A 69,723-nucleotide genomic window follows, 5' to 3' on the forward strand; every position below is an offset into this window, starting at 1 on the left:
GGGGGGGCGGGGGTTGCAGGTGGGAGGGGGAGCAGGGAAGGGGTGGAGAGCTCTGTTACATAGAGTGTCCTTCAGCCTTCCTTCCTGTGGCCACGGGCTGAGGGTATATAAACAGTGGAGCTATAATTATCTGGGGTGGTGAGCAGCACACCCAACTGCTGAGTGCCATGGGCACAGCTGGAGACAGCAGTGCACAGCTCCCGGGGCTGGCACCAGCTCCACTGCTGCCCATCACAGCTCTCCCAGGAGATTTTTGTCATAGGGTAACTGCTTTCCATTGTGTTAAGCAGATCCAGGATGCTCAGTGTTTCAAAGGGCAAAATGGACACCTGAGAGTTTTACCGGACTTTATCTTTAGGAAATTTGGGCCAGAGGCACTCCAGGATGCCCTCAGAAGGCACCAATGCCCATATGAGTGCCTTGCATCTCTGGGTGCAGGCAGATGGTTCGCCTGAGCACACCAGTGCATGTTCAGCATGAGTGGGAGCAGAGGAGAAGCAGAAGAAAAGGGTCAGGGCAATACTGGGAACAGCTGGGGGGGGACTAGGAAGGGTGAGAGGGGGTTTTGGCAGGTCCTTGTGTTGGAGAAGTGCTGATGCAGTGGTCAGACAGGACAGAAAGGGAAGGACCAGAGGAGTCTGCAGTTTGTTCCCTGGAGCAGACAGAGATGTGTGGCCTGGAGTGGAGGTGGCTGTGTCCTCTGGGGCATATTTCACCTGCTCCCTTGTGTGGCTTACATCATCCAGGTCAGGCTGAGGTAGCTCCAGTTTGGGCCATGATTTCTGGAACTCATGGGAAACGGTGAGCAGGAAGTGAGGAACTAAGTCACTGCGTGAAGACACCTGTCATTGTGAAAGGCTCAGTTCAGGCCTGGCTGAACAGCATAGAAAGTATTCGGGGCTAGTTTGTGCTTAAAATTTACAGCCACTCCAGCCTCCTCACCCTCAGCTGAGTACAGTGTTTGTTTTTGTTTCCTGGCTCCAAGACTGACAAGTGCTGGGGACATTTAATGTCCAACACAAAAAAACCCCGAAAGACATTCAAGAGAAAACAATGTTCACATTTGGAAGCAAAGAAGGAATCCATCATTTCAAAACCAATCCACACTTGGCAGGGAGCTGGGTAGGGAATGGAAACAGCCACCTGAGGAAGCTGAATGGGTCACCAAAGAGGTTTTGATGGCCCAGCTGGGCTGCCTGTTTGGGGCATGTAGTCTTGCTGGTCACCCTGGGAAGCCCAAAATATGCCAAACTGAAGGAGAGGTTTTGGGGTATTTGACAGCACTTTGGAGCAGGCCATCAGCTCTTGAAGAGCTCAGTGTTGGTGAACACAGGGCAGGAAGTGTCAGGCAGTGGCTCAAGTGTCAGGCTCAAGAGGCAGGCTGGGCCAAGCATGGGTACATCTCCTCCCATGGAGGGTGAGCTCCATGCCACAGACTAGGGTGATTTGGGCTGGCTCTGCCACCTTTCAATCACATCCTCTGTCCTGTGACTGTGGATTCCTGGCTCCAGTGCAGGCCTGAGCCATTCACATCTCCTGGCAATCTCAGCACCAGCACAGCACACTGCACAGGAGCTCCTGGATGAGTCCCAGGAGTGTGGGAGGGCTGGCAGGTCTCACCTCCTGCTTGCCCCATCTCTCATCCTGCTGAGCACTGGCTGAGAACAACCTTCAGCGAGGAACAGAGTGGGGATCCAGAGCGCTTCATCACAGGCTGTGATGGCAGGGACACATCCAATGACAGGACACCAGCAGTTTGGCAGAGACCACGTTCCCTTGCAAGGGAGAAGGGGACAAAGAATCACGTGCAGACTCAGTAGTGATTGCAGGCACAGACGTGGTCCCTGCGGAAGGTCTGCAGCAGGGTCAGGGTAAGGAGGAGCCCCTGCTCAGTGCAGTGGCCGTGCTGCTGCTGGGAGGGCGGCCCAATGCTCCTGCTAAGTAGCTTGGGAAGCCAGCCAGCACCTGCAGCCCCGTCTCACCTGCCCCACTCCTCCTCTCCTGCGGGGAAAGACAAACCTGGGATTAGCTGTTCCTAACACATTCCAGATACTTACCTCCCAGGATTCCCACTCTGAAGGACTTTGTTGATGAAAGACACAAACCTGGAACAGACCGTTTGGCTGACGAAAGACAGAGTGAAAGTTGCCAGCAGAGCAAGTTCCCCATGTGCTTGCATCAGGCTCCCAGGTTTCACTGGGGTGAGGCATGGCCAGCACCCCGTGCCTGGCTAGTATCCTATTTGTCTTGTTGACCTCCTGTCCCAAAAAGGGATAAGGAAGCACCTGCTGCCATTTTGTCCTTCTGGGGAGACTGGCAGGGGAGCTGGAGAGTACAGCTATATTCCATGGGTACCCTGAGAACAGGTTGTTCCTCTCAGCTGCCCTCAGCTCCCTCAGTGGGAGCAGAGAGGGGGTTTGGCCTAGGGCTGTGCAGGATCTGTGGCTGGAGGGCAAGGTTCGAGGAGGGTGCTGAAGCTGGTGTGGGAGCTGATGAACTCTGGAAGCTCTGAGGGTACTGTGCTGCAGGCAGAGGCATCACGCTGCAGCACCAGCACTAGTTCCTCTGTCCATGTGGACACCTACCCACACAGGTTGACCAAGGGCACAGGCAGATGGTGAACCTCTCCCACTGCAGTGATGCAATCCTGGAATCACCCCTGAAGATGCTCATTCAGACTCCACTTTCTGAGCTGACTCACAGTCTGCTTTCATTCTGGAACACCCTATGCCTGTGGGGTATCTTTCCCAAGCAGCTGGGGGGGCAAGTGTTTCTTGTCACCAAGCCCTGCAGGTATCATACATCCCAGAGGACCCGGGGACCTGCAGGGCCTGTATGAGCAGCTGGGGCACATCGGGATGCAGGCTGAGCATCAGCAAAACATTTGTCTTTTCCCTGCCCTGTGGAGACGATGGGTCCCCTGGGCAAAAGTGACCTCCAGTTTGTGTGAGCAGCATGCCACTGAGGATGAGGACCCATAGGTGGTCTTGGCAGAGGGGATCCCAGCAGGCATTTCACAGCCCTCATTTGACTGCCTTGGGCTTGGCTTAAAGATGGGTTGTCTCCAACTCAGTGAGAAGAGCTTCCCTGGTGAGATACCATCTCTTCCTTGGTAGGAGAGTTAGACTTTGAAGATCATTGTGGGTCCCTTCCAGCTCAGGGTGTTCTATAATTCTACTCCCTAAGAGCTTCTCTGTCCTCAAGGACCTGCCCCTATCACTCTCAGCTGAAGCTGGTCCCAGAGGGAGGTGTGGTGTGAGCCCTTCCTCTGTGCCTCTCTTTTGCTTACGAGTTGTTTTTCCCCAGCACAAATACATCTGGACTGGCTCATGGGCTCTGTTTTCTTCCCTGGGCAGAGAGTTGTGCCAACAAAGCAAAGTTTCTTCCTTATCCCTCCCCTTTCTAATTATTTCCGCATGGATCCAATTTCACCATGTCCCGGAGCAGGCTTGGGTTCCGTGCTTACATGAAGTTGAAAACAAGGGCTGAGGCAGCAGCTGTTGGCAGCAGAGCATGTCCTTCCTGCATTGTCCTTGGAGCGTAGTGCAGTTTCCAGGCTTGGCTCTTTCAGGCGCCTGAGACCTGGGGTCCTTCCTCAGGTAATGAGAGACGTAGGAACACGTATGCTGGTGCAGCAGGGCTTGCAGCAGGGCTGTGAAGCCGTGGATGGGCCCTACGATGGGTCCTGGGCTCACTAACTGAGCACTGTTGCGGTGTGTTGTCATGGTGTGCCTCAGTTTCGCCTCAGAGCACCACACTCCTGGCACTCCTCCCACCCCTTTCCTGTGCACCCTGTGTGGCTTCTCCTGGGACAGCCCCTGCTTGGGGTTCCTGTGGTGCCACCTGTCCCCACTGCTAGCCCTGGCTCTGCCCTACCACGGAGCTCAGGTGGCCTGGCCATGCAATGGCCTTGGCAGCTTATCACATCCCAGAAGAGAAACAACAAGTCTCTTTGGAAAAGAGGTTCCTTTGTCTGGTTCCTTTTCCACTCTCATGCTGGGAGGCCCTGAAGTGAGTCTTTGCAGAGGAGCAGCGTCACCTGGCTGGGGGAACTGAGAGACAGACATGGCAGATTAGGGGGAGCAGCAGCCCCTAACTGTGCATCCCAGGCCGGTCTGGCACTGTCAGTGGCAAAGATGGTCCCCACCAGCCATGGCCATACCCTGATGCTCACGCTCTTGTTGGAAGGAGCCAGCTGAGATGTGGTGACAGTAAGGACAGGATGGCTCTGGGAGGTGGCGTGTCACTTGCCATGGCTTCACTGGTGTCTGGTGAGGCTGCTGCCCAAGCTTGCCTGTTCCTTGCCTGCCCATCATGACCGTGGAGAGATTGTCGTTCATCAGGTCATGGTCTAGCAGTATCTGCTTGTTTTGCTTGTGTTTAGAGGAGCACTGTGGTCTCCCCTAAATCCTGTCTCCAGAGAGGGGGATTGCCCTCTGCATCCTGACTCCAGATGCACAGCAAGAGCAAACTGCTCTCTCACCTTGTTGGTGGCCTCATGCCCTGTTTGGCCAGTTCTGATATGACTGACATTGGAAGGGTGATGCTGGGTGGGTGGCATCTCACATGGCATCTCCTAGTGGCAGAGGGTCCCTGGGTTGCTCTGTGCTAGGGAGCCCAGCAGGTCTGAGTCTGCTGCAGGCTGGAGCTGGGTGCTGCTGGTGCACTCAGGGGGTGCTGCCTCTCCTGCTTGTCCGCAGCACTCAGAGGCAGTGGGATGGCTGTGGGATGCCGAGGCCCTTCCAGTGTGTAGCTTGAGGGGCCACATGGCATAAGTCACATCAAAGGGTGATGGGACAGAGAAGGGCTTTTAGGATGGAGCAGGGATTTGGTAATCAGGCAGAGCTGTGGAAAGCAGCCGGCTCCTGTCTCCCTGGCTGCCTGGGTGCCATCCACCCTCGACAGAGCTCAGCCAGTGCTCCCCGCACTTCCCACACACTCGGCCATCACACAGACTGTGTTTGGGATGGCTCTGGCATGACCTGGCTCCAGGGAAGCCCAACCCTGTGGCTTGGGCTGTGCTTGGTCACCAATGGTGACTGCAGAGCTAGGGATGCTCCTGACTCACAAAGGCCTTCTGTCTGAGGAGGGCTCATACTGTGACTGTCCTGTCCCAGATTCAATGCCATTGCACATGCTGCTCATCTTTCCAGGGCAGTGAAAGGGCCTTTGTGTGCCAGCACAGTGGCTCTGTCCCCATGCAGAGTCTGCCCCTCACTCCTTGGATCACACTGCTTTGTTTGCACTGGGTTTGACCAGACCGTGAACTATCTTCTCACGTTCATCTATCCTCCTGGCAGAGCTGTCTAGCCTGGCACTGCCAGGCAGGGAGAGACACTCGCTGGCTGTCACCTCTGCTGGTAGGGCCTCTGTCTGCATCCCTGCAGCGGTGTGTCCGCTGTGTACCCCACAGCACCATGGGGCAGTGCCACTGCCTGTGTCCCTACATCGCCATGTGACAGTGCCACTGCCTGTGTCCCTACATCGCCATGGGGCAGTGCCACTGCCTGTGTCCATGCAGGTCCATGCAGTGATGTGGCTTGGGGCATGATGGCTGTGCTGTTCAGGGTTGCAGACCTCAGGAGGGGTGAAGTTCTGGCAGCTTGGGTCACCTAAGGACTGTGGCAGGGTAGGAAGGGCAGTGTGAGCCTTCAGGCTCTTGGGCTTCTGGGGCATGGTGTGGTGGTGAAAGGACTGTGCCTCTCAACCCAGGAAAGCTTCTTCAGCCCAGAGCTGAGATGGGGCAGGGGCCATGGGTGGTGGTGGCTGTCTCAGCCTCCAGTTGCCCAGAGACCATCTGCAGAGTGTCCCTGGGGATCCCAGAGAGTGGGATCTTTGAAGTCAGGCCTTGTTTTTCCCAAGGGAGGATTTGCCCTGAGCCAGGAGCTGCAGAACCACCCACCCCAGCAGCATCATGGGGCTGGGATTTTCCCCCGTGTGTCTGTGGGGTGCATGAAGAAGCCAGGAAGTTGGAGCAGTTGCAGTCAGAGATAACAGCAAGGGAGGGCTGGACATGAGGCACAACAGGAGTGCAGGCTTGGGAGAAGGCCAAGGCACAGGTTTGTCCTAGTGGCAGAGGCTCTGAGCAAGGATATCCCCTTTTATTGCCTAGTTTGTTCTGGCTGGGCTCAAGGACAAGGATCTGAAGGTTTCCCTTGAGCACCATCACTGGCCCCAGGACATGGTGTCCACCTGGTGCAGAGCCCTGTGTGCCTGGACCCAGTGGGACTGTGGTGGGTGCAAAGCTGTGTCTGGACACCCTGAGCCCACACAGACATGCTGCCTGTAGCTGGATCCCAGGCATCACACAGCCCTGTTGAGGGTGTGCACGCGCACGTGTGGGCACACATGCCTTGTGCACGTAGCTCGATCCCACAGGATCTGAATGCCAGCATGAGAGTGGGTGTGTGTGTTTGTGCAAGCACGCTTTTGTGCGTGGCTCTGCCCTGCGCAGCTCGCAGCGATCGCTGCAAGGCTGTTCTCTCTTCTGTTATTCCTTGACTGTTTTTTTCTCAGATGCCAGCACTTAAGAGTTTTACACCCTGGGAACATGACTGATTTTTCCTGGCAGCCACACTGGTGACGTGGGATGGGGGATATGTGGAGCTGCAGGCACGTGGTCTCAGTGTTATCCCCTCAGCATATGCATTCCATTGCTGAGGGATGTGACACGATGTGCGGTTTGGAAATGTCCATCTGATGGAGCCATATGTCAAGACCTGGGCCAGGGGACACTGTGTTGTGGGCACCATGGCTTTGCTGTGTCTGGGGGTGGAGCCCTGGCCCCGAGTGTAGCAGCCCTGCCCACTGTCAGATGGGCAGGGCAGGACGACCGGGATGCCAGCTCTCTTTTGGATACTGCACCAAGCAGGAGAAAAGTCTCTTTCCCAGTATCAGCCACATGCTGCTGTTTTCTAGTGGGAGAGAAAACTCCAGGCTGCACACGTGTGTGCCAGCACATGCCTGAGCCCAGCTCCTTCTGTGCCCCTGATCCTGCCATGGCCCCAGGCTACAGCAGCACATGTCCTTGCTGCTCACCTCAGCCATTAGAACTCCATGACTGATGGGGCACAGACAGGGACCCTGCTCAGCCTGACAGCCCCTCTCTGGGGGCCTCCTGCCACCTGCAGCACCTGTTTTCTCCCACCCCCCTGCCTCTTTCTTAAGGTTTCACCCTTATTTCAACATGCAAAAACATCCACCTACTATGCAGCTCCCCTCCCTCTCCAAATCCAAGCTATTCTTCCTCTTGTTTTCAGCCAGCTACTATCCTGGAGTTAAAAATAACAAGGAATTTACAGCCCTCGACCTTGAACTTGGCCAAGCGCTTCCACAGAGTGCAGTGCTTCCATTTTGTGCAGTGTCAGCAGAGTGCTTGATGGCTCATCCTGGATTTTTCTCCATCTCCACAAGTCTTTTCCCCAGGGCACAGTACTGGGATGCTGTCCAGACTGGCACTGGCTGAGAGGGATGCTGTGAGCTCTAAGAGGGGTGGGGGCTTGCCACAGGCACGGGAGCCGGGCAGGGTGTTATCCTGGGAGTTCAAGTCCCCAAGGTGTCATGGGATTTGGGGCTTTTGTCACATCTTTTGACATTCTGTCTAACGACATTTCCTTTGCTGATGTTATTAGCATGGATTTAGAAAGGTTCCCAGATTTTCTCCTCTATAATTGGGAACACAGGAAACTCAAAGGAAACTCGTTTCAGTGTCATTGTCTTTAAAAGGAAAACTGGGATTGTCACCTAATGCTGGGGCTCCTGCAGCCACAGGCCTCGAAATGGACCCCCAGCCCATATTTGCAGGTCATTGCTATTTCAGGGACATGACAAGTGTCCACGTCCCTGTGGACCTTCATGTACCTTTACGTGGGGCAGACCTGCACTGATTGGGGCAGGACGCTGTCACAAGGGGGGTGTGATGGAAACAGGGAGGTGCTACAGCTCCACCGCACCTGTGGGACACAGATCCACCCTCTAATGGACCAGTTGGTGTGAGACATCCAGACCCCTTACTCTGCCCTTTCTCCCCCAAAAAGAGGTTGTGGACCATGGGCTGTGTACCCACCCCAGGAGGGGATGGAGAGGGCTGACGACCCCCCCACGTCAGCATGGACCCGAGCAGCAGCAGTGCTGCGTGGATGGACCAGTCTTTGGCAGCACCAGCCCCTTGCCAGTGGTAGGGCAGGGACCGTCGCCTGAATGGGAACGTCCTGCACCGCCCCTAGTGCTTCTGACACCAGTGTCAGCTGTGATATTAAACTAGGTGGATATGTTCACCCATCTGGATGGATATAGTGGAGTGTGACCCAGCCTTCCACTTCCCATGGCAATCCCAGTTCTGATGAAGGGTTCTGCCAGGCCACCCAGAATTGTGTCCCTGCTGTAGGATAGGACTGATTCCTACTGTACCAGGGAAAGCATGCAAGGCTGTGCCATCCTCTCCCTGCCCCAAATTACCACACAGCCCACTTGATTGCTTCCTTGTGGGATGAGTTTGGAGTGTCCATCATTTGAAGAAGTAACACTGATGTTACTGCAGGCCGACAGCACAATCCTTGCTGTGACGGAAGCCCAGAGCCACTCAGCAGCTCGGCGTGGGCCGGGCCAGCACAACCTGCTGTGCTCTGCCTGGAGATGGGCACACAAAGCTGTTGTCTGCAGGTGCTGCTCGTGGCCTCCCTGCTGTTCACCATTTGACTGCCAGTGTCCCAGCTGCTCATGCTGGTCTCAGTTGTGTGCTGAGTCCATCACTGTGGCCTTGGGTGCCATTGGGTTCCCAGAAAAGCTGGGCCTGCTCTCACCTGGTTTAAGCCAACAGCAGCTGGCATCCCAAGGGGTGACTGCTAAATTGTCCCTGCATTTTTCCATTGTGGCTGCTTCCAGTGCCTGCTGTCTTATTCCCCACTTGGCCTGGGGAGGCCAGGACAGGAGAGCTGGAGCTCTCTGGCTGTGGAATGCCATGGAGTCTGGGGATGTGGCACCAAGGTGCCAAGCAGCTCCCAGCATTCTGCAGAAAGGCTGGGTGTGCTAGGCAGGGCAAAGGAACTGTGGGGAGAGAGCAGGCAGTGCTGCTGGTGTTGCTCAGGGGACACTGCCTGGGTACTTTTTGCCTGTGTTGTTTCCCAGAGCAGGGGCAGTAAGGTTTGGCTCATGGGAAGGGAGCCCACAGGGAGTGGGAATGATTCATCGACTGAATTAAGCAGATTTATGAGGTTATTTCTCAAACGTGTGTGTCATGCCATCCTGGCTTTGCTGCACCACAGCACTGCTGCTAGGGCAGAGCCTGCCAGACCACAGCACTTCCAGCAAAACAACTCCAGTGGGCAATAAAACTGGGATAAACATAGCAGCACTGGCTTGGTCTGCACAGGAGGCCACACATCCACACTTCCCAGGGCCAGGCTGCTGCTATTCGCAGTCACTGAGGAGCCCTGGGCAGGGGGAGGCAGCAGGGGCACACCAGGGCTCAAGGAGTTTGAGCTGCGGTTGGGGATTTCAAGCTGGAGAGTAAGTTGCTGGGGAAAAGGTGCAATTTCTCCTTGTCCCCTTGCCTTGCAACATCTGAGTTGCTTTACCAGGAGCTGGGGGCCACTGTTCTGCAGAAGAGATGTCCCATTGGGCACTGGATGCCATTGGGGCCACAAACCATCCAGGAAGGATGCATTGCAAGAGCTGTGGTGTCTGTGAGAGCTTCGAGGCTGACTGTGGGATCATGCCAGTCCATGGGCCCCAACAGGGACAGTGGGAAGAACTCAGGAGGTGCAGGGCCTGTGCCCAGAATAGGGCTAAGGTTAGGGGACCCACAGCTGGGATTGTGCTTAGGTTATTCCAAGGAGTGCCCATGCCTGAGTAAAGGACGCTGTTTGAGGATGGTCCAGAGGAAACCCTCATCCATTCCTTTGGATGCTCCAAAGGAGACCCCCAGGCATTGTTTCTCAGGTTCAGTTTTCTACCAGCACTACCTCTTAGCCATGATGGTTAAAGTCAGGTGTGCAGCCTGCCTGTCCTTGCAGGTGCTGAGACTTTTCCATCACCAGTGAGCTCCCCCAGAAAACATCACCCCTCCAGTTGGATGGAACTTCGGCATACTCCCTGCGGTGCCCACCACAACCCAGGGCCATCACAGCCCTGTGGCACCCCCAAACCAGGGACCAGCCTGTTTCGCTAAATGAGTAGAAAATAGTCCTGGGACATTCCTGCCTGAGAGTCATTTAAAATCGACTAAAAGAGGTTACAACCTTCCAAGAAATATGTCTTTGGGAAGCTGCCCAGTGGGAAAGAGGACAGACCCAGAACATCCCAGCAGTGAGGGAAGATTGAAAACAAGCTAGGAATAAAAAAAATTACTCTATATATAAACATGCCAGGCAGAAAAGCCAGGGCCTCAGCCTGTGTTCTTTGGTTGTTGTTGTTGTTTCTAAAGCTTTGATTTGGAAACTTGCTGCTATTTATAGCCCTCCCCTTTCCCTGCAGTGGTTACTGTGCTGATCCCTTCCAGATGCTGTTTCCTCACAGACCTGTGCTGTGGGGGCTATTGGGAGCTGGGGATTTTTTTTCAGCATTGCAAAACTGGGGATATGAAGGGGAGGGGTGAACAGCCTCTGCACCCATGTGAGGGTGGGTTCACAAAGCACATGTCAGGAGTGAGCCCACATGCAGGCACCACGGCTGCTTAGCTGCAAGAGCAGCTGCTGGGGAAAGATTTCTCCTGGATCCATTCTCCAAAAGGATGAAGGAATCCCCTATCATACAGCCCCCAAGGAACCCAAACATATCCTGCATAGCTTGGATGTGCTTTTGGCAGTTCCTAGTGTAGGTAGCCCTGGTCCTTGGGACATCCCTGTGATGTCAACATCTCTGTCCACCTCCAGCAACATCTCTCCGCACGTCAGAAGGTTGAATGAGTTGTAGGAATCCCATGGAAAATATGAGTCTGGGCTTTCCTGCCTGTGAGAGAGGTTTGGTGGTGACTCAGTGGCCAGTAACCAGGGCAGCAGCACACAAACAGGCAGTACGGAGCGTGAGGGAGGCAAGGGGATCCTGGGTGGAGGAGGAGGCGTGCTGGAGACTCAGAGGAGCGGGCTCCTTGGCTGGTGATAAGGAGGCTCAGGGCATTTATGCTGCTCCATGATGGGGTGGGGGTTCCTAGCCTGCTTGAGAACCAGCAAGGAGAAGGTGCTCTGTGTCTCAGGGGAGCAAGACAAAGGTTTCTGGGAGCCTGTGTCCCAGTATGGGCACAATGGAGCTTCCCTGGGACAGTCCAGGCCCTCCCAGCTGAGATGTTGAAGCCCAGGGGAGAGCCAGGGGGTCTAGAAGCAGCTGTTCCTTCGTTTGGGTGCAAACAGTGGGTGGCAATGGGCAGCACTAGGGCAGCTGTGATTTTGGGCCTTTTCTTTGCCTTCTCAAGAAAACTGCTCCTGAAAAGCATCACAGCACAGCTCTGGTTTCACCTCCCCCAGGATTCCCCTGTTCAAGTACAGATCAGTTTTAAAACACCTTCAGCAGGTTCTGGGTCTGTGTGCTGGGACAAGCAGAGAGACCCTGGGTGCCTGGCCATGGGGGAGACCCTCCAGAAGCGCTCCTGTGCATCCTGTGCAAAGGAAGTGTGGGGACAGCCCAGGCTGGAGACTGGCCCGGTGCTGGAGCTAGGGAGGTGGGGGGCATCCTCTAGCAGAGCAGAGCTAGGGAGAGAGAACTGGACACAGGGAGTTTCATGCAATCTGAGCTTAACAGAGGGGAATGAACATTCTCCAGAGATGCTGTGAGCATTTCAGGATGGCTGATCCTTGGGAGGCATTGTTTGTACCTAGCTTCCCCCAAACCCACTCTCCTGATCTCTCCCCTGGCTCATGAACCCTGGATGACTCCAGCTTGGCATCTCCCCTGAATGGTTTGGCAGTGAATCAAGATTAACCTGAGAGCGCTGGGAAGCATTTCACTTGTGAATAAGCTGGTCCTTGCTGGATGCTCTGGCGTGCCCAGGAAGGAAAGCGAAGGAGGCAGAGGGAGTCTGTGCAGAGGTGGGTCTGCCTGAGTTAGTCACACGCACAGCGGGGACAGGCCAGGGGAGGTACTGGCTAATCCAGAACTGGGCTGGAGAGCTGGGGACACCCCATCTCCGAGCCTGAACGTGCTGATCGTGACCCAGGCTGCCTGATGGCTGTTCTAGGAAAGCTAGAGATGCCCAGGCATGGTGAGAAGGGGAGGGGGAGGTCGGGCACCAGGCGGGGAGGTGGCCAGCTCTGAGTCACGGCCCGGGCCATGCTCACCGTCGCCCGGCTGCCTGATGACGTCGTGTCACCCGATTTTGTGGGAGGAAGCAGCAAACGCTGAGCTGTCGCCACAGCAACAACTGTTTTCCTGCACGCCTGGGGAAATTATGATCCCATGGGATGTACGTTTTGGGCTGGTCCCTCTGCTTGCTCACCCTTAGCCTTGCACACACTCCTACGTGTTCCTCAGGGTGCTATCTGGGCAGAGTGGGCAGCGATATTTTAGGGCTTTTTGAGCTATTTTGGGCCGTGCTGTGTGGGCAAGTGGAAGTGACAGGTTTTGGTTCCTGCTTCCAGAGCAACGGTTGGATTGGGGATGGGGGTGGCCAGGGTGGGACAGGGTGGAGGGAAGCCAAAGGAGAACCCGGGAGCTGTCGTGGCCAGGAGGGGTGGGAAGATGCTCATGGCTGTGCAACATGGTGGGGAGCTGGGGGGGATGCTGGGGAGGCTCCTCAGCCTCCCAGGAGTACTGCCCTGGTACAGGAGCCGTGGGATCAGCTGCTGGAGAGCAGCTACTTGTTTCTCAGCCCTGGGGATTTCTGCACTGTGTTTTGTGAGGTGCTATTTCAGGCAGGCCAAGAAGTGGGTTGTTTTCCAAGAAACCCCCTGGCTCCTCCAGGCAGGCTTGTATGTGAGGGGACAGTGCCATCTGCCTGCTGGGAGAACCGGCAGTGGGGCGGGGGCACAGCCATGGCACTGGCAAGGGGCTGCATAGCGTCAGCATTTAGTGAGGACAAAAGGAACTGCTGGGCTGATCCTGTAAGGAGTGCGTAAAACAGCCTGAAACGACCCGCTTTGGAGCAGCACATCCCTCCCCAGCACTCCCTGTGCTTGGCAGGGGCCAGCAACTTCCCACTCCCAAAGCAAAAGTTGTCCCTGACCAGGCCCAGCACGACGACAGGAGCAAGTGGCAGAGGCAGCTGCACGTGGGGCACACTGGACAGTGCATGGCCGCCACACCACCAGCCTCATGCTTCTACTGCTCCCACCCATCTCAGTAAACAAGTCCCAGGAAAAGAGATCTGAGTCATCTGTCAGCTCAAAAACACCCAAACATGGTCATGGCCAAGCAGCAGCTCCTGCATGGGCCAGGCACCCAGCGTGTGTGCAGAGTGACCCTTGCCCCTCTCCCCAGCCAGCTCTGCCACGGTGCCTGCGGGTCGCCTGCCAGCAGAGCTTTTTGTGGGGGGCAGACAGAGGGGAGCGGAGCCAGGTCAGAGCTGTTAAAATGACACATTCCTTCCCTGTTTCCCCAAGACAGGAATTCTGAGAGGTCACAGCCTCAGTGGCTCAGGTACTGCTGGCATGCCCTTCACAGCCAAGGCACAGGGTTTCCTTGTGTGCTCACATGTTCCCACACTCCTTCTCCTAGGCAGGACTGCATGGACTGCAGGCAGCCCTGCTGCTGCCACAAAGCCCTTAGTGTAACCCAGGCCTGGCTTGGAGCATGGATTTTATTCTGGGCTGAGAAGGACCTTCCTCCACTCCACGCAGTGATGCGGTGGCATTCGGCAGGAGAGGTGTGAGCTCTGTCACAGCTGCATTGGACATGGCAAGGCACAGCTGGGGCTGCTAGAAATGCTGCAGGGTGCTCCCAGGGTGCTCAGCCCTGTGAGAAACGGGAACGGCCCTGCTCCCCCATGGCATCCTGAAGGAAGCAGGCAGCTGGGGGCAAAGCAGGAGGGATGGGTTCCCTTGCTGGGTGCAGGTCGTGCTGGGTGTCTCGGTGGGTGCTGGGTGCTTCTCTAAATGTGAAATTATAGAAGACTGAGCAGTTACAGGAAGCTGGGGAGTGTCTCCCTTTGTCCAGGACAGCTGGAAAGCTTTTGGTTAATATTAGCTCCCAGGCACTGCTCCACCACCCCAGGAGTTTTGGCGCAGCCCTTTCACTGCCTAGGAGAGCTGGGAGCTCCACCTGTGCAGCAGAGCCCCTCCAGGACGTGTAGATTGGGAATGATCAGGTGACATGGAGGGAGAGAGGTGAGCAGCATCCCTGCTCCAACTTCCTGAAGGAGCAAAGCCCAGGCACTACCAGCTGGGCTGGGCTCCAGCACTTTGGATTTAGCTCTCTGGCAGCACCAGTTCGGGCTGGAGAAGTGCTGGCACCAGACTGCTGTCCCAGGGTAATCCCTGGCCCTCTGCAGCCCACAGCCCAGGCCTGCTTGCTGCTCCAACCCTTAATTCTCTAACAATCCCTCCTTAATAGTGGCCTTTTCTGGGGTGGGAGCAGAGCTGGAAAGCCACGTGGGCCAGTCCCATGACCAGGGCATCCTCCCTGTCAGAGTTTTGAGCAGTGACACCCACTCTGGCTGTACCCCAAATGACAACATGCCAGGCCTTGGGGACACAGCAAGCTGGTCCCTGGCAGGGACTGACCTGGGGAAGAGGCACAGCCCTGGGATCAGCAGAGAGCTTTGGAACTGTCAGCTCATCTCCAGACCCATCGGTCCTCTTCAGTCCGGACGCCTGCATGCAGCAGAGCACAGTCCCGGGCTGTGGGCCCTGGAGGGAGGGGCAGGCTGCTGTGAATGCCCTCGGAGAGGGACAGATGGCATGGGCATTGGCTAAGGCACTTCCTGCCCTGGGGCGTCACTTTCCCACTCCAGTGACAATGGCGATGATGCCAGCAGTGATGCAACGGCAGCCAGCTGTAGCTGTTGCTGTTATTGTAATTACGATAATAACAACAATAACAATAATTACCCAACTAAGGAGCCTGCAGCCTCTGCTGCTCAGTGCTGTGCCATTCAGGCTCTTCGCCTGGGTCCTGGCCCTGCTCCCCTTGGTGCCTGAGCCCCTGTACCGTGGAGGGACCAGAGCTCTGGGTGGTGTCAGCACCAAGGATTTCTGCCCCAGTCTGCTACTGGACCCGAATTCCCAAAGTGCAGCTGCAGCAGCTAAACTGCTCACACTCTGCTCTGTGTGCAGCAGTGTCTCACCTGCACCTCCTGAGCCTTCAGCCACCCCAAAGGCTGCCTGGGGTACCTTGATGCTCTGGTCCCACTGAGCATGGAGCCAGGCGTGTGCCTTAAAGCACGTGTGTGTATGTGTCAGTGCCATGGCTGCAGGGCTCAGTATGTGTCCCTGTGTGAGTGCAGTGTCTCACAGTGCTGGTGACACCAGGGCCAGCAGTAGCACCACCACTGCCACTGCCACAGAGGCGCTCTCTGCCAGGTGGCTCAAGCCCAGCTCTTAGGTGCCCCCAGAGCTGCTCGTGCACCACTGGCACTGACAAGGGACCCTGGTGTCCTCTGTGCTGTCTGTCCATCCGTTTTGGGCTTGTGGGAGTGCAGCTCCTGTGTCCTGTGGTGACTGGCTCAGCCTGCTCAAGGCTTCCCTCATTCCTGGCCATCCGTGCAGGCTGTGCTTGTGAGCCTTGCTTTGGCCCCTACAATGTTCCTGTTCCTACTCCACCCCAGCCCCTCTGAGTACCTGAGCTCTGGTGAGAAGAAGGGGGTGCTCAGAGAGACGAGGCACTGACTCCCTGGCCCAGCCCCATGGGGACCCTGGCCCTGCCTGCCTGCCTTCCCTGCAACTCCCTCTTTGTGCCTGGCCAGAGTGGTAGGGACCTGAGGCAAGAAGGGCTTTGATGTGCAGTTCTGCTTGGTGCCACAGCTTCTGGGCACAGTGGGCTGGCACCAGTGGTGCCTGGGCCAGACAGCCACTTCAGAGGTGCCTCTGGCTCACATCCCAGCATGGCGCTGCCTTGTTTGTGCCTGGTGAGGCTGGGACAGTCCCCAGCACTTGGCTTCTGCTGTGATATGTTCCCAATAAGGCTTATGGAGAGCAGCAGGGCCGGAGGAGGCACTGCCCCAGGAGATCAGGCCACATGTTACACAAGAGAGCAGGTGCTGCCCTGGGGATGGCGAGGGCATCGGGAGGACAGGGAGACCCTGGGGGTGGCCCAAGAGGCCGCACAACTACAAAGCCTCCGGCTCCTGCATTGCTGAAGCCATCCAAGAAATTGGTTTAATTGGGAGCTGCCATGGCAGGAAGCTGGTCCCGACTGGAAGCCCCGCGGCCGACACTGAGCCGCAGTGCCCACGGTCCCCTCCTGCTGCCCCGCAGGGCAGGGGCTGCACAGTCCAGGGGGCAGGGCTGGTGCTTTGCTGTGGGGTCAGTGCTGGATGGAGACAGCCTGGAGACACCCAGGGCGAGCTCTCCTGCTCTCTCCTCTCCCTGCAGCTGTCGTTAGGCTGATGGAGCCCCTTCACACTGAGATGGGATGGCACTGCAGCTTGGACCTTACTGGGACAGAGACAAGGCCCTGCATGCCCTGTGCTCACACCCACTCACCCTGTAAAAGCTCCTGTGCCATGTGTTCACCCGCGGGAGTTCCCAGCCTGGCAGTCACCTCGCTGATGGAGGCCAGACAGACAGAGCCCAGCCTGGACCCTGCCTTTGCCCCTGCTTTCCCTGAGCCTCGAACCTTCTACAGTCCAAAGGTTCCCTCCTGGAGAATGAATAACAGGCTGCTGGCAAGGCTGCAGCCGTCAGCCTCACGCTTGGCAGTGGCCTCCCCCTGCCTGCTCTCCCACCGTGGGACCATCTCCCCAGGGCACCAACCTAGCTGCAATGCTCCTGCCACCACATCACCTTTGTCACTCATGGTCAGCCCGTGCTGTGGGGGCTGGAGAGGAGGCCAGGGCAGCTAAGGGCCTCCAGACCCGCAGACAAATCTGCCTCCATCACCCTGGCTCATGCACCCTTGGGGGATTTTCCCAAGTGCACGGGGCTGTTCAGGAGCATCGGGCTGCTCAGCATCACAGGAGCTCTGCTGTGATGATGCTTCTAGCAGAGTTTGCTCATTAAAAATGGGACCACACTGATGTTCCTTGTTCCAGAGCACCAGAATGCTCCCAGCAGATCAGGAGTCCCATTTCACACCTCTAGGACCTTTGGGACAGGAAGTTTAGCTATGTTTGGCTCAGAGGTGGCCAAGGACTATCTTTAATTTTGCCAGTGTATCTTCTGCTGTGGGCACAAAAGAATTACTGATATTACTGATAGGAGAGTGCAGGAAGGTTGAGAGGGAAATTTCTCCAGGGATGGAGGGGAAGGACTGGAAGTGTTGTGCTGCTTTGCACTGTGCAAGTACAAACAGAGCCCATCCATTCTCCAGGAGAGCAGTGGCTTTTTGCAGCCCACCTCTTGCTATCGCTTCCAAGACCTGGGTATCCGTGGTGCCTGCTGCAGTGAGGCCTTCACCTGAGGTCCCTTCTCTGAAATGCCAGGGCTGCACAGCAAAATCAAAGGCCAAAAAATCACTCTGGCTTGTGATCCCAGAGCTGGGAGATCTCCTGCCATGAAGCCAAGCCCTAGCCCTGCCAGGGTTAGAGCTGCTGGCTGCAGCAGGCCGGGCCCAGGCAGGGCAGAGCGGGGCAGGGGAGGGCTCAGACATGGCAAATACGCTTGGCCGCTGTGTGGCAGAACCAGCTGGAGTGATCCTCTGCCGGGGCCCTGATCTCCGGGGCAGCAGTCCGTCACCCGGCCAGTGGCAGGGGCCAGTGTCTCCAGTGGGAGCAGAGAAGCCATTACAGCTGACTCCCAGTGACAATGAGATCTTGATTTTGCAGGGGCTGGGAGGGGCTTGGGGCCTTCTGGAGTTCTGGTCTATCCCACTGCAGCAGACCACCAGCTGGCGGTGGGGTGGCCTCACACACCTTGGCTGTCAGCAAAAAGCTGTGCAGAAGTTGTCAGGACCTGGCAGCCTGCCCTGTCCAGCACAGCCAGTGTTTACTTGGCGATGTCATTCGTGTTCTGTTACTGTGCTGGTGGCTCTTGGGTAACCTCCATGCTGGGTAATCATTGACTGGGCTGGGAAGGCTGGTAGGAGACACCTCAGATACCAGAGAGACCTGAGTGCTGAGCTCAGAGGAAAATGTCCATGTCAGTGTCTGGAAATGGTGTAAACCTGGCACAGGGCTGCCTCCAGTGTCACCCCTACCAAGATCACGAGCTGCCTATCCCTGCCTCAGCACAGCCTGCAGGCAGCCCTGGGCTCGAGTGGCAGTGGGATGTGCAGGAACCAGGCAGAGAGGTCAGCCTTATGCAGGGTGCAGGTCAACCCTTGTCCCTCTGTTCTGCCCTCTGGTCTGGGAGCCAGGCAGTGCGGGCAGCTGGCACCACCCAGGCAGCTGGGGACTGAGACAGGCCATGGGCAGCCCCCAGAGGGTCAGGTACAAGATAAGCCACTCATTTGCAAAGCCTTCTCCAATGGAGGCAACCCCTTTGCGACTTGTGTCCTCTTGTAAGCCCTGACAAAGTCTGGAGCCTGGCACCCGGATTTCCCACACTGATTTTCCTGGGGATTATGCTGTTTCTAATGATCAATTAAAGCAAATTGGCCAGGTCCCCCAGGCCCCTAAATCCTAGTTAATCCCTGGCACCTTCTGTAACTCCAAGTGCTCATTCATTAAGTGACAGTCCCATGGGGAAGTGCTTGCTCCAAGCGTGGCTCTGCCCACATGAGACCTTCTGGGTCGGGGTTGTTTGTCTGGCTTCGAGAACTTGCTGTTTCTAATTGAGTTGTTTATTCTGGTGCTGTTTGCTCTGAGCCAATCTCCCTTTCTTGGCTGGAATGAGGAAGTTCACTTTCTCAGGAACATTTTACTGCTTAGCTGCCTCCTTATCGCCACTAATGATCCCATTAACCTCCTAAGAGCTGTCGCGCTGGCCCTGGCATGGGCAGGCAGGAGGCATCTCAGGTTGTTTGTGCCTTTTGCACTCTTGTCACCCTCCTGCCTGACCCACCTGTTTTCCACCTGCCTCAGCAACTTTTGTTAACAGTATGTCCTGCTTTTCCCTAACACAATCTGACATACTCCATCCCCTTCCCTCTTCTCTCATCCTCTAAGCTTGTCTCCTTGGGGCTGTTTGACCTGGGAATCTGAAGTCCTTTTGCTACAGCAGGTCCCACTGCTGTCCCAGCCTTGGGGAGTGTCTGTCCAGAGGATTACACACAAAGCCACGGATACAAAGCTGTGGCTCCCTGTGTGCTGAGCCATGGCAGAATGTGGGCAGATGGCTCTTCACTGGGCTACCCTTTCTGCAGCTGGGTGGGGATGACAGAGCAGCCAGCATGTCTGGCTCCCAGAAGCATGACACCCCTGTGCCACAGGCAGGGACCTGCAGGGACAGCTGGACCCAGCCAGACCAAAGTGTCATAGAATCACAGAATCCCAGAGTGGTCTGGGTTGGAAGAGACCTCTAAAGGTCATCTATTCCACCCTCCTGCTATGGACAGGGACAACTTCCACTAGACCAGGTTGCTCCAAGCCCCATCTAGCCTGGCCTTGAACACTTCCAGGGATGGGGCAGTCACAGCTGCTCTGGGCACCCTGTGCCAGGGTCTCACCAGCCTCATTGTAAAAAACTCCTTTCCTATATACAGTCTAATTCTGTCCTACTTGTCCTGTTGCAACACGCCCTGGTGACAGGTTTGTCCCTCCACAGGACTTGACCAGGCTGGGGGCACAGCTGCAGCCCACAGGCCACAAACCATGTCATTATTTTTATTTTTCCCAATGGGAAAACTAATCCTGCAGCACAGGAGGATGTAGATAGGATACCTGAGGACTGAGAGAATGAGCCAGCTGCTCTCCTTAGGCATCCCCAGCAGTACTCAGGGCAGGGAGAGGGGCTGTGCCAAGGGCAGCTGGTGGTGGTGAGGTCTCGGCAGGAGTGCAGTGCGCCCTGTGCACCCTGTGCACACTGGGGTGGCTGCGGTCTTGCTGCCAGGTTACTGCCTGCTGTTTGTTTCACTTCCTGATACCAACAGATGCCTGTGGCTGGGTGTCAGGGCAGGGTGCCGGGGACACAAACTGCCAGGGAACACTGCGTATCCATCCCAGCAGCCCTGCCCCGGCCCCCGCCCTGACAGTGAGCCCTGGGCACAGGCAGTGAGCCCTGGGCACAGGCAGCCGCTGCCCTCTGCAGCCGGCTGGGCTTGCTCTGGCAGGTCCCCATCCCACTGGGGCTGTGGGGGGACAAGGGTTGGCAGTGTTCCTGGGAGGGGGGGACAGCCCTGTGACCTGTGACGGGGCCAAAAGCCCTGAGGGGCTGTCGGCTGGCACTGCTGGGTCCTGTCCCAGCCCTAAGCAGAGGGCACAGGCCTGGGCTAGCTCCCCAGTTATGTAAGGGCGGCACGGCACCAGGACAACAACAGCCGCTCTGCAAGGACTGCTTGTGCTGCTTTGGCATGTGCTGCCACTACCCCACAGGTGTCCGTGGGCTGACAGCGCTGGCAAAGGGCACAGCTGCACTGTGCCTGTGGTGGGCAGCCCTGCCAGCAGCTCCTGGCATGCACGTCTGCTGGGAACAGCTCCTTTCCCTCTGCCTGGGCTGTGGCCTGCCTGCCATGGAGGCCTGAAACCTCTTACCCAGCTGGGACTGCTTGGAGGCATGCTAGGGTGTCAGCCTGACCCAACCTTAGAAAAACCCCCTTCCCAGGGGATGTGAACAGAGGGGAAACTGAGGCACAGCAGAAGGCTGGGTGAGCTGTGGGGATGGGCTAGATGAGGACCCTCAGCTCTGGTGCAGCTCCTGCATGCCCTCCACCCACCCTGCTGCACGGGTTCTTGGCGGATGGGCTCTGCATGCTCGGCTTGTTGCTGGTGCATCCTCACACTCGCGTCTCTCCCTCTCCCGCTGTCCCAGGTGGGGGGGCGGTCCCAGTGCTCATGGAATGCTTGTTCAGGTGTCCTGGGAGGCTGCTGCACACAGAGGCCCAGCACCCTGGCTGCCTGTGTATGCTCCAGCTGGTTCTTGCTCTCACCAGCACCATCCCCCATGGCACCGAGCTGTGGCTTGCTCAGGGCTGGCTCCACAGCTTGTGCCACTCTCCAGTGAGAGCCTCCCCTGCACAGCACAGCTTCCCCTTCTGCCCCAGTCCTGGGCAGCTGTGGTGGGCTGGCCTGGATCCATGGAGGTGCCGGGCACCAAGGAAAATCCCACACATGCATGCGTGGAAAATCCCACACATGCATCTGTCTGCAAAGCTCCCGCAGGGCTGGGCTGGGCTGGGACATGATGTTCGATTTGAGGAGCAGGGAGGCACACAGTGTTTGAGGCACAGGGAGGGATGTTGCATAAGGCCCTTCTGCCTGGCTGGAGTGGAATCTCCCCAGCAGAACACAGTGAATGAGTGAGAACATGCAGGGTTAGGGGGTGTCTCCCCTATATCCTGACCCCTGGGCAGACCCTCAAATCCTGCTGCCCTTCCTGTGCTGCCCCAAACCCCCTCCCAGGCTGCTGCTCACCTGTGCTCGCTGCACTAAGCATCACGTACACAGGCTTCCCACCCTCTGCAACAACACGCACCTCCGAGCCCTTTTCTCCATCATTGCCCTGAGCTGAGCCAGTCGGGGTGGATCCAGGGCTGGGCTGGGAGACACTGGGCACCAGGGGAGGTCGGGTGTGGGATGTCAGGGGGTGCAGGATGCTGGGGTGCTCATTAACCCCTGGGGCACCATGGGGCAGTGGGGAGGTGGGGGCTCTGCAAGGGCTGCCCTGTGCCATTGGCTGGCACTTTGTCACACCACGCCGCAGGATGGGAAAGGCTCTGCCTACCCGTGGGAGGAAGGCTGAGCTCTGAAACAAGCGGTCGGGAGCGAGTGCCTGCAATGAGTGGGTTTTGCCACAGCCTGTCCCCGTCTGCCTCTATGCTGTGCAGGACCCCAAGGCTGTGGGGACAGGACAGAGGATGGGGAGAGGCAGCAAACAGGACTCCCAACACCATCACTGCATCCCTTGAACGCAGCTGGATTGAGGGGTGCAATTAGAACAAATGTGGCACAGAGCTCGTTGCTGCAGGCCAAAGCTTCCCCAGCCAAGAGGGGCCAGAAGGATGGCCAGACCATTTCCCAGCACCCCCAACACCCACCGTAGTGACCTGGCCAGTGCAAGCACAGCTGGATCCAGCTGCTCTGTGGAAAGGCCCTTCCTGGAGCAGCTGTAAACCTGAGAGGCTGGCAGCACTTGGGGGTCTACTGTGTGTGTCCCCCACAGGCTGCTGCAGTGCCCATGTGTGCAAGGGATGTGTATGTACATGGTAGAGGAGCCTGAACCTGTTTACACACACACAGGAAGAGTTATCAGACATGCAGAGGGAAAGCCATCACACACATGCACTCACAAGGCACACACGTGTGCCCTTGCACTAGAGCACTTGCAGGGCTGCCTGCATAAGGCTGCTGTGGGGTCATCGTGTTGAGACAGAACAGGGAGGAGAAAGCCACCCAATAATGATTTCAAGCCTGTAGCCTATGTTTTGTTGTTTACCCAGCGTTTCCAGGGTGCCAACCACCCCCAGCTCCGTGACTCACGCAGGACTAGGGCTGAACCTCCCTCACCACAGCAGAGACACAAAACTGTGGAGTTGTGCTGCCGCACCACAGGGTATGGCCACCTGCCTGCTCCCCGGGCCCAGGCACTGCCAGCCCAAGGAGGGCTCCGGATGGCCCAGGAGATGTGTCCCTAGGAAACCCCAGGGGAGCATACTGCACTTTGCTTCAAACATCCTGTCAGCCTGGGGCTCTGCACAAACACCTCCAGGCTTTAACCTGGAGTAGCCAGCAGCAGCCCCAGAGATGGAGGGTTTGGGGTTTTTCTCGCCCTCCCTCACTTACCCCATGGGGCTGAATCAAAAGCTGCCTGTGCCCTAGAACAGGGTTGGGGCATTCCCCACCCCTCTCCAGCACTGTTCAATCCAGATGACCCATCCTCTGACTCTCATATGTTTTGACATGGCCCGAAATGAAAAGAAAAAAACAACCAAACAAAAAATATCAATGATGGCTGTGAGAACAAAAACACCAGAGGAAGAGCAGAGCTGGGCGTACATACAGCTCCACACAGCCTGAGAAGACCCTCCTTTCTGTTTGTGCCCTGTATAGGTGTGACACAGGGAACAGAGACCTGCAGGTTCACAACACTTTTCCCTAGGTCACCCATCCAGCCCCTGGAAGGGGCTGCCTGCTCCTATCTCCAAAAACCCATCTTGGCTCAGCCAGGGCCATCTAAGGGGAACTAAACCCCACTGCAAAGGTGGGGAGCTGCCAGGTTTTCCCAGCTGGGGAACAGCATCAGCCCAGTATCCTCACCAGTCCCATTCTAGCATTTCCTAGTCTCTTCCCCAGTGTCACACTCTCCCACCTCTTCCCAGCCACAGACACAGCTTGGGGCATGGGTATATATAAAAAGTAGAGTTTATTGCCATTTCTATCTAGATTTACACAACAGTGTCACCGCTTCTGACATCAAAAGCAATGTCCCGTCACATCCCAGAGAACAGGCCAGGGACAGAGGGGAGCCCAGAACACGGGCTGGCTCCTCCACCCCAGTGGGTTAGAGCACAGCCTGCCTTGTGGCTCTGCCCAGTAGTCAGTCCAGATCCTCCCGGCACTGCCGCGTGGTTCTGTCAGGTGGGATGCCAGAGAGGAGTGAATCTGCCCCCTCCTTGGTGCCACTTGCAACAGTTGGCTGTCCACTGACGGTGCTCACCGTTCCAGTCTGCCTTCGAATGCCCCAGATGCCGAGATGGGCATGGCTGACCCAGAGCGGGCATCCCACAGCCTCAGAGGCACCTCTTGTGCGCACGTTTATACAGAGATACAGCTACAGAAGATGCCCAAACTAACAAAACAAGCTTTTTTTCCTTGTAATCCCCACACTGCTGTGCATTCAGCCACGGTCTACGCTGCAGCTGCCACCTCTGGTGCTGCTCAGTCTGGGTCGGGTTCCAGCAGGCTCCTGGTTGGCTTGCGGGACATATCTGCTTTGCTCACTGAACATCGATCTCCCTCCAGTGCCAGGCTTTGCCAGAAAGAGACACCCCCCTGCAGAATGTGGCCTGGGGCTTGGCGTGCGCTCCTTCCAACCGCAGTTACCATCACGGTGCCAAAGACTGCCCAGCTCTGCTCTTCAGCGGAGCCCGGGACAGGTACCACAGATCTCCTCCTGGCACCTGGTGGGCAGTTGGATGGGGAGGGGGGGTCAGCTGCCCCTGTCTTCCTTGCAGAAGAGCATCCTCATGAAGGAGATGGCCGCTGGCTCTGTGGGCTGGCCAGGGCTGCCCAAGGGGCACGGCTCAGTGCCAGGATCTGGCAGTCCTTCGTGTGAGATGAAGGTGGAAACGATTTTGCAGGAGATTAAGTAGAAAGAGTTCTGTGGCTCTGCCCACCCCGAGGACAGAGCCACCTTACACCGCAGAGCCCCCGGAGTGCTGGGCCGGGGCAGCCACCCCGGGGCTCTGCTCCTCAGGGCACAGCACCTCTGCTGGGAGCCGGGACTGGAACTTCTCCAGCTGCTCAGGGCTGGCCAGGGTCTTCAGGAGGCTGTTCTCACGCTCCAGCTGGGAGTTTTTCTCCAGCAGTTCCTTGATTTGCTCTTTCAGGACCTCCACTTCCTCCCGCACAGCGTACATCAGATGATTTTTCACAAGATCCTGCAAAAGGCAATGGAAGAGACCAATCAACGGAGAGCAATGCCTGGAGGGTAGAACCCTCCTGTTCCCAAGTGCTGGGGCAAATGCCAAATGCTGCAGAAGCTTTTCCCAAGGACCATCCCTCCCCACCCCGCTCTTGGAACCCTAGCCAGGGCTTGGTGCTCATCCAGCATAGCTCACTCAGCCGCCATCTCTCTGGTCTCTCTGCATCCAGAAGCACTTTCCAGCCCCCTCACCTACTCCGGCATTTGCGGGGGCTGGAGTTCCCGAGCAACCAGGGAACGCGGCTCGGGCAACCCCAGACCTCGAAAGTCCCCCTCCATGTCCACCCTCGCTCCCTGCGCACTGCGGAGTGCCTGGAACCAATGAGCTTCACGGCGGTCGCAGACAAAGAGCAGCTCTGCCTGGCAGCGGGGTGGGGAGTGGGGACCCCCGTGGGCAGAGGGACCCCCCGACCCTGGGCCGAGCACCCACCCGGGAGCGGGAAGACGATCCCCGTCCACAGCACACCCGCGGGGAGACGGGGGAAAGTGCGGGGGAGAGGGGGCAGCGCTGCAGCTCACCATCGCCTGCTCGATCTTGTTGTCAATGGCCACCACGCTGGCTCCGGAGGCGCTGGAAGAGAGCGGAGAGGCCGAGGGTCAGCACCGAAAACCTCCCTTCCACAGGGGTCCGTGCACCGCGACACCTCCCCCTCAAACCAGTGCACCGGAGCGCCCTCCTCCCCAAGGGAATTCCTTAATTCAGGCACCGGTCGCGTATGTCCTTCGTTCCCGGAGCAGCAATGCCCCCCCACCTCATCAGTGGGGTTCGCAGCAGCACCCCCCGGGCACTGAGACGCCCCTTTCCCCAGATCTCTGCGGCGAAGGCGAATGGGCGCACCGGGGCTGCCCCTACCTGTTGTCGAGCTTCACGGAGACTACATCCCCCCCGAGCAAGGAGGAGAAGAAGGAGATGGAGAAGTTGTGGAGCTGGTAGACAGCCACCTCCATGGGGGACTGGTACATGCCGGTGCTCATGGCTGCGGGCGCAGGCACACACACACACACTCAGAAACGGAGCAAAACGCACTGCCGGGGCTCCCGCGCCGCCCCCGCTTATATCGGCGGCGCCCGCCCTGCCGGGAGGGGCGAACGCGGCGGGGACCGCCCGCAGCGCCGGTACTGCCCCCGCTGCGGCACACTGCCCTCTCGGTACTGCTCCCTTTGCCGGGTACTGCCCCTCTCTGCAGCCCCTCCGCCCCTCCCAGTTAAACCACAGCACGGCGCCGTCTCAGAGCAGGGACCCCGCGCTTCAGCACTGTGTCCTCCTCAATCTGCACCCCCACTCCACACCCCTCGTCTGCAAGCAGAGTCCTGGGACCCCCGGCACGCCTAGTGCAACACCCCATAGCCCACAGGCCTCAGCATCCCATTCCTGTGTTCCTGGGGGGGGGACACACGCATCTGCTTGGGGGCTGGGAGAAGGGATGAACCCCGTCTGCATTTGGAGGTGCAGCCTGCAGGTCCCACACAGTGAGGGCCCGTGACTGTGAAAGGGAGGCAGGAGGGAAAGAGGAGCCATGGGCATTCAAAACAGAACCCGGAGTGCAAAATAGAATCGTGAGTGAAAAACAGAAAGGGGCTGCTAAAAAACCGGGGTGCATTACAGAATCGGGGGTGTAAAACAAACGGAAACAGGAGTGACAAACAACAGAAACGAGAGCAGAAAAACAACCCAGGCGTAAAAAAACAACTCCAGGAGGAGAAATGAAAACCTGCGCGCAGAGAAAACCTGGGGTGCAGAACCAACGCAGGGTACAGAACACACCCCGAAGTTACAGAACAACTGCAGAGTAGAGAACAAACGCGGGGTACAGAATAACACCGCAGAGTGCAGAACAGCCCCCGGATACAAACAAAGCAGAGGTCCAAAACGAACTCGGGGTACAAAGAAAAACAACTCCAGGATTCAGAGCCAACCCGGTGTGCAGAACAAGAAATCTAGGGTGCAACAGAATGACCTTGTGATGCAGAACAAATTCGGGCTACAGAACACGCCCTGGTTGCAGAACAACAACCAAGGGATGCAGAACCAACCTGGGACCCAGGACAAAATCGGGGTCCGTAACAAACTCGGGAGCACGAAACACCACCACCCCTGGGCTGCAGAACAGTCCGGGGTTACAGAACAACACCCTGGCCCTGCCGCCGCGTCGGGGAACGCGGAGCGCTCCGGGCCGAACGCGCCCCGGGCTCGGCGGCCCCGCCCAGCGTTGCATAACCGCGCGCGGGAGGGCGCCCCCCCGCGGGCACGAGCGGCACTGCAGCGGCTGGGCCGGCGCTCGGGGCTGTCCCCGTGTGCGCGCACTCGCGTGTAAGTCCGCGGGCACGACCGCTCCTTCCCGCGTCCACACAGCCATTTATACACAGAGCAAGTGGGTCTCCTCCGGGAAGTGGAAGCAGGGTCCTAAGACGCCCCCAGCATCCCAGGGGCTGCGGTGGCACCGCCCACCCGGTGCTGCCTCCACTGCCCTCGGCTGCCCATTTATCTCTGCCCTCTGGATCTGGGGGAACTTTGCTTAGTGGTTGCCTACTGCCCCTGACCCCGGAGACTCATCCCCTGCTGGGCATGGCGAGGCTGATGCTGGATGGCAGACCCCACACACGGCATAGTATCCAAGAAAGAGTTAGTGCTGGCAGGGCATGTGCACTCCAGGGATGCTGCAAAGGACACTGAGCACCCTGATCCAGCTCCCAGTGGCTGGCACTTGGCTGTTGGGTGAGGCCAAGGAACCCTGACTTGTGGGTGTGCTGCTGTGCCCCTTCCCCGAGCAGGGAGGGAGAGCAGAGTGGATTTTCCCCATCAGAAAGGGAAACTGAGGCACAGTGCAACACAGCTGCTGCTGGAAGCAAGACCTAGCCAGGCAGCTCTCCACAAACCCCACCCCAGAGCAGGGTGAGGATGCTGTGCTGTCTGTGAACTGCAGCAGGGGAATATGTGGGTGCCCTGGGACATGTGGGTTTGATGTGGGGATGTGAGAAAGCATTTTCTCCCTGGTGGGCCCATCTGGGACCTGGGAGGGGGCGGGAATTATGCACATCCCCCTGTGTCAGCACTACTCTGACCCATGCAAAGCTGCTGAATAGGGGCTGAGCAGGGTGCTGGCACTCAAGAGAGTAGGCAGGTGTCTGTCCCCCAAGCCCCGAGGCTGGCCTGTGCTCCTCCCCTCACCCATACCAGGCCCGACTTACCAGTCCCTCCTTCTGAAGAGGCTCGGGGAGTATGGTGGCTGGAAGGCCATGCCACCCCGTGACCCTGTTCCAGCCACTCTGTTCCTAGCAGCGATGCTGGCTCTGCCTGTGCTGTGGCTGCGTACCCCCAGCTTGCAATGGCAGAGACAGCCTGGGTGTTGGCTGCATCCAGGGGCTCCAGCCACAGGGTAAACATGCTGGGAGATGACCTCAGCTGCACTCAATTGGCCCTTTCAAGGCCAATGGCCAGTGTGCCATCCCGAGCTGCGCGGGTGCCCCCCTCCCCCGGGAGATGAAAGGCCTCTCTGTGCACTTGTCCCCAGAGTGGTTGGTGGTGGGCTTGGTGGCAGCCCCTGGGACACAGCTTTGTCCCCCTGCTGGGACAAGTCCAGACCACTCACATCAGGGGTCCTTTGACTGAGTTTGCCACTGCAGCTCATGAAGCGTGCTGCTTTCACTGGGGAGAAGACAGGAGAGATGGGGAGAGCATTTTCTCCCACAGTTGTGCCACCTCCTGTCTTCTGCAGAGAGGTGTCAACATCAGGGAGATGGGGTGGGTGGACCCCAGCCTGCCCCCAGCCCTGGCAGCTGTGCCTGGTCCCCACCTCCTGCGATATGGCCCCCCCCAAGTCCTGGTTCAGTCTCCTTCCCAAAGGAAGCCCTAAAATCTTTAGTGGCAGGGACCAAGGGCTCCAGAACCGGCAGACCAGAGCCTGGCTGGTGGTCCTTGTCTCACAGCTTGAGGTTCCTGGTCCCTGCCTTGTACCTTTCTAATGCAGCACTCAGGCACCAAAAAACCCTAAATATTTCTGCAGCTGCTGGAGTGCAGCTGGAAAATGCTTTGGGGGGAGATTGCTTCAGCTCTGCCACCTCCAATATTTTTCCCATGGAGCTGGGACTATTGCAGAAATAAACCGGAGTAAGTCACTGATTTCTCTGCAGTCCTCCTGGGTCTTTCCACCCAGCCCTGCCCACATCACTGCTCAGGGCATGGGCTTCTCACTTAGGCTGGGCAGGATGCTGTTGGCCATCGAGAGGCCGCAGCAAGGGATGCTCTGGAGGGATGAAGAAGCAGATGTTTCTTTCCTGGCATTCAGTAAATGAGGGATCCCTATGCGGCCAGCGGCCAGGGCAAGTCAGGCTGGGCAGGGGGCTGCAGCCCCCCTCGCAGCCCCACACCTCGTGGGGGTGGGGCTCCTGAACGTGTTACGGGGCACACACAGCCACGGCACCTTGCAGCCCCTACAAGAAAGTCCTGCCTGCACATGTGCGTGCACACATAGCACACCCACACGCCCACATCCCCTGCATGCACATGTGTGTTTGCAGCCCACACGAGCGAGTGCTCTGCACACAGGGGCACACCCTGCACATGCATGTGCACATTGGTGCACCCTGCTTGCGCACATGTGCAAGCACATTAGTTTAGTACCAGGACCTGATGATCTTGAGGGTCTTTTCCAACCCGAAGGCCTCTGTGATCCTGTGACACACACTTTGTGTGCCAAACAAACGCTGCTGTTCTGCGTGCAGATGCACAGGCGCTGCTGGCACCCCCTGCACACCCTGCCCTGACTAACAGCTGATGCACAGCCTTGCCTGCACACCCGCGTCAGCAGCATGGCACAGGGCAGCTCCCTGTGCCCCTGCATAGTGGGAGGGCACCCCCCAGAGCTCAGGTATCACCTGCAGCCCTGCACAGTGGGAGCAGCAGCTCCCAGTTCTGCTGGATCCTGCTTTGTGCCAGCTTTTCCCATGAGCCCCTCTGAGCTGCCCCAATGCCCCCACAGCAGCAGGGTCCTACATGGGGCTCCAGCCGCACCCCAGGTGGTGGGGGGGCCCTTTCCTAGCACACCACAGCCCTGGCCTTGCCAGGCTGCTAGCAGCCACCTCCTCTCCTATCATCTGCTCCTGCTCCTCCAAGTAGAGCAGGGTGGGCAACACGCCACCTTGCTCTTCCTAAAGAGCAAGTCCCCATGGACTCACAGTTACCCTATGGCAGCAGTGATGGGTGCTTGGAGCAGGCTGGGTGAGAGGGGCCAGTGGTGTGAACTGCACCCCTGAGGCAGCAGCATGGCAGCTCCTGCATCTACACACAGTGACAGGGGGTTCATCAGGCCGGGCCCGGCTCGTGCCTGTGGTTATTTTGGTAACAGCGACAGCAGCTGCAATACAGGGTAGTTGTGACACTAATTGTTGTGCTCTCTGGGGAAAAAAGCACCCACGGTTGTCATCAAGCAGTGAGGAGAGGTGGTGACACCAGCCAATGATGATATCACCCCAGCAGTGGCCCTGCAAGACACCCCAAAGCTGCCAGCCTCCAGTATTTCTCCCATGGAGCCCCTAAGCCCTTATACAGCTGTGCCTCAGCCCAGAAGATGCCAGCCCCCCTACTGGGTGACATTAAGTGACAACCCCCTCCTCAGCAATGGGACTTGGAGTTCTGCAGCCACCACAGAGCTCTGCCAGGCTGGAGCAAGGGCTGATAGGGAGGAGGACGAGGGGTTTATCTCTTGCTGCATGGCATCCCACACCTGCACAGTGCTGTGGGTCAGGGGACATATCCTCTCCCCACAGCCCCAGGGACAAGCCGTGCTTTTGTACTGTGCCCTGTGTGTTGGACCGGCTCCAGGCACTGCAGTGCCACACACCAAAGGATGCTCCTGTCCTGGTAGTGGCCGATGGAGCTGGTTGGGGCTTCAGGAGCTGCCCCAGGGCTGGGGCTTCAGGGCTCCCCAGACTCGGTTCTCGCCCTGCTCCAGGCTGTGCTCATGGCTCCATGGCAGTTTTCCTGGCTTGCTCTCTCCCAAGGACTCAGCTCAATGGGAGGAAGGCCCTTCAGAGGGTCTGAGGCGTGGGAAATGTTTATAGCCTGGCCTCAGAGACACTGGAGAGCAAACTGGGAAAGGCGCAGAGCCAAGGCTGCCCAGGCTGCTCTGCAGAGCCAGATCTCCTGCTCCAAGGGTCAGAGCAGAGTGGGAGAGGAAAAGCTACTGCTTGCAAACACAGCTAAGAAAACTCTGCCTGTCACAGCCCAAAATCCTGCAACTGTGGTGGTACCAGCCAAGGGACTGGGAATGCCAGCACCAGGGCATCCTAGCTATGCCCTGCAGGAACAGAGGGATGGGCTGGGGACACTGGTGATGGCTGGGGCCTGTGGTTGTCTGTGGCAGGAAAGACTGGGTGTGGGACAGGGCTGAGGAGCTCCAGGTCTTGTCCAGCAGCTCTATCCTGGTTCTCGGAAAGGAGAGGTAGTGCTAGGGGCTGCCCAGGGGGAAACAGGCAGCTGAGTCATCTGCCACGGAATGCCAGCATCCTGAATAGCAACTGCCTGCCCTATGGCACTGGCATGGGGCTTTTGTGTCAGTCCCAAGGGCTGTGGGCCCAGCACTGCTAGAGCGCACCAGTTGTCCAGATCTTGGTTTCCTCCTCCTGGAGATTCCCTGGCTGAGCTGCTCCCTGAGGCCTGGCACTACCCTCCAGCTCAGCTGGTGCCTCCCAGGTGCTGTGTGAGACATGCAGAAGCCCCATGCCACCAGGAACCCTGTGACATGGGGACCCAGGTCATGCCCATCAGAGCCTAGGAGGGGTCATAAATGCCCCATCCCAGGGCATGTGCTGCTCCAGAACTCCTGGGCACACCTGGACTTGCCTGGGTAAGGATGCACCCCCTGCCTGCAGAGCTGGTGCTGCTGGCCTTGCCTGGTCCCAATCTCAAGCCAGGGGACACCAGAGTCATGTGTGGCCTGCACAGAGGTGGTGGCCCCTGCCACACTGGGGAAGCCCAGGGATGGTTTCAGTGAGGGAAGGTCAGAGGGGAACCTACCCTTGGGAAGGCTGACAGGGAACATGTCCTCCTTCCCTTCATGCCCAATGGAGGCAGAATGAGCTCTGTGGCCATGGGCAGGGGACACAGGTCCCAGGCAGCAGGCAGCAGGCATGGGCAGGGATTGTAGTGTGGAGACTCCTCCAACCTGTCAGGCTGGAGGCAGTGTGGGGTGGTGGAGGGAGCCCTGGTAGGCTCCAGTGTCCAGCTGTGGGGCTGACTGCTTCCTCTGATAAAGGTACTTGGCTGTACTCCCAGTTCTGTTTTTTTCTAGCATGCGAGTGCACACCCTCAAGCCAGCCTGCTGAGAGCTGCAATTTTTCTTTAACTTTGTCACCAGACCCTCTTCTTCCTCCTGTGCCTCTAGCAGCAGTTGCCTCCCAGCAGCAGTGTGAGGAGGGGAGGTCAGAGAGGACCCATGTTGGAAGCCAGAGAGGACCCAGTTCCCTTCTCACCATGTTGGAAGCCCCCAGAGTCACAGCTTCCCCAGGCATGCTGGTGTAGGAGAGGAAGAGGAAAAAAGGCTCATTGGGTTGTTACCAGCCCTGGATCATGTGGCCAAACATCCTATCTTGCTGGTGTTTGTCAACACCAACCCCGTGCTGCTGCTGCCAACCCAGTGCAGACACCCCGGTGGGTGCCCTGCCAGGGACTGTGGGGCACCCTTGCACCTCACTGCTCCCCACAAAGGGTCCCACAGCTGCCAAATGCTGAGGCGAGAGTGCCAGGCATGGAACAGCCCAGTGAAAACTCTGCAGCTTTCTCTGGGCACCATGCCTGGCTTTTGGGGCAGTGCAGCCAACCCCCACCATGCTACCTGCTCTGATGGACCAGGCATGTCCAGCCCCAGGGAGGATTGCAGGCTGAACCCTTGGCAGAGCTTTAATCCACAAATCTGTCTGCAGAGCGAAGTGTTTCACACCCACTGGCCGGGCTGGAGTGCTGTCACTGAACTCGGTGTTATTGCCTCCCGGTTACCTGTGCCCTGCCCCGGCGCTCCTGCCAGCTATGCCTCTGAACTCCAGAACTGTCCTTGCTTCTTAGCTTACTGTGTTATCCTGGACAGCCTCAACTGGATCACCCCCAGATCCTGGGTGCTCTTTTCTGGTCCAGGTTCAGGGGGGTGGGGATAGAGCATAGGTGGTTGGAACACTGAAGGGACCTCCCACAGCACGAGGGCTCCGCGCTACCCTCGCACCCCCCAGCAGGTAGGCACGGGGCTGCCAGCCTGGGTTCTGCCTCCCCCAGCCTCTCCTTCAGCTTTGCAGGAGTCCTCAGCCCGAGGGAGGAACCCCAAAGTAGGGCCTCTGGCATCCTCCAAAAACAATCCCAGGCCCCTTTTCAGGCAGGAGCAGGCGCTCCGGAGCCCTGCTAGGTGCTGGCAGCTGCTGCCCTGCGGCGTGCAGGAGTGCCCGCTCACTGACTGGGAGGCAGCTCGTTATGTAATGAGGACAGAGGCAGGGGAGCTGCAAGAGCTGTGCAGCGCACCCTATGCTACCCAATCTGCTCTTCCAGCCCAGAATAAGCCCTGTTTATGGAACCCCTCAAGCCCTTCACTGGCCCCTTCCACAGGTGCTGGAGCCTGGTGCTCTCCTGCCTGGCCCAGTGCTTGATGGGAGTCCCAGCAAGAGCCCCAGCAGCCCCAAAATATCCAAGGGACAGCTGAACCCCATTGGGGGTGCAAAGCCCAGACAAACCTGACCTGGCAGGGGCTGGGGGCAGAGGAGCTGTGCTCGGCTGGCGCATGAGCCAGCTCCCACTGGAGGTCAGGCAAGGACATGTAGGGCAGCACAGCTTCAGCAGAGACGGTTATTAATACCCCGCCTGGCCTTTGCATGGAATCCCGGGCATTTCAAATCAGGGACCTTCGCTGAAACCCTGCCGTCACTGACATTTCAGAACAATAACAACGTGAAAGACAATCGGTTCCTGGCAGGATGGGTACCTGTGGGGCTGCCGAGGCTCTCTACGTGCCTGACCTCAGCAGCCAGCTCTCACCTCGCTTGTGCCAACCCTTGGGAACAACCTGAGACCATCCCCTGCCTCCAAACCACCCCGAGCAGTCCTGCTCTTTTTCACAAACACGTCACTGTGATGGTGTCACCAAAGGACATGGAAATGTCTTGTCCTGCCCCATGGCATCTGCCACCCTCTGCCAATCTGGACAGGGCTGCCATCCCCAGGGAATTGCAGGTGGGGGTGGCAAGGACTGGATCCCACCCTGATCCTGGAGTCTGAAGGGCCCAGAGTTTCTTCTCTGCCACTAGAGTTGTTCTGCAGCAAAAGCCCCCTCAAATATATTTATAAAACTCAGCACACAGACAGAGGATGATCTCCTGTCCCAAAGCCAGCCATGTTCAGCACCTGGATAAATATAACTCAGAGCTCACTTGCAAAGCATTGGGATGGGTTGTAGCCTCTCTCACCTTTCCAGCCCTCTTCCCCCAACACACACCCTGGAGTAAAGTTGGAGATGATGACCTCAGAAGTCTTTTCCAACCTAATGAGTTCTGTGATTCTCTGTCCTCTACCAACAGGGTCTCAGTCCTTCCCAAGGGCAGGATCCACCTGGAGCCTCACTGGCCTTGGCAGTCCACATAAAGCACACGGACCCATACATGGTCACGTCCCCTGGGCACACACACAGCTGCCAGGCTCTGACAACACATATCCCAAGCCTTTCCAAGCCCTTTGGTCCCATGCAGGTCACGGTGCTCCCCAAAAGTACAGAGTCAGCTTTAACCCTCTTTGTTCTGGGCAGTGGCCAAGGAGGAGGTGTCATGTCCCAGAAGAGATTGTCCAGGATCAGGCCATGTCTCACCAGTAAAGGATAATGTGATGCTGGAGAGAGGAGGCATGATGCTGGGATCAGGGCAGACCTCTGCAGCCTCCTTCAACTCCAGCTTCTTCCTCATCTTTACAGTTCAAAGCTGGAAAAAATCCTGTCCAACCTTTTCCCCATAGGGCCATGCTGTCATCCCTGCCTGACCTTGGGACACCTACTTCTGCCTGTGCAGAGCCAAATGCCTGCCCTAGTAGATAGGCAGTGCTGGAGAATCCCCAGAGAAGCAAGATGACAGGCTGCTGAGGAGCTGACATTGGTATCACCAGACTGGCTCATCTGTGCCAGTCCTTGGCCATAGCCTTGTGGTCAGGGGTAAATGATTCCCTCCCAAGGGGCTGGAGGGGCTGAGAATGGCTCTCCTGTGCTCCAGAGAGTGTTGAGAATATCCTTTTGGAGGGAACTGGGTCTTGCAGGAGCAGGCAGGGACACGCATGGTGCATGGTGTGGCATGTGCTGCTGCCAGCCCTGCTGAGCCATGCCAACCCAGTGTGCTGTGGCAGAGCCCCTGTGAGCCTGGGCTGCTGGGACACAGGTCCCACGTCTGCTGGGTCATGGGGTGGGGGTCGCAAGGTATTGAGATGCCCATGATGGAGACCACAGCAGGCTGAGCTGGCTGCCTGCCTGACATCTTCCCGAGGGTGGGAGGATTTCGGTATGCCAAGGTCAGCACCTCCCAGCAGTACGAGCTACTCCCTGCCACTGAAACATCTCCCCAGCACCTTGGTGGTGTGCAGGGCTTGCAACCAACACTGCAGGCCACAGGTCAGGCCATGGGCAGCTCTGTCTTGTGGGAGCAAAGCAAAGAAAGCCTGATGCATGGTTCTGGAGGGCGAGGGGACTCTCCTGGCCCCCTCCATGGCAGAGCTGTCCCAGGGCCAGAAGAAAGAGAGTAGGACAGCTCAGTCCTACACCCACACCTCTCTCATGCTCACTCATGGCCCCTCTCCCCATCAATGTGTCCTTGTTGCTTCAGCCCACTCGACCAGCTGGAATGTTTGCCCTGGCCCTGCCACCTCGGGATGCCCTTTATGCCCTGGCTCCTCTCCTCCTGCATTGCTGCCGCAAAATGACACCCGACAGACAGGAACAAGTGGTGCTGTGACACAAATGCCATTCTGGTACTGCTGCCCTGGCAGCTCTTGCTTGCTAGCCTAACCTTACAGCGGGAAAGGCAGTGCTGCCCTTGCTTTGCCCAAATTCATGCTTCCTCCAGCCCCTCACACAGAACTCCCCTGTCTCCTGTGGCTTGCCCAGGCCTGGGAGAAAGTGGCCCTCAGCTCCTTTCATGGCTCAGACCAAAGGATGGGTCCTGTTGGATGGAGCAGCAGGTCTGGCAGTGCCTACTGATGATCTGGCTATGCAGAGGTGTCCCCTCACAGCCTGGAGCAGGATGGGCACAGGCTGGCCAGGCTGCCAGCTGTTGCCCAGGAGTGGCTGGGCAGGACTGCTGGCACGGCCGGCTGATGTGGGCAAGCGGGCTGGTACGTACCTCCTCTTCCCACCCAGAGCCAGGCAGGTCCCGCTTGGATCACAGGCTAGCACACAGCCAGGGTGCTGCTTCCCCTGCAGTGCTGACCTCCTCCCACATCCCTGGCTCCCCTCAGCCACCTGGCCCAGGAAAAGGTGCCATGTGGTCATGGGCTTGCTCTCCCTGGCCTGCACTCAGATGGGCTTGTGTTTGGGTCTGGGATAACGTTGGCATTACAGAGGGATGGCAAAGACTTTTCTGCCCACTTCACTGGCACCTGCAGGGAGAAGGTGTACCCAGCCAGGGTGGTGGCAGCTGTCCTCCCTATACCTGGTGCTTCCATGTGAGCATGGTCCCTTGGCACTGTTGAGAATTCCCTGGAAAGTAGTTTGTGATGCCCTGTGTGATGACACGGTGGGAAGAAGCCCTTTTTGCACAGGATCCCGTGCACTCCTGAAACAGCAGGGCTTTCTGCAGGAGCATGAGCCCTGGAGGCAATTGGTCCAGAGTATGCCTTCCTTGTGCATCCCTGACAACATCCCTGCTTTGAGTAAAGGGCATGGAGAGCCTGGCAGGGACCACCCAGCCAGAGAAACCCCCAGAGACAGGTTAGACATGCTGAAATGTGTGTTGTCTGAGAAGCCCAGCATTGATCTGACCCTGACTGAGTTGTCAGCCAGGGCCAGCCAGGCCCAGAGCCAGACTTAACTCTGGGTTTAGGATCTTGGGCATCCCATGCTGTCCTGGATGTCAGCCACACATGAGGATGTGTATCCACACAACTTTCCCTTCCTCCTGTATTGCTGCAGGAGCACATCAGCCAAAACAATGGGCACCAAATGGTTTGGGTACCCTGGTGCCAGCAGCAGGGTGCCCTTATCAGGCATGTTATCGGGGTGTTCCTCTGACACCCACAATCCTCTGCTGTGTATGCTATCTCCTCTTGGATGTGTTGGCTCATTCCCCAGAAGGAGAAAGTTCAGGCTGGAGCAAAACAACTGCAAACACAGGTGTGGGCACACCTGGCTCCAGTGCCTGGGGCCATGCACCTAGCTCCCCCATGCTGTGCCACCTAGGGGTGAAGGGGGATCACCCAGGCAGCCTCCAGACCAATATGCCTGGACACTGGGTGTGACAGAGGGACATAGCTTTGCACACCACAGCACAGCCAGTGACAAACAATGCATGCAGCCTCTTGGGACACATCACACAGCAGGGCATGGAAGACAGGCAGCAAGGAGTGCTAAGGCACACTGACAGAGAGAAATCTTTGTCCCTTGGCATCTCTGCTCACTCCCTACTTCACCAGGAGCACCACAGATCCTGCTCCAGCAGCGATGAGTTTGAAAGCAGCCTGCTGTACCCATATCAGTGGCCTCTGGCCCACAGGCACTGTCACTGACTGCCACAGTGAGCCACCCAGGTGCTTGGCTTTGACCCCAGCCCTGGCAGCCCGTGCTGAGGACAATGCCTCGCTTCCCCCTTCACCCACGGTGCCAACTTGCTGCAGCCTCCCAGGGAGGAGGGGAATCTCTCACTCCTGTTCCTTCTCAGCTGGGTAGGTTCACTGCTCCCCGTACGGGCCAGGCACCAGTGCCTTGGCAGGTGTCCCAGCTCCTCCCTTCCCACCTGAGCGGCAGCTTGGCGTTATGTAAGTGCAGGAAGAGCAAGGCTGGTTCGAGGCAGCAGCCTCTCGGCGTCAGACGCTGCTGGGCGAGGAGGCGGGAGTGCGCCGGGGTGGCACACGCGTGGGGCAGCCACGTGTGAGCCCACCCGCCTGCCGCTCCGCGCACAGCCCGGGAGCACGCCCGCGGTGCATGTGGTGGGAAGGGGAGGGCGAGGTGTCTCTGAACGCGTGGGTGCTGCTCCCCGGGCACATTTCCCACTCACGGCGGAGCAGCAAGCCCCAGAGCCGCTGCCCGCCGTGCCAGCCAGGCAGACATCTGTACCTGACGCACTGATGGGCCACAGGTCTCCTCAGGGTCGTGGATGTGTCCCACCTGCTGAAGACACTGGAAGTCTCGGGCACCTGCAGCACTACTGGCCCAGTTCGGTTCTCTCAGGCTGAACTGGGGACACCCAGACCTGCTAGCCCCCGTACAGGCTGCTCCCCCCCAGGGTGTCACCAGCTCTCTGTCACCAGAGCCAGCCCCACACAGCGCCAGTGCAGGACCTGAGACAGCTCTGTCCACTCCTCGCCTCTGGGGTTCACCTCATCAGGGCCAGGGAGCCTGCAGAGTGGTAGCACCTGGGACCTCCTGTTCAGTCTCCTCTGCTCTCACTGCTAGAGAAGGGAGCAGGGCAGACCCCGCAGTCCTCGCTCCTCAGTCTGCCAGGGAATGGATGGGAGCAGCCCCCAGCACGTTCAGCCTGCCCAGAGCAACCCCGAGACCAGCTCGAGCAGGGCAGAGCCACTTTCCAGGGATGGGAAGTGCCACTCCGGGCCAAACCTGTGTCCACTCCGGGGAGGGCCAGGGGAGCTGCCGAAAGGGCAGGAGCTGGCACTGGGACTCTCGGGCTCCCTACCCGGGCTCTCAGTGACGCTCAAGATGGCTTTCGAGGCAGCACAGCTGCTTCCCAAGGAACCTGCTGCGCTCTCCGTGCAGGATGGGGCCGATGCCTGTCTGCCGCTGGACACTATCCATGCCCCTGCGGGCACTGTCTGTGTAGACAGAGGTAGCCAGGGAGATGAGCACGGAGTCCAGCGGCCAAGACACACAGCTGGGGGCTGTTGTCACTGCCCGGCAGACACAGGGCACCACAAGACAGGCACGGCGGGCATGGCAGAGCAAAGCCACCCGGACCCGCACCCAGGGATGGGCTGGCACCACGTACGGACTCCGTGCCAGACGCGGCCTCTCCCCACCCAGATTCCACCGCCGCTGACACCCCCCAGCCCCGGGGTGACACCAGTCCCTTTCTCTTGCCAGCCCCACACCGCTGTCAGCTCCGAGCCCGCTGCCCCGGGGCACCCGGCCCCCGGCAGCTCACAGGCTCCTGGTGGTGACACCCACCTGTGGAAGAGGAGCAGGATGGAGAGCAGGGTCTGGTCGATATTCCTGTTGCAGATACCCTGGTTGAAGAGGTAGCAGGGGTCCCGCACGACGGGTTCCAGCGAGTCCTGGCGCATGATGGAGCTCAGCTTGTCGGTGTTGAGGTTCTGTCGGACCAGCTGTTCCCGCAGCTGCCGGAAGCTGCTCACGGTGGGGCTGCCCGGGTTGTTGTTCTCGCCGCCGGCCCCCTCCTCCAGCCCGCTCCGGTTGGCCAGATCCAGGCAGCAGCTGCAGCAGTCCAGCCCCACGGGCGACCGGCACTCCTCCGCGGGCGACGAGGACATCCCGGGGGGCCCCGCGCCTGGCCACGGCGGCGCCGCCGGGGCCGCTCCCGGGGCCGCGGAGGGCGAGCGGCTGCAGGACGCACCCGGTGTCGAGAGCGGCGAGCGGCCCCCGCCCGCCCCGGTCCCGTTCCACCCGCCCCGGCCCCGCTCCACCCCGCCCCCGTTCCGCCCCGTCCCCGTTCCGCCCGCCCCGGTTCCGCCCCGTCCCAGCGCATCCTGCCTCTGCTCCGCTCCTCTCCTCTTCTCGCCGCTCCGCCCCGGCCCAGCCGCTCTCCGCCCTCCCCGAGCAGCCGCTCCCCGGCAGCGCGCCCACCCCACGCTTGGGTCCGGGAGAAGCTGGCGAGTTGTAACATGAGGTGGCGTGGGGTGACGAAGGACCACGATGCCCCTTTCTCGCTGGGGACCCTCGCCGCGCTCTGTGCTTTCCGGGGGTGGCGTGGGCGCTCAGGAGGCTGGCGCTGCCCGCGGCATCACTCCCTGAAGCATTGGCGCGGGCAGCCCGCGTGGCTCCGGAGACGGGGCAGGAAATAGGAAAAAGGGGATGAAAGGTCCCAGGATGGGGGAGAAAGCCAGGAAGTATCTGGCTTCACTGCTGGGAACTTCTGGGAGCTGCCTCCCCCGAAGCCAAGCCAGGCGTGGGTGAAACGCACGAAGCCTGGGGGCTATGGATGTTAGGGACGTTGCGAGTCTCGGTAGATGCCTGGGGATGGGGGATATGCAAGGGAAAAAGGGATTTCTAGGAGGAGGAGAAGTGGCTTCCTGGCACTGTTGCATCTCAAGGTGAACATTTCTGCCACCACTGAACCGCACTGGGGGGCTAGTGAAGAGTGATTGGAACACATGGTGCTGTCCTGGTGGAGCTGGGGTATGGGACAACACCTCAGAGAGGTGGGGACCACTGGCCCAGGACCCTCGGAATGAGATTCGGGAAGGTGACAAGGTGCTGCAAGGCTGGACTGCTATCACCGCAGGTCAGTGAGCTCCGGGGACCAGCCCGGGTATCCCTCATCCTTCAGAGAGATGAGGAACTGGGAGCTGGTGGGGAAGGGCTAGGTAAGGGTCCAAGGAAGCAGAGCTGCCGAGGGGAGGAGCAGGCAGGCTGGGGAAGCCCGCCATGGACAGGCAGGATGCAGGGACGGCAGGTGGGTCTGTACAACGGGGTTGCGAAAGGGCTGATGGAAGGAACGGCAGGAAGCAGTGATCAGAGGATTGCAGCATGTCTGAAGGGCACGGGACTGATAAGAGGTAAACCGGGTCAAAATCTGGCTGGGCAAAGCCACTAGAGCACTTGAACAGCAGAGGTCCTGGTGGCAGCACAGTGCCCGGCGGGGTTGTTAACGGGGTAGCTGCTGCCACTGAAGGAGCGGCAGGAGCATCCAACAAACATTCCTGTTTTCTGCTTTGCATGAAGAAGAAAGATGCATGCCATGAGAATGAAGCAGTTTCAGGCCATTATTAACCTGGGGCATCACGAGACTCCCAGATCCACCACAGATCCACAGCTGGGAGAGCGGCCACGGTGAACTCGGGCAGGGCTTCTCATGCCAGGCCCCATTGGACCTGGGGACCAGCAGGATCTGGCTCCCGGTGGAGGTGGCACAAGCCTGGGGTCCAAGTGTGGGCAGGGGAAACTGTCAGCCTGGGATGATGCTGAAAACAGGTGAATTCCTAAAGGACAGATGACCCACAAGCTGCTCCAGGAGTGTCCTCTCCTTCTATGCACTGGTGGATGCTGAGGGCTGTTTTTAAGGTGCTTCCTCAGCCCTTCTTGTGGGCAATTAGGGAAGGAAGGGAATTGAGTCTTGCCCATCTGCCCTGTGGCATTGTTGTGAGGACCCACGGAAACAGGAGGGCGCTGAGATTTCTTCCATCTTTTCGGTTTCGGAACGGCCCCCGCGAGCTGCACTCCGGCTGCACCCCGGGCGGAGCCGAGCCCCACGCCGCGCTCCGTGGGCGGGTGCCCGCGGGCCCGCGGGAGGCTGCTGCCATCCCGTGGGCACAGGGGGAAGGACGAGCTCAGGGCTGGCACCCCTTCCTCGGCCCCAGCTCCCCCAGTGGCTCTGCCCCGGGCCCGGGACGTCCTGCCCGGCCCCGACGGCACTGGAGGTGGCTCCGGGTGCAAGTCGTTGCCTCCTCCAGGCTCCTTGTGCCCTCTGGCTGTCGCCCACGTCCCCTCCAGCTGCACCAGAGCTGCCACACAGGGCTTGGGGCTGCTACCCAGCCATCAGCTCCTTGCTCCTCATCAGCAGCCGGCACACATCATGGGCTACCACCTTCTCACATGCAAGCCACGATGAGCTCTCTAAAGCCCCAGATCCGAGAGCATCCTGGTTCAAGGTGATCAGCTGGTGGTGGCAGCTGGAAAGTAGGTTTCCTATGTTTAGCTCTGGCCTTTTTGGGTCCTGCTGTTCATGGGACTGGGACAGTGCTAGTTTCTGCACACCCGCTTCTCTCAAGGGCACCCACGTGCTCCACACTCAGACATGTCACTGCAGCCCTAAGCCACAACTGGCACACGGTAGCATGCTGAAGGGAGTGAGGACTCAGCTGGCTCTGGGGTAGGGCAGGGACAGCTTTGGCCCGAAGCCTATTGCACGCGAAGGGGCAAAGGGGCTTCAAGTTAATCCCTCGGCTCTGAAAGGGATTCTCTACCCCTGGCTGAAATGCAGGGTGTTCTGCTCCCAGCTCAGGGCAGGGACTCCAGTCCTGCCTTGACTTCTCCTGCAGCCCCCTGGACAAGAGGGGGTAGTGGATTGGGAAGGAGAGAACAGGGGGAATGTGTGGGGCTGTGGGGGTCTGGGTTCATCCAGCCCTGTGCCAGCCATGTCCCCGGCCATGTGCCATCTGTCTGTCTGGTGCCTGTCCAGGTCCCCCAGCCCCTCTCCCCAGTGCTCACTTTGGGAAGGCCCTCCCTGTGGAGTCTGGGAGAGAAGATGCAGCACCCTGTCCTGTTCTCAGGTGGTATCCAGATCACCTCCTCTCCTCAAAGACCCCCCTGCAGCTGGGTCAGAGCCAGGTAGGGCTCTGGGTGCAATCTGCCTGTCCTGCCTTCCCTGTTCCTTCCCCGTTGGTGCAATGGTGAGAGCTGGCTCATGCCACTGGGCCATCTGCTCCAGGGGAGCCCACCAGTGCCAGGCCCCCTGCCAGGCGACCCCCCCTGCGCCTCCACGGCTGCTAAGAATAACCAGCGCCGTCAGCAGCCGTGGTATTTGCAGGCACAGCCAGTGCCACCCCCATGCCAGCCTGCTGGGCACAGGATCCATCTGCTCCCTGACGTAAGTCAGCAGCCACGGGGGGAGATGGGTGGGCAGTCTTGGGGGCCACGTGTGGCTGTGAGGAGGGGTCCTGTCTCCCTGCCCCCCCGACCTGAACAGGAGCCAGGATGCTGTGGTGGGACATGGAGGCATTGCTGCCCAGCGCCCAGCATGGGAGCATGGGGAGCTGCCTGCCTTTCTTCTGTCCTGCTTTTCCCAGTGTTCCACAAACAAACACCCTGTTCCCAGCTCTGCAGCACCCCTCGGAGATCGGGGCAGCCCCCAGGGCTGGTGACAGTAGCTCTGCCTTTCTGCCTGCAGAGGGATGGGGAACCAGCAGGCTCAGTCACCTGGAATCTCCATGAAGGGAGATGAGCCATCCCAGAGGTGGTGCAGAGCAGTGTGTGGGGCAGCTCCCCTGAGCACTAGAGCAGCTCTTTCCCCTGCGCATTGGGCCACAAGGACCAACGCAGCTCCCCGAGCTTCATGTGTGGTGGAGTCAGAGATCTGCAGCTGGCAGAGGAGTGGGCTGGGGATGCCTCCAGCTGTTGCCACTGTATTATTGGGGTGTCCCACCTGGACTGTTCCCCAGGAATGCAGAGCTGCATTCCCCAGGAATGCAGAGCTTCTCCTCTGGGACCCATATGAGCTGCATTTGCCCCTGTGCCCAGGCTCTAAAGAGAGGATTCTGCAGGGACACCGTGCTCCTACCAAGGGCAAACATAGTGCAAAGCCTTCTTTCCAGGCAGTGATGGTGAGTCATGCAGAACCAGGCTGGGATGTTTTCTTCTGTCTGTGTGACACTCCAGTAAATCATATAGGATGTCCTAACACTGGGCCAAGATGACCTGTGGCATGTGGGGCTCCTTGCTCTCCTTTCAGCATGGGGACTCACACAGCCCCGGGAGTGGCCCTGGGCACAATGGTGTTGTCAAGGGGCATTTCCTACTGAGACAGAGGGTAGTGAGCTATTCCAACGAAAGGCTTTTCAGCTCATTGGGGAGGGATTAAAACCAAGCTGGCATTTCCACGGGATTGATGAAGACCTAGGGTTGTCTGGCCACAAAGAGGTTAAACTTCCTGTTCACCCACATGGCAAGCACTAACTGGCATCGAGAAACCATCTTCAAGTTCTGTGAGGAGCACAGCAAAGGGTCATAGGAGCTGCAGGGATGCACTGGGGGAGTATTGAAGTCATTATGGCACCCAGGAGTGTGGGTGCTGCTGGCCAGTCTGGCAGAGCATGGGGCAGGCAGGCAGGGCTTAGCTCTGTGCCACTTCGCCTGTTTGGAAATCGGGGTTTGGAGTTGAGCAATCTCTGCCCATGGTCTGAGACTGGGGGCACTCCCTGCAAAGGACAGCTGAGGTTTGGGGTAGAGGTTCAGTAGGGGTGGAGCCACACTGGTCGTCTGGGCATTTTCAGATTTAACTCTTTTTTTTTTTTTTTTTTTTTTTTTTTTGTAAAATAGCCTATGCCTCCCTCTGGTGGGGAAGAATTGCTGTGCCAGTGGGATAAAGTCTATGGCTGCAATTAGACATCTCACACCCTTCCTGGGTGCCCACTGCTCTGACAGTGGCTGTGGGCAATGAGCCACCTGCGATGCCACCCACAGGTAATGCCTCTGTCTCCTATGCCTGGAGCTTTGCACTTACCCACTTTCCTGCCTTTATTCCTAGCCTGTGATTCTCAACATGTTCCCAGGTGTCCAGGGATGTTGCTTCCCTCACTGGTGTTAGGAATAGCCCTGTTCCTGCTTGGCCCGGGTGAAATGAACCCAGCGGGTCCCAGAGCTGGTGGTTCTTGCACCACTGGAACAGAGGACACAGGGCATGGCGGAAGCTTGGGGAGGAGGTGGGATGGCAGGATGTGGGACATGGGATGCTGGACTCTACTAGGATCATCCCAGGTCAGACACAGATGGGGCAGCTGAGTTGTTGCAGAGGATACATGAGGTGGTGGGAGTCCTGCAGTGGACTCAAGAGACAGAACCTCCCAGGCACGAGTGTATGTGTGTATGTGTGTATGTGTGTGTGCATGCTTCCCTTCCTCATCCTCACCTCTCTGAGGCTTCTCTGTGCTCCAGCTGGTGTTGGCAGTCATGGCAAGTACCGGGAATATCTTATTTTTTGTGGCGTTTGAAAGAATGTACAAATACTCAATGAGACATTACATCTTTCCCCTGAGACTTGTGAGCTGCCTCCCCACAGCAATAAACTCCAGTTTTGAACATTTGGAATGAAGAAGTGGTTTTGGCTGTGAGTCCCTCTTTCCAGCCCTTTTGGGGAAGGGGGAGCAGGGTGTGTGAGTGCTACCTCATGGCTTGCCAACACACCCACCCTGCCAGCTCAGAGCAGCAGCAGTGGATTTAGCCTGAGGTGCTATTGCCTGGCACCTGCTGGTTCAGCAGGTAAACCCATTACTGGTGCCACCACAGACCTAGTGCTGATGTCCCACTCCTCTGTCAGGGCTGCCTGGCATGTTGCTGGAGATGCAACAGATGCATACCCCTCCAGGCTCCTCTCTGGGGACGGAATGTTCACGTGACAGGAGCACAGTGGGCTGCAGGTGTGTTCGTTTGGAGTGACCCAAGAGCACATTGGACTGTCCTGGCTCCTCCTGGCTGGGTACCAAGCAGGCCCTCAGACTCTGAGCCTTGTCTGGAGGGATTTTGGGGATGCCACCCCGCTCAGACCCTTCCCTCAGCCCATTTCTTTTGCCCAAACCTCCTATACCTGTCCTCAAATTCCCATGGTGGGCACACAGCAGATAGGCAGCCTTGGAGACCTTCTTGCCCTGGAGCTCTGTGGCAGCATCTCGAGGAGCAGTGCCTGATTTGGCCCTCACCTGTGGCCACCCTCGAAGACACAGGAGCTTCTCCTTCAGCCCCCATCTGTCCTGTGGTCACAGCATGCTGGCACCAGGGATCAGTGTTTGCTCAAGGCTCAGTGTAAAAGAATCCCCCCACCCCTCTCCTGGGGTCAATGAGTGCCTCCATCCTTCAGTTTCTCCTGTGAAGGTGGAAGAGCCTCAGTGTCAAAAGTTGCTGGAGGAGGTGTGACACAGCAGCTGGGCTACCAAAACCACCTAATTTGGGATATTAAAAAATAATCATCCCTGCAAAGCAATTAATTTCCCTGGAAAGCCCCTGCAGTTTTGGGATCATTTCTTCCTACACTTGTTAATTTATGGGAGACATTATAACTGTTAATTTACAGGAGAGATTATAACTTATCACAAAGCAGAAGCAGAAAAGATATGTTTACCATTTCCAATTCTGCCTTTAATTAACACTGGTGATGGGCTGCCCAGCTGTGGCAGTACCAGGAGCTGCCACGCAGTAATTCCTGCCTGAAACACTCACTCAAGTGACCACAGAAATGTGGGCTTTATTAATATGAATAAAGTTGCTTTATGACAATTTAACAATTTAATCATGCTCAACACTTATCCAGTGGATGCCCAAGTGAGTGGACAAAGTCTTGCCCTTGCCAAGTTTTCCATGGTCAAGGATGAAGATGGAGGCTGGCCAAGCTGTGGAGATGAGGTAAGCCTGTTCTGGATGCAGGAACCAGACACAGACCTGTGGCTCCAGCTGCCTGTCTGAATGTGTCTAGGTGGCAGGGGTCTGTGGGGACAGTCCTGCTCACAGCCTGGCCAGGGAAAAGTAAACCTGTCTCCCCCAGATCCTTACATGCTGAGCTGGCTGGCATGGGGCAGTGCCATGGCAGAATGGGGCCTGGCTGCACTGGGGCAGTTGGGGGCTCCAGCAGCAGCAAGGGTGGACAGTCCTTCGAGGTTACATAGAGAAGGAGCTGTACTAATTAATGATATCTCTGTGCTGCTTTTGGGGAGGGGATGAGTGGGGCTGCCTGTCCTGTCAGTGCTGGAGCAGTCTCCCACCTTGGAGATGCCTACAGTCTTCCTGGGACCAGGGACTGGCTGCCATCTTCTGGGCTATGACACCAGAATGCACACCTTGGAAGATGGGTAGGTAGCAGGAGCTAGAACATGGCACGCACACTGAGCTCTCTTCTGGAGGGTGCATGCCAAACCCTGCATCCAGATGCAGAGTTCTGGAACCAGCTGTGCTGCAGTGACACCCACATGGCTGACCTGTGCTGTCCCCCACCAAGATCCTTCTGGGAGAGGATGTCCTGCTCAGTACGTGCCTCTGCACCTCGCTTGTCCCCAGCTGCAGGTGGTGAGATGAGCTGGGACCTAAAATAGCCAGCAGGCGTGGCAGGTACAGGGCAGGTCCCCGTCCCTGCTCACAGCACAGCCGGCACACGCACAGCAGAAACAAACGCGCCTGTGTGCCGACACCGACACGCGTGTGTGAGCGGCGGCACGCAGACACACAGACACACAGACACACAGGCACACAGGCACACAGACAGACACACAGACACACAGACACACAGGCACACGGACACACAGACACACAGACACACGCGGAGGTTCCCGCGCCGGGGCAGCCGCAGCGAGTGTCCGTGCCCGCGCAGCCGCCGCTGGATGGCAGCAGGTCCCCGGCGCTGCCTCCCGGGCCGCGGGCAGGAGCAGCGGGGCTGGCGGTGCCGGGCACAGCGCCTGCGGAGCGGGGCTTGGGCAGCATGTAGGGACCAGAGAAGGGGCGGGCAGGCCCACCGGGCGACCGGGCGTGTCCTGGTGCCACGGTGTCCTTTATGGAGCCTGGTGAGATCTGAAGGTGAAGGATGACTGCTGGGCAGAGATAAACTGGCACAGCCAGGGAGCTGAGGCAGGGCAGAGGCAGCCTGGAGGCTGGATCAGATGGGCATGGGACATGTCCTGCTGCACATCCCGGCAGTGCTGGACACTTCCCCGGGGGCAGGGGCACAGCACCCACCTGCCCAAAGGCAAGGGGTACAAGGTACCACAGTGTAAGGGATGGAATCATAGAATCATAATTTTTGTTGGCAAAGACATCTGAGGTCACGGAGTCCAACAATTAGCCCAGCACTGCCCTGGTGCTATTTGGCCCACAAAGCCTCTTGAGCCTTTGATCCTAATTATTGTAGATGTAATGAAAGCCCTCTGGCTGCCATCCCTCTGGTAGCCGCTTGTGCAAACACCGGCTGTTAGGGGGGAGAACAGCCCTAAGGAATTAAAGTTTTCCGGCAGATTCTGTAGCAAACGGCTTTCTGTAGCAAACTAGCTGATTCTACAGATGGCCTTTGCACAGGCATGAGCAAGACACCCCAGTCTGATCCAGGTGTTTCACACCTCTCTGGTACTTCTGGACTTGGCAAGAGAAAATCAGGTTCCAGGCTGTTGGCTGCAGGAACTCAGGAGAACATGGAGCTCCTCTGGAAACGCTTCCAGCGAATGAAGGATACTCCTGGTTCAGCTGCAGAGGGCTCTTTGGATGAGAGAATGAAGGCTCTTTGCATCCATTGAAATGTCCCAGAGACGGTTCGGGGATGATGAGGTGCTCTCACAACTGAGAAGGGTTGGGAAAAGCACCCAGGGCAGCTGTAGCTGAGGACAGCAATGACAAGAAGGATCCAGGCCAGCATGGCAAGTTTGGTCCTGCTGGCAGCAGAATCCCTTGTTCCCACGCTTTTGAAAACAGGAAGACAGTCCCAGGGAGATGGTGGGGAGGAAAGCAGCGAGGGAGGAACTCTGTGAGCCACTGGATCTTTGCAAAGGGCTTCTTGTTCCCACCTGGATTTCTGGTCCTGCTTGGACTCTGTGAGCTGCTGTAGCTCTCTTTCTCGGGCAATGTCCCTAAGCCTCAGAGAGGAATTAATGGGCTCATGAGTCTGAGTGGCTTAGGGAGAATGTCACTTCTAACACTTCCCCATGGGAACCAGGTACAGGAGTGGATGCAGGAAGGTGGTGGGTGGAAGAGCTGGCAGAGTCCAACCTGGCTGCAGCTGTGTGGGATTCACAAACACCCCCAAAGTGCTGATGAGGTAACTGGGGCACTGATGGGATTGGCACATTGTTAGCAGTATGGGAATTACAAATTCCAGGGCGAAGTAAACCAGGTAGCACAGGCTGTGCTGTGATGGGCTACTATTCAGCCAGCTGGGAATTGCTCATCAGAAGGTTGGGGCAGAGCAAAAGAATAAACAGCATAAATAACTTTGGAATGACGTAAAAGTGTGCTATAAGTTTAATGTAATTAAGGTAAATTAGTCATTACATGATGGTGAGACATGGACATGTAACAATGCCCTTTGGGGCTGTCTTATTTGTGTGGCCTTTATGAGTAAGGGCTGCTGGGATCCCTCTGTGGTGTAGGTGAGTGCACAAAGAGGGGAGCACCTGCACCCTAAGTGATTGGACTTGTGTTCCTGAGCACAGCCTGTCTCACTCTCCAACATCCAGGCTGGGTTTCCTCAGGGACAGGAATAGTCTCAGCACAAAGAGAGAAGACAAGGCAGGATGCTTTCCTGTCAAAGACTTATTATTCAAATTCAAGCTCTTCTTCAAAAATCAGAATGACAAGAAACAGCCCGGCTCAAGCACCAGTGGTCTTGTGGGAGAAATGTTACAAGTGGGATCATAAGCATCTAGTTTTTGTAAAAGAGGAAAGCCTTGTGATGGTTGTGCCCTGATGGATTCCCCAGGATGACTTCAAAGGAGCCTCTCTCTCTCCCCAGCCCCCAACTCATCACCAGGGTGGGGTTCCATCTGAGGAGGCAAACCCCAGGAGACAGAGTGAAGCCCCTTAGAAGTCGGGGTCTTGGGAGGCCTTGGAGGGGTGCTTTTGGTGTCAACAGTGTGTGCTAAACCTCATGCTCAGCCCTTTCCATTTGGCATGCTGTGTAACAGCCTCCCTTGTTGCTGTGCTGCCAGGCTGGCCTCAGCAGCACAAGGGTGCCTGTCCAAGGTAGTGCCCCCCAAGGTGGGGGGGCACAAATGACCTTCCTTACCCCAGAGAACTTCTTTCCTTGAGCACTGCTTTGGGAGATGTGTGAGCTGGTGGTGGTCAGCATGGGCAGGGAAAGACAGCCCTGGTCCCTGGAAGGACAGCCCTGGTCCCAGTCCCTCTCCCTGGAAGGACATCCTGCCTGCTCCCTGTTTGCTCCCTGGGGGAGAAACAGCCCTGCTTGTCTGCTGCAGCCTGGCTTGTGCTAGACATCTTGCAAGGCCTCAATTTAAACAATGAGGGACGTCAGATCACAACCTGACACCAAATAAAGGACAAACCTCAGCTGAGCGGGGCTGTATGTTCATTGGCAGTGTCCTGCCCTTGGAAGGCTGTTTGGGAGTGGGCACTCCAGGGACAGCACGGAATGGGGGTGGCTCACACGTGGATAATTGTCTCCACGGGAGGATGGAGTTCCCACACTCAGACTGGTACTAGGGCTGTGGCTATCCCAGGGCTGTGTCTGGACTCAGCACTGCTGTTACCCACAGGAACCTTGTTCCCAGGTCTCTGCTCCTGTATTTCAAAGCTGCTGGGTTTTAAGCCCTTGCAATTTCCCAGAGAAGGAAATCCCTTGGCACCCTGATCTTTAGCACCTCCTTTGAGTGCTTTGTGGTGTTCCTGGGAAGGGGGGTACCTGGGGAGGAGGGCACCTGGCTGGGAAATGAAGGTGATTTTTCTGCACTGTGCTCCTGTGGGCTGACATAAACCCATTCTAAATTCCCTGAGGGTCCAGAGACAGGAGTGAGGAAGAAGGGAAGAATTCAGCTCTACCATCAGAAATGGCTCTTGCTTGGATATACTGCCAAGCATCCTCAGGGCTCATCAGGGGTGTGAATAACCTGCTTTTTCTTCTCCACTACTTCCTTTCCATTAGCATCAAGTTTCAGCAGTGTGCTGGCACCATGAGCTTTGGCTGCTGCTGTCTGGGACACTCCTGTGTCCGTGTGAAGTCCTGCTAAGGCTGACCTGGAGGGGATTTACTGGCAGAGCATAAGGACATGGACCTGAGGTGACAGCAGACATCTTACTGGGTGAGGACTGCCTCTGGTCAAGGTTTGTTCAACACAGATTGTTTTGTCCATTAATTGCTGGTGCATAACCAGGGCACACTCAGCATCAGGTGTATCCCACACAAGGGACCTCAGGTGATGCTGATGGACCTGACACATTGAGCAGAGTCAGCCTGGTCCCTCTTGCCCCTGGTGATGTTAGTGCACACTCTGGGTATGCCTTCCCAGTCTAGGACTCCTCTTGGCTCTCCCACATCTTCTGGTGCTGAGGAGGGTGTCAAGGGCCACACTGAAGCATTGGGGCAGACTCCCAATCACCTCTGTCCCAGAGCAGTCCCTCGCTATTGTCAGAGTGCCACTCCGGTGTCACCCCTGCAGAGCTGCGTGCCCCAGCTGTGTCCAGCTCTGGGGGCACATGCCCCTCAGGGACAGGCTTAGGAGGAAGGAGCCGATGATGCCAGGAGAGAGACACCAGCTCGTGCTGCCAGTTGGACGCCTGAGCACAGCCAGGACTCGGCAGCAGGTCCCAGCACTGCACCCTCACCCCATCCTGAGGCACTGCTCCAGCCATTCTTTACAGTGTAACTTTCAGGCTTTTAATTAAATGTCCATGAAACACTCATTTGAGATGCTTAATTTAAAGTGAGAGCTAATTAATTTTATGGGCCTTGGCCACCTCTGTTTCATTTCTGAGTTAATGCCTGGGCTGTGCTGCTGGAGGTGCAGAGAGCAAGGCAGTCTCTGGCTCCTGGGACAGTCTAGACAGCCGGAGCTGTGAGTGTGGCTGGAAGCCCAGTCAGAGCCTGGTGGTCCTGTGTGGGGCTGGTGGCCCTGTGCTGGGCTGGTACCTCACTTACCCTCCTTGCCAGGCTGGCTCTTGCTCCAGCTCAGCTGAGCAGGAGGAAAATAGGGCTGAGTTGGGCCTCTGTCCCAGCTGGTCCCACAGGGCTGGACTCACATCCAAGCACCACATCCCAGGGACAGGCTCCACAGCAGTGTCCCTGTTTCCAGGGACTGGCTCAGCATGACATTGCCTCATGCATCATTTGTCAACCTTGCAATAACCTTTTCTGCCACTTTAGAGTGGATTTGCTTTCTCATAACTGGCCTCCCTAAGATCCCCAGCACCACTGCAATGACTCCCATGGCCATGGGAGCTTGGAGGAGCTTCTCCAGCAGCATCTGCTCAGCTTGGGGATGCTCAGAGCACTCTGCCCAGTCCTAGGGTGTCCCTGATTATGATCTCATTGGGAAAAACATAGAGGGGCAGCCAGCCTCCACCTGCTCTGTACACCTGTGAGCCAAATGACCACCAAGGGACAGCAGTGGCACTTGGCAGAGCCCCTTGAGGCTGGCTGCAGGGAGGCTGGGAGCCAGAGAATGAGACCTGGAGGGCAAAGCTCCAACCAGGAGCAGCCCAGGGCTGAATGAGGAAGGGAGAGAATTCCCTGCTAGAGCTGACACCAGGCCTGAGGCATGGGAGGAGAAGGTAGGGGGGAGCGGGTGTCTGTCTCTCCCATGCTTCAGACCCACTGGGAAGGGGCTGTGGGTGGCTCTGGTGAAGGTGTCCAGGTGCTGAGGTGCAGCTGGGCCCCTTGGCATGGTGACCCCATCCCTGAAGAGCTGCATGTGCCACTGCCTGCACCACAGGGAACACAGATGGGTTGTTTTTGAGGGCCTGGCAGACCTGCAGTCTCCTGCTTTATGGCTGACTGTAAAGGGCCTGCTATAAACCGTGATTGAAAACATGAATCATCTCACTAATTAAGCAGAGTTATTTCCATGCCAGGAAATCTGTCTCTTTTGTCAGGATCTTTGTTTTCAAATGGAATAAATCTCAGGCAAAGCTAAAGATTGGCTCCTGAACCCTTTATCACCAAGTAGCAGTGATCTATCCTGCGATTTACCATGGCACCAGAGAAAAAATAGAATTAATAATAAATATTCATTTCTAAGCCACATGTGTTAGTTTGAAAGACAAGTGTCTATGAGGGAAGGCAGGAACCTCCCTCGGAATGGAGAATGTAAAACCCCTCTCTCTGATTTATTATAATTTTGAAATTTAGGGGCTCTTAGGTAAAGATATGAGGATAGGGATAATAGTTCTTTACTAGTATGTATATAACAAGGCAAACAAAACTACAATAACTATGACATTAACAACAAACAGAACCGGGGACCGAGTAAAAGCCTTCTTGGCTGCCAGCACTTTCCCCTCTGGTGCAGTTACTGTCACAGCCAGCAGGAATGAGCAAAAAAATCTGGGGGTGGTGGATGAGATGTATTAGAAGTTCCACAATGGTAGCTGGAACTCCAGGACAGTGCCGGCTGCAGCGTGGAGAAAACTAGAGCAAGAGCAAAGAAACAGCTGAGGCGGGGCAGTGGCGGCACAGCTCCGAGCAGGCAAGGAGGGGTGAGGTTCGGGATTGCCAGGCACATGAGGTTCGGGTTCCCGGGGCACACGAGGTTTGGGATTCACGGGGCAAAAGAGGTTTGGGATTCCCAGGGCACACGAGGTTCGGGATTGCCAGGCACTCGAAGTTCAGGATTCCCGGGCACACGAGGTTCGGGATTCTCAGGCACACGAGGTTCAGGATTCTCAGGCACACGAGGTTCGGGATTCCCGGGGCACACGAGGTTCGGGATTCCAAGGGCACACGGGGTTCAGGATTGCCGGGCACATGAGGTTCGGGATTCCCAGGGCACACGAGGTTCGGGATTCCCGGGGCACACGAGGTTCGGGATTCCTGGGGACACGAGGTTCAAGATTGCTGGGTGTTATAGGTAAAAATTGATCCAGCCAATTAGATCAAAAATAAAAATTAAAATTATTTGTGACCGATATAGAGTCCCAACAGCCAACAATCAAAAAGTAGCACCGACCCCGGGATCAGAGCAGGTGGATGATGATCCGGCCTCTATCGCACCGAATCCCCCTGTTCACCACCGAGGCCTGCCAGAGTTTGATTTTTATACTCTTTTTCTTGCTCGCGGCGGAGTCCCTTTGTCCCCTCCTGGAGTCCTTCATATTCATGCAGTGTCTATTCTCTGTCCTGTGCTGGACAAACCCACGTCCGGGAATTGATGTGTATCGGTCTCCAGTTCCCGGAATCCTGCATTCAGATGTGTGTCCTTGATGGTCGTGTCTGTCTGGGGTGGACATCTCCATGGGCCATCATCGCTGGGCGTTTTCTCGTTCATGCCAACGGGAGTGCCCATCTCCTGTGCGGGCTGGGTTTTCTCTGTATGTTAATGATGCCCCTCCTCCTCGGGGGCTGTCCTGTTGGCAATCACCCTTTCCCCTTTGCTGGCATGATCTTAAAGCTTTATTTTATATTACATTAATAATCCTACATTTCCAGCACGAATTACCCCCTTATTCATAACACTGGGGCACACGAGGTTCGGGATTGCCGGGCACACGAGGTTCGGGATTCCCAGGGCACATGAGGTTCGGGATTGCCGGGCACACGAGGTTCGGGATTCCCAGGGCACATGAGGTTCGGGATTGCCGGGCACACAAGGTTTGGGATTGCTGGGGCACACGAGCTGATGGTGATTGGTCCCTCAGGGCTGAGCTCCAGCGGTGCCGGTGAATTCTCCCCGCAGTAAGCGACAGCCTGGCCATCCTCCTCTGATGCCAAAGAGCAAGAGAGCAGCTGCCCCAACTGTTGTTTTTTTACCTGCCCCCCATTCTCACGCTATCTTTGTCCCTCGGAGAGAAACTTTCAGAGAAAAAAAAATGTACAGTCAGATGCTCTATTCTTCTTGTGACTTCAGACACAATCTTTTGTCTTTTTTAAGTACCCATAAGTATCCATAAGTACCCAGTAGTTTCTTAGCAACTTATGGGAAAAAAAATCTATAAGCAAAAGAAAAAAAAAGAAAAAAGAAACCCAACACCAAACTAAGCCTGGAAATGTCTAAACACCCACCAGAGCAGCATTACTATTCCACAAACTGAGTTTGGTTTGGCTCTGAGAGCATCTTGCCAACGCCAGCCTGGTCTAGTGGGGAAGATGAGGGCACTGTGGGCACTGCGCTGTCTGGCAGGCTCAGTCAGTGGGGGTTGTGTGCTCCTCACACATCGGCTGGTGAGGATGACAAGGAGGGCCACAAACGGACCTATTTGTGCTTCAGAGCTTGTAGCCAAAGCATCAGTTGATGTGATACCCCACTCTGCATTGCATTGGTTCCTGCTGAGACCAGTTTGGGCAAGAGTGGCTTGATGTTCATAACCCCTCTGAATCACCAGACTCTGGGCATGGCCTGATTCAAGGTGGGAAGGAGATTCTCTGGAGAGCATAGGCTTCAGGAGGAGTATGCAGGTGCCCCAAGCCCACATCCTCATCAGGTCTTTGTTCAGTGTGGCTGTGAGCCTTCTCTCCTCCTGTCCAAGCAAGCTCAGACTCATGCTGTCCTCATCGAGGGCGGTGTACCCACTCTCTTTGCAAAGAGCCTCAGCATTTATGCATGACAGTAAATCCCTGCAAATGCTACTTGCAAATTTCTTTCCAGTGTTGGGAGAGCTGGAGGACCACATCAGGAGGTTAATGTCACAATGGTAACATCATTATGGCTGCAGCACTGTGCAGGTACAGTGCCCTGTGGTGGGCTCTTCCTGGTGGGGTCCTGTGGTGGGACCCGAGCTTCTGTCAGCCCCCAGTCCTAAGGTTGTGCCTGGTCCTGCCAGCTCCCAGAAGCGGCCTCATCCCTGATTCCTGTGCCATTTGCTTGTAGCACCTTATTAGTATTTACAGAAGGTTCCCAGGGAGTTACCTCACATCCACCGATTTGTGACTCAACAATGACAGAGCCTGCATAAACAATGACAAACAGTGCAAGGTGTTCGCCAAGGAAGATCCTCTGACCTGTGTTAGCAGCATCTGCACAAGTCAAGAGAGCACATGGAGCAGCTCAGAGCAGTGGGTGCTGCAGCTGAAGCCAAATGTTCATGTTACTACAGTGAAGAGGAAGGAACCCGAGCCCTGAAGCTCCTGCTCCTCAGTCTCCACTCTCTGAGTGGATTTATTTGCATTCATGTCTTTGCGGCAGCTCAGCCGAGCAACCCACAGCAGCACGCTTGCAGTCATGCAGAATGGACTCAGCAATGCCAGCAGGAAGGACCATTATGGTGGGGTGTGACTCTGTATCTTATGTTGGAAATGCAAGATGTGTCTGGGGTGTGTATTCTATTGCCATCTGTTTTAGACGTGGGGCAGTTATCCTCTGTTAATTAGGCCACCTGTTAAAACCAGGTGGGGCAGTTTTCTTTATCTCTCCCACAGCCAATCCTCCCTGCAGGAGATCTCTGCTGTTCATGGCCAGGGAGTGTCCCTGCATGGCTGATCAAATTCCATCACCCCATTGGGAGAAGTTCTGCCCAAGGGGAGGAGCCAAGCATTCCTTCCTGGATATAATCTGAGATTTGGAATGCTACAGGCAGCCTTTGCCCACTGCATTCCCAGAGGAGCCGCTTTCTTCTCCACTGCATTCCCAGAGGAAGAGCAGGCCCATCTACACCAGCACTGAAGTTTTCAGAGGAAAACTCCACCCTTCTCCAGGATCCCTGCTCTACCAGAACGACAGCTGGCACTGCAGGAGGGCTGAGCCACCATTTAATGGGACTGCTGCCAACAGCTTGTCCCACAGGGTATCAGGTCATATTCTGATTCTGTCAGTGTTGTTTTATATTACTGCATTTTTATGTTAATGTTTTTATTTTAATTTATTTCTTTTAGTTTATTTATTTATTTATATTTTCTTTTAATTTTTTGCCTAATAAAGAACTGTTATTTCTACTCACATATCTTTGCCTATGAGCCCCTTAATTTCAAAATTATAATAATTTGGAGAGAGGAGGTTTGCATTTTCTGTTTAAGGGAGGCTCCTGCCTTCCTTAGCAGACACCTGTCTTCTCAAACCAAGACACTCTAGGATGCCAGAAGAAGCTGCTTACAGCGGGGGCTGTAGCACAGCAGTTGTGGAGCAATCCTCAGATTGGCTTGTCCACTGTAAATGTGGCCCCAAGGCCCTCATCTGGTTTACAGAGGGTACCAAGTAGGGATGTCACTGCCTCAGGATGGTGGGGTTCACCAGGATTCTGGTGTGCATCCTTGTGCACTGCAGTGCCTGTGTCCATTGCTGCTTGAAGGCTGTGAAGTGACCGAACCCCTCTCAGCTCTGTAGAAGGCTTGGGGCTCCGTGAAGGACCTGCAGAGAGGACTGGGGGGCATGCTGTGTCCCCCACTACCTGTTTCTTCTGCAGCAAACCAGGTTGGGATCTCTTCTTCACAGCCCAAAATTCCAGCACCACCCCAGTTTTTTTCTGCTGCCTTCAGAGCACAGGGAGGGAAGGGTGGGGGTTTGTCATTGTCAAAATGCTGTTAATTGGCTGCTCCAACTTCCTTCTACAGCCTACTCAGACTTCACCTGAGCCACTCCAGTCCTGACAGAGTTTGCAGGGAAAGCCTGGAACTGTCACTCAAGCCCACTTTGAGACCTGGGGTACATCTCCATTCCCATTCCAGAAGGGAAGTGGGAAGCACCCCTCTCTTGTCACTGCTCTGGGTGTGACGGGCAACTTGAGGCTCACACTGGGGTCTTATTCAGCAGACAGCATGGGAGTCAGGGAAGGGTTTGCATCCACATTCACACCCATATCTACACATACGTGAGTGATTTGTGCTGTGACACACCATGGCCAGTGCCAGGGACAAGAATGTGCCTCTGGGCAGAGGGACAAGCATCTCTTGCTGCAGAGCATGGCTGACCTGGGGCTCTGCAAACCAGTTCTGCCATTCCAGATGCTGGGTTTGCTATGAGTGTCTTTATCCAGCAGCAGCAAACACCGACGAGATAATTAGAGCTAAAACACAGAGCGCAGCAGGAGAGCACTGCCCTGCGCTGCCGGGAGCTGTGATGTGTTTGGAGTTGCTCTTCCCACAGAACTAGGTCTCCTGCATGTGTGCTGATATAAAACCTACTCCCTGGGTGATTTTGAATGACAGGAAGAAAACAACTTTATTACCTTGAAAAACCACCAGCACTCATCACTTCTGCCACAAGGCAGATGGGCACTGCCAAGAGTGAGAGCCAGCTCAGGAGCAGGCAGTGCTTGGGGGGAACTGGAGCGAGAGCTGGCAGTGCCCTGGAGCAGCAGAGCTGTCACCATCAGTGCTGAGAGCTGGGGGGCTCTGAGTTGTGCCTGGGCTCCCCAAAAAGCCCTTTCAACACCTTACTCCCTTTCAGCTGAACTACCTCCAATCTTCAGTCCACAAACAATTTGTGTCGCTGCCAGATGTTTTCTCCTGCTTTAAACAAGGGATTTTCAAGGAGATGATTTTCAAAAGCCATCTGTATAGTGAAGAGCAGTACATGAGAATATCACTGACAGTACAAAAGGCCTGGGGAAGGGTGTGAATGCTGCTGGAAAAGCTTTATAGGTGAGTAGATGCTCAGGACTGCTTTGCTAGTGTTTTCAAGGCATCTACCATTTATCCACAGGATGCTCTAGGTCACCTGTGATGGCCCTGAGGGGCTCAATTCTTGCCCCCAAAACACACAGAGGGATTTACTAGAGGAAATTTTAACAAACATTTCTGATGGTTTTAACTATTTCTTGCTGTCTGGGAGACCCAGCACAGCCAGCACATCAGTGTGTCCTGGCTGAGCAGTCAGGCAACACGACCCACATTTTTTGGTGGCTACTACTAATAAAACAGCTCCAGAAACTGTTCAAAGTGTCACAGTCATCAGGGGTCACTTGTGTTGTTCTGATGTAGGTCTGGGGTGAAAAGGAATGTTTGGAACCCTGGGGATGATGACACCCTAGTGTGCTGGCGAGGACTGTGAGGGCTGAGGGGCCCTTTGGGTCCAGGGATAAGTACAAGCATGATGCTGTGTGTGGCCAGCGACGATGCTGTGCGTGTCCGGGGATGATGCTGTGCATGACCAGGGAGGATGCTGTGTGGGGTGCAGGGGGATGTGGCTGCAGAACCAGTTAGGCTGGGCTCTCTTGTCTCAGGGTGCTGGCAAACAGGCTGACCAAGTGTTTTGGGGATCTCCGCAGCCCTGTGCTCACTTGCAACCCCCCTTCCTCAGGACCCCATCCCATCTTTGTTCTATTTCTGTCAGTCTCTGGCTGTTTCAAGCCCTTTTCCAGGGAGGGTTGTCAGGCTGGCTGTGGTATGAAGCAGAAGCTCCTGACACACCATAAGCACATGGTGAATAGCGAGAGTCTTCAGGAGCAGTGGGAGATGTGATGAAATGCTGCAGAAGCAGCTTTGAGATGGCAGCGAGTTGGGAGCCCCAGGAGCGAGGAGTGGGCTCTATGCAGGAGCTCCAGTGGCTCCATCCCCTCAGCACCCTGGAGCAGAAGCCAGCTGCTGGGATACTGAGAGTCTGGGCTGGGGCTTGTGCAGGAGCTACAGCATCCTTAAAACCCTGGCAATGTCCTTTCTGTTGGTGAGAGCCCTCACCCTGCACCACTTGTACCTCCATAGAGATTGGTGGTAGGTGGGGACAGCTTTACCCTAAGACCAGCTGTGCCTGGAGAAAAAGTTCCTGCACCTACAGTACTGGGGATTTTGCTGCCCTGTTTCTGTGCTTCCAGCAGGCACCATGGGCTCCCTGGAGCAAGAAGAGTAGCTAATGGTTCTTCTCATCTTCCTTCTTGCACAACAGCATGGATTGGGAAAAGTGGGTCAGTAAGGGGGCGAGATGTGCTGGTTCCTCTCTTCTGGGCTTTAGCCCTCAGCAGCTGGAAAGCCCAGCACCCTCTGGCAGCCAGAGCCTCCTGTGGCTCCTTGTGGGGTGAGGGAGATGGAAGAAGAACAGCAAGTTCCAGATTAATTGCAAGTTCAATGACTGTGTACATGAATATTTAATTATCTACATCTGTCATGAATATGCATGATATGCAGATGTGAATGGGAGCCAGCAGAGAGGTGGGTGTAGGCAGGAGAGCAGAAGAGGTCTGGAGTGGGAGGAAAAACTGACGCCAGCAGCACCAGTTCTCAGGGAACCCACTTGTCCCTGCACTCTGGCACACAGGGACACCAAATGGAAGGAGCTGTGGGACTGCAGGGGACAGTCTGGGGCAGGCAGCATGGCACCTGGGGTGCTGTGTGGCACCTGGGATGCTGTGTGGCATCCGGGGTGGTGTTGGCACCAGGGGGGTGTTGGCACCAGGGGTGCTGGGTGCCTGCATTGGTGAGACCTGCTGGCACACCCACATCTGCACTGTGCAGAGCAATCCTATTCCTTTCGGCAGGGAGAAGCAAGGACATACTGAGAACTTTCCTTATGTCTGAGGATATATTCCTCAGTACTCCTCAAGGACAGGATCTCTCAAAGAGCTCCAGAGATGCCCCAGGTCACCAACAGCCAGCAGGTGTTCTACAAGCCAGGCACCCCAACACCCCATCTCAAGGCATTGCTGCCAGATAAGAATAATCTTCTCACAGGAAGGAATTCTTCCCTGTGAGGATGCTGAGGCCCTGGCACTGCATGCCCAGAGCAGCTGTGGCTGCCCCTGGATCCCTGGAAGTGTCCAAGGGCAGGTTGGATGGGGCTGCAGTGAAACAGATGCAGAGGAAGGTATGTTAGGGAAAGCCTTATAACCAGTTCTTGTGGGATTGTTATGGTGATACAGTGTTGCTGGGGCTAGGCTGACAGAGGCAGGTACTGGGGTGCTGTATATCTGTCAGCATAGAGCTTTTTATTACCTGTAATTACAGCATGAAATAGCTTTGTTTTGGGGTTTTTTTTCTAGCATTAGGAAAAGCTATTATGATATGGGGGCAAGACTGTTACTCCCCTTACTTTTCTCATAAAGAACACTGTCAGTGGTTGTTGGTGGCTCCTGGGGCAGAAGGGCCATGGTGGAACCACATCTGTCCACTGTCCCCTGCCTCCTCTAAGAGCACCCAGCACTTGGATATCCCCATGAGGTGGCTCTCTGCCAGCCAGGCCTATACCATGGGTGGTGCTACTTCTCCTAAATTTTCATGAGAACAGCTCAAGAGGAAAGAAATATACTGCCTCAAATTCTCTGGAAGATTATTTGGTTTAAAACAGCTTTTCACATCAAAATACATTAAATATGTACTCTAGTTTTCTCCCAAAGAAGAAACAAATGTTTCTCCCAGCCCAAGCTTTGGTATGAATGTGGTGGTGAAGAGCTAGTGTCTCCCCAGTTTCCAACAGATGAGGAGGTGCAGGGAGAAGCTGGCTCTGGAAAGGGCTCCCAGCCGTTCCTAGAGGATGGGAGGGGGGTTTGTCTGCTGACACTCCAACACTGTGCTGCTTTTCCCTCTCCAGCCTCTGTTTGAAAGGGATTAGCTTAGAACATCAAAATCACTTGCTTTACATGACTGTTTGATGCTCCCTCCGGAGCATACAGCAGAAAGCACACGTGTGCTGCCTTAGCTCCTCAATGGCTCCTGCTGGGCAGTGCGTTCTCTCTGCGGCTTCAGCTGCGGCCACATCCACTCCCAACCAACCGAGTGGTGCGAGGGCTGCCGTGGAACTCAGGGCTCACTGGTGGCTGCTGCCGTGGCAGAGGGTCCCACCAGCCCCACCATGGTCGCTCTTGCCATCATCCAGCCCCTGTCCCTCCCGGTCCTGCCAGGTAAGGCATCTGATGGATCCTTGTCAAAGGGACTCTTGGAAGAGGTCTCCTTTTCCCTGCTTCTTTTGCCAAGATGTAGTAGGCAGTATTGATGCTGAACACATTTCTTGGATTCTTTTAAGCATTTTGTTTCCCTGCACTGCCCAGATTGCAGCAGTAATCTTCTGTTCTGAAAAATAATTTAATATTTCTGAACCCACCTTTCCCTCAGATTTCTTCTCTGGAGTCCTTGTTCCTTGTGATGTTCTGTCACATACACATCATTTCTGTAGAACAACAGTCTTTGAGAAGGAAATAAATTACATCCTTTCAGTTCTTCAAATAACAGGACTTGCTCTGAGAGTTATGGGATTATATTTCCTCCTTCAAGGTTTATATGCAAAATGATGTTGCTGAGGGGTAGACACAAAGAGGAAAAGGCATTTGCCACAGAGTGAGCGCCTGGCTCGGGACTGGCAGCAGCAGCTCACAGGGTGAGCCCCAAAGGGTTTAGAAAGAGCTAGCAAGCCCGGGGATAGGGCAAGGGCAGGACCACAGCTGCAGCAGCTGCATCCATCAGCCCTGTGAAGTTACATGAGCCCTGACCATCAAAAATCCTGGAACGCTGCAACACTCCACTGCTGAAGGATTTGGGGCCACGTTCCCCCAGGGACGTGCCTGTGTGACCTTGTAAGGATCCAGTGCCAGGACACACTGGAAGTAGAACTTGCCTTTCTGCTTTGCCCAATCAGCTTTAACCCAAATCCTCCACAGTCTGTTTGGGCTGCAGCTGCACACCAATGCTGCAGCATCAGGGCACAGGGAGTGGACAGGCAGGAGATTGAATGGAGGCCGTGACGATGCTCAGGGGGAAAACTCTGGCCTGAACCAAGTGCTTGGGCTTTGCTTCTGTGTTTGATCTTTCCCCCAGGGAAGCAGGGAGGAAGGGCAGGATTTTCTCTGGCTTTTGCAGCTTCTCTTCCTGCTTTTGCAGATCTAGGTTAATAAATAAATCATTGCAGCTTATTTTCTAGCCCAGATCCTCTGGTGCCCTGGTTTGCTGCACGTTCCCATCAGTGAGAGGCGGTAGGTGAAGGGCAGTGCACCCATGGGAGACCAGATTCCCTGTGTGCCCAGGACAGCAAGGCCCTTGGGCCAGACCAGTGACTCAGGTTGTGCTCAGTAAAGTGTGACATGGATTAATGGTACAGTGGCACTGAGTGGTGCCTGGAGCTGTGCTGTCCTCTACACCCCTGCCTTGGGAATGAGGGTGTCCATGGAACCCCTCCAGCATCTTGTGAACTTGCAGAACCTCTGGTGCTCAAGTGTGGCTAAGAGGATGAAGATTAGGGGAGAGGAGGACATGTGCTCATCACCAACGCCTTGAAAGTGAGGGGTGCAGAACTAACTGCACTGGTGCTGCAAAGAGCCCACCTGCAGCACAGAACCACTGGCCCCGAGGCACTCAGAGAGCTCACCATGGAACCTGTCCCCCGCACTGGGGTGCAGGAGAGCAGGGCTCCCACAGGACCCAGGGGCTCCTTTCCATGTGCCCAGAGCCAAGCTTCCAGCCCAGTGCCACTGGGGTACCAAAGACCAAATCCATGAGACCTTTCCCAGCTGGTAGAGGTTGCTTATGAGCCAGAGGGGATCACACTGAGGGGACATATTGCAAGGGGACCCTCTCCTTGACTCAGTGCTGTCCAAGTGCTCTGTCCATGAGCTGGAAGGAAAGAGGCATTTTCAGGGGGCATTTCAGGCTGCTGGAGTTTCAAACATCAATAGAAACATGGCAGGTGTACAGTGTGGTGGGGAGCCAGAGGGGAGCAGGACTGGCCAGTGGTTTGGGTGCAGCTCCAATCTGTGCAAGAGGATCCAGCTGCTCCTGCCTTTGCTCCGGAGCCAGGATGCCTGTGCCTGTCCTGTGCACGGCAAGATGCTGAGGGGTTGGGAGAGGCTTAAAAGCCAGTGAGAGGAGGGTGGGCTTGTCAGAAGGACTCAGGTCAGTCTGCGAAAGCACAGATGCGTGTGGCAGGATTGATGTGCTGGGGCTCAGCTGACCATCTGCATCCCTGCTTCCAGGCTGCTGCCGTCGGCATTTTCCCACCGCCTGCTCCCTGCTCTCAGGCTCACCTCCCGGTTCTGTCTCCTCACTGAAGCTCCATGGGGCCCCCTTGGCTGGAGGAGCACAAACCCTTGCTCAGAGACAGCAAGACTCCCTAGAAACCCCTCCTCTAGAACAAAGGAGCTGTACGTGGGGCAGAACTGCTCCCTGCTCCCAGAAAACCTGCCTGGGAGGAAGGAACAAGCAGCCCACATGACCTGAGGAGAAGGGTTCTGCCAGGTCTGGGAAGGGGCTTGAAGAAACGTGTTTCCTGGGCTGTTGGGGTCCACTCTGGCTAGCTATAGACCCTTGCCCACACGATACTTCATAGACGAAGGTAAAAGATTAGAGAAGCGCTCTCCTCCACTTGGGAAATGTTGTCCTTCATTCCAAGACACACATCAGGCGGACAAACCCATGGGAGAAAAAGAGGGTGTTCCCTGGCAGCAGGGAGCTTTTATACCCCCCGGATGGGGACAGAGGGAGAGATCCACAGCCAATGGATACCAGTGAGGAGTGGCGAGGGGAGGGGTAACCCAGGGGAGAGACCACCAGGGGGTACCGGGACAGGTGAGGGAAAGACCATGTGATGGGGAAAGGGATAACAAACCACATGATGTAACATAAGCTATACAGTGCAATACAAAACTATTCTGTGCAAATTCCCAATCACCCAGTGCAAGAGAACAAACAAACTGGTGCACCACAACAGGGGCTGACACATGAAAAGTGCATCTCTGGCCCCCAGTAACATCATGTTCTCTCACAAAGGTCTTTAAGACCTTTTATTCAGAGATTGGAGGCAGGTAGCTCAGTCCACTGTGCTATCAGGGAAGGCAGCTCGGGGGGGCCTGGAGACTGAATTGGTGCTGCTGGTGCCATTGGTACCAGGCAGTGATGTGGGCAGCAGAGGAGCTCAGGGTGCAGAGAGCTGCCCTGGGGCTGTGCCATGCTCTTTGTGCCACAGTAGCACAAATGGTCTCTCTCTCCTGCTGCTCTCTCAAAGCTGGTCACTGACATCAGAGCCACCAGCGCTGAGAAAATCAAAAGTTTGGGAAACTGCTGGGGTGGGAATGCTGGGGATGCTGGTCAGAAGGATGGGCATGTTGTGCAGCACAGGTCTTGCTGCCAGGCTCAGCTGCTAACATGCCCCAGCCGTATCCATCAGTGATCAATGAGCCACTTCAATGTCAGGTGAAGGAAGAAGAGGATGGGACAGAGTAGAGAGGAAGCCCTGCACTGGCCTCTTGTGCATTAAATCATGCCATGACTCCTTGGCAAACCTCTGCTCCCACTGAGCATCACAGCTGGGGATCTCAGTGGGTAAATCACTGCCTAACACTGCACATCCCATCACTTTTGTTAGGAGCAAGGAGCAAGCATCTCTTGTGAGAGGCCATTCAGTATCTGTCAATGCCAAAAATGTCTCTGCTCAGATGCACACAGCACATCTGCTTGCAGATCCCACCCAGGAATGACTGCCAGGTGATGTGGTGGGAGGAGGTTACAGATGACCAGGACTGGGCATCTGTCACCCATGAACTGCCCAGGTGACTGAGTTCCTTCACAGCTGCGTCTCCCTGTGGATAGGGGTAGAGGTGTCCCTTAGCTCACAGCCTGTGCTAGAGTTCGGCTCAGCTCCAGCCCATGGGCAGCTCCCAGCTCCAGGCTCTGGGCTGTGAGCAGTCCAGGAAGGGGAAGAACAGGGTCAGTCCAGAACAAGCCCTGCTCACAGTCCCCATCTCCTCCCTGTCCTTGGACCTAGCCAGTACAGATTGAACCAAGCTGAGAAATCAGACAGCTGAAAAATAACCCTTCTTTCTTGCCTTTCTTTTCCTTTGGGTTATTTCTCAGCTGGATTTGTCCCTGCTCCAGTTCACAATGCTTTGCCCCTGCTGCGGATCACAAAGGATTGGGCACAGCAGAAGAACAAATTCCTCAAACTGACCCTGGACCCACGGGAGATCTGTGCCAAGCTGTGCCAGGAGGAACAGGGGCATGGGCTGGGGGCCAGTGTGATAACCCCAGCGCTTTCCAGTCCAGCTGACACCCAGCGTGTCCTTCAGACAGCACGTGAACGCAGTGGGAATTCTGGAAGGGATAGGAGGCTTTGAATCTGGGCTGCAGGCAGAGGCAGAGCCAACCCTTGGGGCACAGGCAGCAAGCTTTGGCACCCTGGGGTTTGTACCCTGGGGTATTTGAAGCTGTGGCTGCCCCATGCCTGGGGCCCCAACTTGGCCTCCAAGGCCAAGTTGGACAGGACTTGGAGCAACCTGGTCTAGAAGACAGTGTCCCTGCCCATTGCAGGGAGGTGGAACTGGATAAACTTTATGGTCCCTCCCAAACCAACCAGTCTGTGATTCCATGATTCTATGATTTATATAATGGGATTTTTACCCTGGATTATTATTTGTACCCTGGGGTATTGCTGTCTGCATTTTTAGACATCCAGCCTGAAAACAGGGGGAAATATAAGTCCCCACCATCTGTTACCAGCAGCATCCTTCCCCTGATTGTTTGTGGTTGATTCCAGTACCCAGTTACCCACTCATCATGTAAGCGACTCTAATTTAAATTTGATTATATTTTATGGTTGACATAATCCATATGTGGTTTAATTGTCTATCTTCTTTTGCAGCTCCAAAGATCCAGTCAGGGCTGGGGAAGGTTTGAGGCAAAGTGGCAAATATTGACCCTTCTTTGCTAGAGCCCACCCTGCCCTGAGCTGGGTCCCTGGATGGCACAACCAGGGCCCTCAAGCAGCCAAAAGAAAACAAGCTATTTGTTACCTGAACAAAGTGTCTGCTCAGCTGGGTGTGGGGCGGCCGGGTTTGTCTCCCAGACACAAGGTGAGTCCCGCAGCACTGACCAAGAGCTGCCCCCCATCTTCATTCTGCTCCTGCTCTGACAGTGCAGCCATGCTGGGGCCCATGGCACTGTGGAATTCCTGACATGTTCCCAATGTATTTTCTCAGAGAATTCAGTGAGGGCATTAGGTGTGAAGAATGGATCTGCCTTGAAAAGGGAGGTGTTACCAGGATGGTGCCCTAAAAGGAGTCAGCAGAAACATAATCAGAAACCAGACACTGGAATTAGACTTAAATCTTTTTTGTTTTAACCCTGGGGACTGGCATTATGCTGCAAAGCAGCTGCTGTGCCTTGGGAAACAAGGAGCCAGCTCCCCTGTATCCTAATGGAGAGGGATCACTGCCAGGATCACAGCAGCACCAGTAAAGAGGACTGGTTTTTGAACTCTAACCCCAGTTCTCTGATACCAAGTGTTCCTCTAAACCAGGGACATGTAATCTGCAGACAGTGGCAGCATTTCCAGTGGGCTCTTTGTGCATGAGAACCTTTGTTCCTGAGGCTCCCTGCCCAGCCCTGGCCCACAGTGCAGAGGCGTGGGATGGCCAGCCTGACACAGCAGCTCCACATCCTCCATCTCGCTGTGCCAGGGACCAGTGCAGAGGGAAACAAACCCAGCGTGGCTGAGCAGCAGAGCCAAGGCCAGCACTCCTGATTTTTGCCTTTGATGTGTGTTTATTTCCAAAGAACCTGGATTGAAATAAAAGACCTGGATGGAGGAGAAAATGTTTTTAATTGCAGTGGGTCTGCTCTCTTCTGGTATTGCCGGCACTGGCAGAGATTTGGCCTTCCACGCAGACTGCCCAGCAGACTCACAGCCCTTCCTATTCCCTACTGCCGTGAGATATTGCTCTGGCTCCCAGTGCCACATGCTAGCCCAGCTGTGTCTGGTCATGGTGGTGGGAGCTTTCTTTGGGAACAGATGGCTGAGTCCCTCAGCCCTGGTGGCATTAGCTCCCCTGTCCTCCTCGCAAATATTCATATGTTTTCCCCTCTCCTGGGGCTGCCCTCCCTTCGTGCTCTCCATTGAGGGCTTCCAAGGGCTTAAAACATTCACAACCCACTAATGAGGACCTTTGTCCCTGGCCTGGCTAAAAATTAGATCTTGCTTCAATTAGTACAAGAGAGGCTACCACAGCTAGTCAGGCCTGAGTCCTGAAGGCAATTTCCCTGCTGGCCAAAGGAGATTGGAAATGGGGGTGCCAGGGAACCCCTTCTCTTCCTGCACACCCTGCCCAAGCAGCCCCAGTCACAGTTGCCCTCCCCAGACCTACAAATCATTGAGCAACGGGCACAAATTCATTTATTACATCAATTAAAACACCACTTCCTCATATTTTTTTCACTCATAGAGAAACAACAACAATGCCAGGAAGGTATATAATTATGGCTCATGATGGCAAATTTTACATCCCCAAATTGGAGTGTTTAATTCAATTAGACATTATAAAGCTCTCGTTATCCCCTTCAGATATTAATAAACTCAAGAACTTACAAGTCGCTGTATTTGCAGCTCTTGCCACCCCAAACTGCTGTTATTTATATGTTTCTAAGCTGTTTCTAAACAGAACAGATTTTTATTGCTTTCTGGCCCTATGCCCAGAATGAATGGGCAAAATTTTGGGGAAAAAATTAAAAACTGGAAACTTCTCTTTCTGGTTTTATCTCCTTTGCCCATTTCACTGAGGGGTGCATGAGCTGTGAAAAAAAAACCCAGAGGTTAATGCTGTGGGGGTTGTGTCTGAAACCACTGGGGACTACTCAAGAATGTCAGAGAGGAGCATCCTGTGGGAGACAGACAGGAGACACTGCCCTCGCCCTGTGTCTGCTTTTGGGAGCTGTTTCTGGAAACGGGTTTTCTCTGGTCCCTTTAGGTTATGTGCTGTGAGGTAGAGCTGCAGGACAGATGGACACAACCCAGCCCTGCCAGCACGGGGGCCGAGGTGTGGAGGCAAAGTTCAGCAAAGAGGATTGCCAAAATGTGTGTTTGTTCAGCAGCCAGATCCCACAAGGGTTTTATTCCCAGGGTTCCGACCGCAGGGTGATCTCTGGGATGACTCAGAGCATGCTCAGCTGAGCTCAGGCAGCTGTGCCCAGCTGAGCTGCTGCTGTCAGGGGATACAGTCCTTGAGGTCTTGTCAGCTTCTTGTTTTTACTTGTGGGAAATTGGGATAACTGGGGGAACCCAGGCTAGCCACCAACTATGATGCTTCTGGAAGGCTCTCTGCCATTCCCTGTGGCTCGCCATGTCCAGTGCCCTGGTACACACACAGCAGGATGCTCAGGTGCAGGAGGTTTCCCCCCCAGACTGGTACAGTCAATCCCTCTGTCATCCCAGAGGAAGGGAGTGCTGCATCAAAATGGAAAGAGGGAAAATTTAGGTTGGATATATGGAAGAAATTGTTGCCTGTGAGGGTGGGCAGGCCCTGGCTCAGGCTGCCCCTGGATCCCTGGAAATGTCCAAGGCCAGGCTGGACAGGGCTTCGATAACCTGGGATGGTGGAAGGTGTCCCTGCCCATGCCAGAGGTGGAATGAGATGAGCTTTAGGGTCTCTTCCAAACCAAACCATTCCATGACTCTCTGTCCCCAGAGGCATATGGATAATGGGGGTTTTGGAGATCACCTGCCTTGCAGAGATTTTTGGAACCTGGTTTTGCCTGGTCTTCAAAGCTACAACCCTTACTGGCCACATGTGAGTCAGTGGGGCCCCTGGCTTGATCTGTGCCTTAGAACTGAATCAAATGGTGGCATGTCCCTGGTCACTGTGGCCATGGGCAGGTGTCAGGGATGGATGACATGGAGACAATCTGCTGTGTGGCAGTGTGGAGCCCTCGGGCAGGCACTGCCTGCACAGCCCCACACAGGTCTGAGAGCAGCGCCTGGCAGGGCAGAGCAGGTAACTGAAGGTGTTTTGTAACCAACAGCAATGGACGAGATGAGGAGCTGGGCACACATTGCTTCAGACACACTTCTGACAATTCTCTAGCTCCAGACTGTTTCAACTTTAGCTGAAAAAGGTTGAACTATTAGTTCATGGTGCAGAACAGAACTGCCCATGGCTCGTGGGGCCAGGGGGGTGATGTGAAAGTCAGAGAATTATTTTGCATGAATGTTCTTTTTTTTTTTTTCATTCTTTCCCTAAGTCCCTGAGGCTTTTCAACTTTTAAATCTGCACTCTTGTGTGGCAGCTGCATTGACCAGCTCTGTCATTTCAATAACCCATGTCACACAGCTTTCCAGAGGGCTCATTGGCATGGGGGAACACAGTAGCTCATCCTCGTGCTGGGATCCACTTCCAGAGTTGTCTTCTAAATTAAACTGACTTGGATGCATAGGATGGGAGCAGTGGGAATGCTGAGGACTGGAAAGAAGGATCACTGTCAGACCAAGCTGAAGATCCACGTGAACTGGAGCCTTGTGAAAGAGCATCACTACTGTGAGAAGAAGCTGCAGAGAGGAGCAGGGATCCAGAGGAGCAGAGGAATATGTCAGTCTTTGTAGCAGGCCCAGGGCCTGCAAGGCCTCCTTGGAGGTCAGAAGCCTGAGCTAGGA

General features: G+C 56.1%; 1 protein-coding gene and 1 long non-coding RNA gene across 3 annotated transcripts; one reads left to right on the forward strand and one right to left on the reverse strand.

Moving 5' to 3' along the window:
- Positions 1 to 23,461: 23,461 nt before the first annotated feature.
- TSC22D3 (TSC22 domain family member 3) lies at positions 23,462 to 39,562 on the reverse strand. 2 transcript variants are annotated; one of them, XM_041484553.1, is made up of 3 exons: positions 39,104 to 39,562; positions 25,281 to 25,332; positions 23,462 to 24,717 (listed from the first exon to the last, which is right to left on the reverse strand). In XM_041484553.1, the coding sequence occupies exons 1-3, from the start codon at positions 39,424 to 39,426 to the stop codon at positions 24,472 to 24,474; spliced, it is 621 nt and encodes a 206-aa protein (XP_041340487.1). In that variant the 5' UTR covers positions 39,427 to 39,562; the 3' UTR covers positions 23,462 to 24,471. The 2 variants fall into 2 exon arrangements, with proteins under 2 accessions (XP_041340487.1, XP_041340488.1); XM_041484554.1 differs by lacking the exon at positions 39,104 to 39,562 and adding an exon at positions 25,615 to 25,969.
- Positions 39,563 to 39,676: 114 nt separating this feature from the next.
- On the forward strand, positions 39,677 to 46,225 carry LOC121362769. Its single transcript, XR_005956576.1, has 3 exons — positions 39,677 to 40,397; positions 44,150 to 44,293; positions 46,134 to 46,225. It is a non-coding gene; the product is annotated as an uncharacterized LOC121362769 (long non-coding RNA).
- The last annotated feature ends 23,498 nt before the right edge of the window (positions 46,226 to 69,723 follow it).

The sequence above is a fragment of the Pyrgilauda ruficollis genome, unplaced genomic scaffold (genome assembly GCF_017590135.1).
Source record: "Pyrgilauda ruficollis isolate IOZ18807 unplaced genomic scaffold, ASM1759013v1 scaffold67, whole genome shotgun sequence".
Lineage (NCBI taxonomy): Eukaryota > Metazoa > Chordata > Aves > Passeriformes > Passeridae > Pyrgilauda > Pyrgilauda ruficollis.

Bases quoted from the DNA above. Each gene is read 5' to 3' on its own strand.
- TSC22D3 (XM_041484553.1), bottom strand. From the start codon at position 39,426: ATGTCCTCGTCGCCCGCGGAGGAGTGCCGGTCGCCCGTGGGGCTGGAC. The intron at 25,333-39,103 runs GTGGGTGTCACC...GCTCTCTTCCAG, and splicing joins ATCCTGCTCCTCTTCCACAG to CGCCTCCGGAGCCAGCGTGG. The intron at 24,718-25,280 runs GTGAGCTGCAGC...TGCCTTTTGCAG, and splicing joins ACAAGATCGAGCAGGCGATG to GATCTTGTGAAAAATCATCT.